At 41.1% G+C, this 61585-nt stretch overlaps 1 protein-coding gene across 2 annotated transcripts; it reads left to right on the forward strand.

Moving 5' to 3' along the window:
- The first annotated feature begins 2554 nt into the window (after positions 1 to 2554).
- Positions 2555 to 57854, forward strand: RPN2 (ribophorin II). 2 transcript variants are annotated; one of them, XM_006881507.1, is made up of 17 exons: positions 2555 to 2765; positions 4969 to 5162; positions 18330 to 18505; positions 23284 to 23359; positions 24600 to 24734; positions 27161 to 27337; positions 28954 to 29072; positions 30342 to 30447; positions 40960 to 41051; positions 43346 to 43460; positions 45484 to 45678; positions 46823 to 46909; positions 50007 to 50102; positions 51315 to 51390; positions 52929 to 53058; positions 54853 to 54900; positions 57729 to 57846. In XM_006881507.1, the coding sequence occupies exons 1-17, from the start codon at positions 2753 to 2755 to the stop codon at positions 57739 to 57741; spliced, it is 1848 nt and encodes a 615-aa protein (XP_006881569.1). In that variant the 5' UTR covers positions 2555 to 2752; the 3' UTR covers positions 57742 to 57846. The 2 variants fall into 2 exon arrangements, with proteins under 2 accessions (XP_006881569.1, XP_006881568.1); XM_006881506.1 differs by lacking the exon at positions 54853 to 54900 and adding an exon at positions 17652 to 17747 and having other exon boundaries at positions 2568 to 2765; positions 57729 to 57854.
- The last annotated feature ends 3731 nt before the right edge of the window (positions 57855 to 61585 follow it).

Below are 61585 nucleotides of genomic sequence, written 5' to 3' on the forward strand. Positions count from 1 at the left end.
ATGTCCTTACTAAGAATCAACATGGAAGAAGTCTAGAGTGCTGAACTCTAGCCACCAGAACTGTGAGAAAAGAAATCTCTGTCCTTAGGTCTTTTGTTATAGCAGCGCTGTTGTTGTTGTTGCGTATCACTGAGTTGGAAGTGATCGAGAGCTGGCCCTCTGGCAGGTTTTCAGAGTCAGTTAATCACACAGGAAGAGACTGTCCATCCGTCTCCCGTGGAGCAGCTGGTAGTTTGAACTGCCGACTTTTGGGATTGCAGCACAGCTTCTTGCCACTAGGCCAACAGAAGAGCTCCCTTAATAGCATTTCTAGGAGCAAATTATATTAAACATCTGACTTGTTAAATTGCTGAAGACTTATCAATTGTGAGACAGTGTGAGCCAGCTCCAGCACTCTGACATTTCCCCCCCTTTTCATAGAATTGGAAGTAAAAATTCCAAATCAGGACTATGTAATAGAACTTTCTATGATAATAGAAAAGTTCTATAGTTTTGTGTAGCAATATACTGTTGTTGTTGTTTGGTGCTGTCGAGTCATAGACGACTCATAGCGACCCTATGAACGAACGGCCTGAGCACTGTTTGTGCATAGAGTTTCGAGAGGCAAGCCATTTCAGAAGTGGATGCTGCTCCTGCTTCCAGGCTTGATTCAGTCGGGAAGCTCCAGCAAACACTGTCCACCATGGGTACCTATTACCACGATTGGCACATCACTGTAACAGGCTTCAGCATCACAGCAACACGAGTTACCTCTGTACAGCAACGCACAGACCAGTGCTATACCAACTAGAAGAATGCTTGACAGGAAAACAATTTGAACCTGCGACCCTCAGGCCCTTTGGGCTTAGGCTGCCTCCTGCCTGAAGCCCCAAGGCCAAAGCTGGCTTGTCTCGCTCCTGGGGACACAGCAAACCTGCACACCAAACACATGCCTGGAAAAGCACTTGACTCCAAAAGCTGTAGCAATACTAGCCACATGAAATATGGCTATTACAACCAAGCAAGTAATTTCTAAATGTACATTAAATTTTTAATATCAAAATATAGTTAATGGCTATCATATTGAATAAGGTGGTTTTTCACACAGAACTAAGCCTTCTCTTCTTGACGATAACAAGCTACTACTTTGTAATTTCATAGTAGTTAAAAGTAAATAATCAGAAATCAGACTTTCTGTGTAGATGGTGCCGAAGGTGAAGTAGGAAGACCTTGCTCCTCCTGAAACTGAAGCCAAAGCAAAGGCATTAAAGGCCAAGAAGGTAATCCTGAAGGTCATCCACACCCACACACAAAAAAGAAGATCCAGCTGCAATCCTGAAGGCGAGCAGTTTGAATCCTCCAGAGGCTCTGCTGGAGAAGGAGGGGCAATCTCCTGGAGAAGGAGATCCTACTGTGCCAGTAGGATCAAATTTGATGGTACACAATAAAAAAAAAAAAAGAAAAGAAGATCCAAATGTTACCCACCTTCCGGCAAGCTTAAGAAGATGAGACTCTAAAGGCAGCCCAAATACTCCCTGAAGAACGCCCCCAGGAGAAACAGGCTTGACCATTATGCCATCAAGTTTCCCCTGGCCACTGAGTCAGCCAAGAGGATAACAAGACACTTGTGGTTCATTGTGGATGATTTGGTGCTTGTTGGCTGTATAGGCAAACAAGCTGTAAATAAGCTCTATGACATTTGTGTGTCCAAGGCCAACACCTTGATTAGTCCTGATGGAGAGATGAGGGCCTATATTGGTCTTGCTCTTGACTATTATGCTTTGGATGCTGCCAATAACATTGGGATCATCTAAACTGAGTCCAGCCGTCTAATTCTAAACATACATTTTCCTCACCATTATAAAAAAAAAAAAAAGACTTAAGTAGAAATTAGACTGTGTGGATTTAAATTCTTTCATTTATTTTTCTTTAAAACAGGAATATAACTGCATACACCTCACATGGGGGTTGCCATGTGTGGAAAGTGCTCAATAGCAATGGATATAAATCAAAGAGAGGTTTTAAGTAGTAAAGAAAATAACTTCTAAATAGCGTATATTGTAAACGGTCAGTAATTGTAGTTATTATTACTGAGTTCTTAGATGAGTCACTTCCACTTTTCTGCTTATTATTTTTGATTGTCAATCAGGCCAATAAGACTTTGACAGTTATCGTAAGGAATCGGAGTCCACGCAAACGCTAATTCGGATAAAATGCCACTCACAGGTCTGTTATTGGCAACCGGAATTATGATCTTTGGAGTTAACTGCCATAATTTTTTAAAGGGGGGGAAGAAAAATTCCTTCAAACATAGCGCCCCTTTTCCCAATTGGACCCTTTCCACGCCTTTAAAATCGGCCGGGCTGCAGGGAGACGAATGAGTGACAGCGCTACGGGCCAACCGATGGGGTTAGCCAATCAGACGCGGACCCGTTTTGGGTCCTTCGTCCAATCGCTACGCCCCACCGCCGGGAACAAGACCGCGGCAAGGTGGTGGGTTCCATGTAGGCCCAAGCGCGGGGGGGAGGCGCATGGGCCTGAACGCGGGGAGCACAGGGCCCTGTGCGCTTGAGACCTGAAATTCGGGGCGTGGTTGCTGAAAACTGCGGACACGCGGGGACCGCGAGGACACTGACCTCTGCCTGGAGTCCATCTTGTCGCGCGAGGTCTGCCGCGAGTCCCTGGCGTCCCCTGCAGCCTGCTCGTGGAGCCACTTTTCTGAGCGGAAGTCAGCCTGCGGCTCTGGCACTGGTGGGACCTGCTGCTCGGAGGAATGGCGTCGCCGGGTGAGGCGTTGCGCATGGCTTGCCGACGGGGTCCCGCGGCCCGTACGCTTTGGGGAACGGGCCCTAGGCCGCAGAAGGCTACTGCCTGCCGTTTGGGGGGCGGTCAGGCGTGATCCCCTTCCCCTGTGGGGTGGGGGCATGAGCTCTGGCCTTGGAGGTGGCGGGTCTCGCCGAGGGCTGCTGGCCTGGGCGGGAGTGTCCGCAACCACTGGAGGGGACTTGAGGGGCTTGTAACGTGTGGCTACGGGTCCCTGCGAGGCCCAGCCCGGGAGCGGAGGGAGTCGCCGTGGGGTTAAAGGCCCAGTTAATCCCACACCTGCCTTCCCTCATTCATTTGATTCCCTGGCATCCTTACACTTCCTCTTTGGACCTCAGTTTACTTATCTGTAAAAAAGGCAAGACAAATCACTCGTCCTTCTCAATGATCTGCTTTCAAACTTGTAGTCTGTCGCGTGTTGATTCTGTTACCAGCGCAGTTTATTTAACTTCTGTAAAATGGGCTGGCTGCAGTATCTACTTTAGTTGATGTTAAATGGGACCCTTCTGTGCAGAATTTAAAACAGGTCACGGCACGAAGTAAGCCCTTTATTAAGTTCTTTTTACTTCCCTGTTAACTGAATGTCCATTGTGCCTGGTCAAAGCTCTTGGAGTCTCTGTCCAGCTTAGGGAAGTGTGTGCTATGGAATGTCATAAAAGAGACATGACTTGACCAAGTTAATGAGTTCGTGGCTTGCTCCTTCATTATTTGTGAAATCAAAAAATAGTGTAAGGGCTAAAAACAGACTTAGGTCAAATTGCCTGTAGTTTGATTCTCAGGAACGGTAGGGCAAGTAACTGCTTCAACAGTCTCAGTGTTTTGGTGTGTAAAATGCAGACAATAGCTACTTCCTTTGTGTATTGTGAGACCTTTCATGCAAGGTATTTAGCATAGTATAGACATAACTGATGTGTAATAAAGTCTGCTGTTAGAGACCTCTCTACAGTACTGAAGAGCAACAATGTCAGTCTGGAGACTAAGGTGTGACTGATACAGGCCATGGTCTTTGCAATCAATTACTATGCATCAGAGAGCTGGACAGTGACAAAGGAGGATAGAAGAAGTGATGCCTTTAAACAGTGGTGTTAGGGAAGAGTGTTGAAGATACCATAGACTGCTAAGAGAATGAACAGGTTCGCCCTGAGAGGATGAAGCCAGGCTGCTCCTTGGAGGCAAGGATTCTGAAGCTTCGTCTGACATACTTTGGACATGTTGCAAGGAAGAACCAGTCCTTGCAGAGGGACTTCATGCTTGGGAGGGTGGAGGGACAGTTTAGGAGAGGAAGATCCTCTATGAAATCAGTTGATTCAGTGTCTGGGGTAATGGGAGTAGGTGTGTTGGAGACAGTGAGGGCACAGGATAGAGCATAGTTTAGGGCGGTTGTACATAGGGTCACTATGAGTCACTGGCGACTCGACGGCACATAACAACAACATATGCTAGTCACTTTCCAGGACCTTTCAGTATTGACATAAATAATCCTTATATCAATTCGGAGGTAGGTACAGTTATATTTTTCCAGTTGAGCAAACTGAGGCACAGCCTGACTGAGAAATTTTGCAAGGAGGCATTGGTTGGTTGGTATACTTGGCAGAGCTAGGATTTATCTTTGCTTCAGAGGATGTGCTCTTTACTAACTTTGAGGAACTAATCCCAGGGAAGCCGGTTAGGGAGTGCTTCTGAAGGATGAATAGAAATAAGATGTACTTGCTTGGAAGTTTGAATCCACTCGTGTCTTAAAAGAAAGGCCTGGTGACTTTTAGAAAGTTGATTGTTGAAATCTCTCTGGAACCCAGCTGTATTCTCGTACATATGGGGTTGCCATGATTCAGTCAGAACTGACTCAACAGCAGCTGGTTTTAACGCCGGAGATAGCGTACAGTCCTGAGAAGAAAGAGCATGGCTCCTTAGAGGAAAAGAGGACGCCAAGAGGCAAGTGAAAGTATGAAGAGTGGATTAGAAGATTTGATGTGTTCTGTGATCTATGAGTCATGGACGGGTCCTGTGGCTTAGACACACATAGTCTTTCCCCAAGGTTTCCCTTCAGATTAAACCTTTGCTGTTCCCTCCCCACTTGTCATATGACCTAGTGTGCATGACCATTATAGAATATAGATAGAATTTTGGAATAGTGTGGATTGTCTTTAACGGTTATTTTCTCCAAAGGGTCAAGCACTGTCTTCCTGTTGGCCCTGACAATCATAGCAAGCACGCAGGCCTTGACGCCCACTCACTACCTCACCAAGCATGATGTGGAGAGACTGAAAGCCTCATTGGACCGCCCCTTCACAAATTTGGAATCTGCTTTCTATTCCATTGTGGGACTCAGCAGCCTTGGTGCCCAGGTACCAGATGTAAAGGTAAGAGCCCCTCTGTCTTGGTGGCCAGTGTGGTTCAGAAAGAACTTTATGCTCTCTCCATGTTCCTTTTAGGTATCTTTATCCTTATATGAGGATAGCCAAAGCTAATTCATCCAGTATAATATTTATTTGAATAAATAGAATAATTCAATATGATAGGTTCGTGAGGGGGGTACTTAGTATGTATGTGGGAGCACACTAGGTATTTCAGTGGAATATATGAAAGGTGGCAAGCACCAACTCCCCAAAGTGACACTGAAAAAAGAGCACGACTCTTTTTATACGTGGGGAATGTGGGGTTATGGAACAAGCAGAATGGATGTGGGGAGACTAAACCAATTTCCCCAAATAGACTAAAACTACCAAGTCAAATATGTTGAGGCTAGAATTGATTGAACCAAACTTCAGATCTAAGAGAATACTGTCTGTCAGATATTAAAAGATGTAAGAGTTTTGAACTAGGAGGAGATAGAGAAGGAGACTAGTGATCCAGATGTAAGCATCATCTTGTTTTATTAAGACAGTAAATCTGGAGATTAAAAATAAACCCAAAAGATGACTAGAAAGGCTTAGCAGATCTCTCTGCTTGGGATCTCACAGTGTCAAGGTGAAAGTAATAGGCCATACTGAATTCTTTTTTTTTTTCTTCTTCTTCTTCTTTCTTGTTGTGTACCATCAAATTGGACCTGACTGGCACAGGAGGTGATTGCCCCTCCTTTTCCAGGAGAGAGTATCTGGTGGATTCAAACCCCATATCTTAGGGATTGCAGTGCAGCTTCTTGCCACTAGGCCACCAGCACTCCCTCATATTGGACTCAAATGCTGTGAAGAATAATCTGCTTTGAAGCTCATTCAGGTTATTGGCAGATCCAGTTCCTTGCAGTTGTAGGGCTCAGGTCCCTGTTTCCTGGCCGACCATTAGCCAGGGCCCTTCTTTGCTCCTCAAGGCACCTACATTTCTTCCATCTTGAAACCACCAGTGTCAGATTTACAACACTGCAAATCTAACCTCCTCCTTTTCTTCTGAAGAATTTAAAGAGCTTGCCTGATTAGCTCAAATCTATCAGATAATCTCCCTATTTGGGAGCTGATTTGGAACTTAAAAAAAAAGATCTTTCAAGCAGTTCCTAGATTAATGTTTGGTTGAATAGTAAGTGGACAGAGATCTTGTTGGTACCATCTTTCTGTTTTCCTTAGTTTGCCTTTTTTTTCCACCTTGAGTTGGAATTTACTCTTCAGCTGGTTTTCAGAGACTGTAAATCGCACGTGGGGAGATTGTCATCCTTTTCCCAAGGAGCAGTTGGTGTATTTGAACTGTGTATCTTTGGGATTGCAGCACAGCTTAACACAAGGTCATCAGATCCTAGTTTGTATTAGCATATAAAAAACCTCAAATCTCAGTGACTTAAGATAAAAGCTTATTTTTATCTCTTACAACCTGGTCATACGGGTCTTTTGGGGGCTCTGTGTTAAATTTATTTTATTTCTTTTCATTTTGGAACTTTTAAAAATGCAATTTGAGTGAATGTTTGTAAAAACCAATGGTTTTTTTCATTCAACTGTTCATAGACATTTTGTTGTATAATATTAATTACAAGACTTAGTATAATCTCACTTTTCCCCCTTCCACTGAAATTCTCATTTCCATGAATCCTTCTGTTTTACCCCTTCTGCCTTCTTGGCTTTATCCTTGGGAAAATGCTGTCCTTTTGACCTTATTCGATGCATATTCTAAGGAGTAAGTGTCACTCTGGGTATGGTCACCTTATACCCCTTTCCATTGGCTAAAAGTTGAACCACAGGAATGAGTTTGTTCTGGGTTTGAAAGATAAATGAGGACCAGCCATCTTACCAGTTTATCCACTGATAAGAGTAACTTTGATTTGGGGTTTTGTTCCACATTCCTCTTACTCTATCCAGGATCTTCTATTCTTTTTAGAGTGGTCAGCATGGAGTTGGGGCACTGTGTAGTTCTTTCTTCTGATTCCTGTGTCATAGAAATTGAGCTTTTTGTTTACATTCTTTGTTCTGGACAGAGACCAACACTTTTTAAGACCTTCATTGCTACTCACCAAGGAAGGATATGGAGCACTGTGTACTAGGTTATGCGAGTTGACCCTTAGTCTCTGAAAACTATTGTCCCAAGGCCCCAGAACTAGCAGTAATTCATTTTATTGCTATATTTGGTTATGATTAGGAAGTTGACATAGCATTGGCTCCTTATTGGCTATATAATATACTTGGATATATTTACAGGATATAACAAAACCAATGTGGACATATCGTCTACACACCTGTGTGTGGTCATGGGTATAGTCCTTTTCCTCTGTCCACATCTGTTGGTTTTGCCATCTTCCTGTGTGTCTGCTTGTGGATGAGAATTTATTGCTCTTATTTTAGGATTATGCTCAGTTTAAGCAGTCCAGTCTGATGGAGTGGTCTCTGTCATGTGAAGAAGTGAATTAAGTTCCTGAAACTGCTCATAATAGGCAAAGAAGACAGGTCTGGCATGATCTGCGTCTGAAAACCCTATGGGCTAGTTGTATTCTGCACATGTGTCATCACCATGAATTGGAACCAACTTGATGGTAATCAACAATAACAGCATGCTGTTGGGGTTAAGTGTACCATTTCATTTGTTTTCTGATTGTTTTTTCCTTCCCTCCTGTCTTCTTTTGGATTAATTATTTTTAATATTCTCTCACATCTCTTCTATGGGTTTTTGGAAGTCCCTGAGTGCAAATGATTAATTCATAGGTATAATAAGGAGTGTGGAGTACTGATGCATATGTAGTATGTGGAGAGAACTATGAGTGCCCAGCAGGGGGAGCAGCTTACTCATCCTGTCTGGAGAATGCTACTACATAATCAATCAATTAGCAGCACCATGCTAGTTGGAGTGGAGATTGAGATTGTTAACAATTTCAGCTTGCCAGGCTCCATAATCAACCCTCTTGGCACCAGCAGTCAGGAAATCTAAAGATGAATTGCACTGGCAAAGTCTGCTGTAAGGGACCTCTCCAGAGTTCTAAAGAGCAACAGTGTCATCCTGGAGACCAAGGTGTGCCTGATCCAGGCCATAGTCTTTTGCTTGTTGTGCATCAGAGAACTAGACAATGACTAAGGATGATAGAAGGATTGATGTCTTTGAGTTTTTATGGTAGAGAAGAGTGTTGAACATTCCATAGACTACCAGTAGAAGAGTTTATTCTGGAGAGGGTGGAGCCAAGTTGCTCCTTAGAGGCAAGGATTTTGAAGCTCTGTCTCACATATTTTGGGCATGTTGCCAAGAGGGACCAGTCCTTAGAGAAGAACATCATGGTGGAGGGACAGCACAAGATGAGATGGATTGATATGGTAAGTGAGGTAATGGGAGTAGGTGTGTCAGAGTGAGTGAGACTGGCTCAGGATAGGGCAGGATTCAGAGCTATTATACATAAGGTTGCTGTGAGTCATAGTTGATAGCACAAAACAACAACTTGATAGAGTAGATCATGCCATCTTCTGTTGGGTATTAGGTATCATGCTTATTATTGTTGTTTAGATTTTGAACTGACCCAGCACATTTTCAGAGGCACTTAATTGCACAGGAGGAGATTGCCCATCCTTCTCCTACAGAGTAGCTAGTAAATATGAAGGCATGTACCTTTGGTGTAATGAGGTAATCTGGGTTTGTTGTGACAGTGAATCTTTTGCCATTTGGGTTTCAAATACCATAATGGAACAACTGTGCCATAGGTGTGTCAGATACCATAATGGCTACTCATTGTGGACAGTGTTTGGTGGCTCTCCCAGACTGATATAAGATTGATTCAAGTTTGGAGGCAGTAGTGGCATCCACTTCCTAAACTATGTATGGAGGACCCTTGTATTTAAAAGTTGGTTGGGCACAAGGGTCTAGTGTTATTTTATTTTGGAGGAACGACATTCTTCTAAGTTGTACAGTGCTTCTCTGTTTGCTGCACTGAGGTAATCTTGTATTGCTGTGATGATAAATCTTGTGCCATTGGGGGTCAAATGCCATAATGGCTGCTCATGATGGACAGTATTTAGTGGAGCTCCCAGTTTAAGACAGGTATGGAAGCAGGAGTGGCATCTACTTCCTAAACCACATGCCTCTGAAAACTCAATGAACTTGGAGAAGCGACGATAATTATAGAAAGACTTCAGGCCTTTTGTTCATTGGGTTGCTGTGAGTCATGCTTGACTCGACGGCAATAAACAACAAACACCAGCAACAACCTTTGGGTTGCCAGTGCAACTCTTTATCACTAGGCTGCCAGTGTTGAAGAAGGAAAGAGGACCCCTCTTTTTTTTTTTTTTTTTATTAAATTTTATTAGTTTTAAAGAACATTTACAGAGATTTGGGGTTTTCATTCATTCATTGTTGCACTGTTTTCTCCACCCTCCTCCCCAGTTCGTTCTTCTTTCCCCCCCCCCATGTCTGTTTTAATTGTCCTATTGCCACAGTGCTTGTCAAAGCTAGTTCTGATTAATCTCCTTTGTCGGTGTGTCCCTTGCCATTCCCTATCTCTCCTCCCTGAGAGAGACTTCACCCTGATTCATAAGGAAAAGGGGATGGCGCATTCTCTTAGCTACTTCCTGCTGAAAAGGGACGCTGTGGGTTTCAGGGTGAAGGTCTTCTCTCACTAATCTAAAGGGCCCCTTTGGCAGTAGGAAACACATAGACTATTATGGAGATTGATTTTGGAATTTAGATGCACTGTTATCAATTGTGCTTAGCTGTACATGCTCATATCCATGAAGATGTATCATGGAAGTGTTACAGCCTTCAAACTGCAAAGCAGCAAGATGTTCTTCCTTTATCTTGAGTTTCAGCTCATTTTTCCTTTGCATCTCAGCGATTTCCTCTGGGGTGGCTAGTACAGGTGATGATTCTGCTACAGGTGGTGATTTATCAGAATTGCTGAGTCAACCCGAGGGCAGGTCAGTAGTGATGCAGCTCCCGCCCGCCGGCTGTAGTGCATCTTTTTACCACTAAGCATAGTAGCGTTCCTCCAGCAATCGGGTGATGAGACTGTCCACGTTCAGCTCCCCGTCTGCCATCTTGTCGGCACTCGATTCGGCTTCCCGGCTCCTCCAGATGCCGCGGCGGCGGGCTGGCTCCTCCGTGCAGGAGGGGCAGGCTCCCGTGCCCAAGGACCCCTCTTATAATGTATAGTCTAATGGTGAAGGTTGACACTGGCCGTATAATGAGGTATGTACATGAATATTTGTAGAATGATAAGATGAGATATATCATGTTATGAATAGAGTGTTTTATAGGTTTAAAAAAGAATAAATCTTTGCATTTAAGTCTTAATACTGAGGCTCACTAAAATATAGCTTTATAAGGTTAGAACCTTATCTGCTTTATTTTTGGTGTATCTCCAATACCTAGAACAGTAGCTGGCATGTAATAGGTTCTCACAAACTCTCAGTAACTATTTACTGAAAGGAAGTATGATTGAGCTGAATTTTAAAGGAATTAACTGGAGGGAAGGGAGGAGGAGAGACACAGTCAAGGAAGGGATTTCAGGAAGAAGAAGAGCATGTATAAATGGCTCACGAAAGGATGGAGCAGGTTATATTTAAGAAACTTGAAGGAACTGTGTGTGTGGAACACAGCAGAGAAGTTAAGCTTAAGAGAAGACTCCAAACTGAGGCCTGTCACAACATGAAGAATTCTCTTAAAGAGCAATTGATTTTTATCACTGAATATAATGATCTGATTCCCATTTTGGAAAGATCGCTCTCTGGGCTCATGAAAAGAGACTAAAGAAATACAAGACTCCTGTGGTAATTCTTCCTCTAACGCTGATGCCACCTTCTTCTTCAGAAAGTCTAGCCTCCCAAAAAATCTGTTCAGCAAATTGATTGAAAAGGTGTGGAGAAAGGATCCATCCCAAACACACTCCTTGCTTGATTTTGAACCATTAACTCTTGATTTTCTCCCTTGCTCTGTTCTGGCAATAGCTTCCTGGTCTAGATACAGGTTTTGCATGAGCAAGTGTTCTGGGATTTCCATTCTTCTCAGTATTAGCCACAATTTGTTGTTACCCATACAGTCAACTGCCTTTGCATAGTTGATAAAACACAAGAGTCCAGAATAGGAGTTGCATAGTAAAGTGGTCAGGCAGAGGGGAGGAGCACTGTATAACAATGAAAGAACTTTTTTTTCCCCAAAGAAAAAAAGCAAATCCGGGGATGGGGGTGGGAGGGCTGGCAGGGAGGAAGATGTGCCACAATAAATGAATGGAAATCCAAGTTCTTTTTAAACTTTAAAATCTAAAAAAACAAAACCACAAATAGACATTTTTCTGGTACTTTCTGCTTCCAGCCAAGATCCATCTGACATTAGCAATGATAACCCTACTGTTATTGCATATTGAATTTAATAGTATTTCTGGCATCTGGTATCTCTGTTCTAGTTGTTTTTGGATAATCTTCAGCAAGATTTTCTTTTGCATGTGATATTAGTGATACTGTTCATTTTCACATTCTGTCGGATCACCTTTTTTTGGGAATGGGAATAAATGATCTCTTCCACTCACTTGGTCAGGTCGATCTTCCAGATTTCTTGACACACCCTAGTAAGCACATCCAGAGGTGCTTCTGTTTGTTGTAATATGTCAGCTGATATTCCATCAATTCCAGGGGCCTTTTACTTTGCCAGTTCCTTCAGAACATCTTGAACTTCCCCCTTTGTTTATTACCCTTCGTTCTTGATCACATACTACTTCCTGAAATGACTCTTTGTCAGTACTTTTTAGTACAGTGACTGTATTCCTTCCATCTTCTTTTGATGCTTCCTGGATCATTCAATATTTTGTCTGTAGCATCTTTAAGCATTGCAACTCAAGGGTTGAATTTGTTCTTTATTTCCTTCAGTTTGAGAAATGCCAGGCGAGTTATACCCTTTTGATTTTATGACTCCAGCTCTTTGCACATGGTTATACTACTTTGCTTTTGTCTTCATGAGCTGCTTTTTAAAAATCTTCTGTTCAACTCTTTAACTTCCTTATTTCATCCCTTTGTTTTGGCTTCTTGGTGTTCTAGTGCAATATTTAGCGTCTCTTCTGCCATCCATTTTGATCTTGTCTTCCTCCTATGTCTTTGTAAAGACCTTTTGTTTTCTTTGAGGATGATATCCTTGAAGTCACCCCACAGCTCATCTGGTCCTTTGTTCATTAGTGTTCAGTGCTTCGAACCTATTCTTGAGATGTTTTTAAAATTCAATGGGATAGACTCAGTCATATATTGGTTCTTGTGGATTAGTTTTAATTTTCTTTAGTTTCAACTTGAATTTGCACGTAAGTAGTTGATGATCTGCTCTACAGTCAGCTCCTGGCTTGATTTTCACAGCTGATAACTGAGCTGTCCTTGGACTAGGAGTCCGAAAATACGGACTTGGTGACAGGAACGAGGCTGGAGATAGAAATGAGTCTGTTTAATACTTTTGTCTAAATGCTATACACAAGAGATTTGATTGTTATGCAATATATGTGCTCCACTGACCATGACAGAACATTTTTAACTGTTCTGAGCCCTGATAAGGAACAACTGTCTTAGGAGGAGGGGAGATCTTGAATTTGGTCTTCAGCATGTTGACCTCAAAGTTCTTTTGAGTCATACAAGTAAGCTGTCGGAAAGGTCTAGGTTGAAGGAACAAATGTGAGAGTCTTCTGCATTGAAGTTCTGGATGAAGCCATGGCATAAGTAAGATTTCCCAGAGAAAAGAAAAGGGTGAGATAAGTGGACCTAGGCAGTTGAGGAATTTGAACATTGGCCAAGTGGAAGAGGATGAAATTGCTCAAGAGTAATAATTGGAATATTAACATGGGCACAGGAAGTTGGAGAAGAACAGACAGTGAGTGAATGTTTATCGTTGTTCGTTGCTACTGAGTTAGCCCCTAGTCATCATGATGTCCATTCAGTACATACTATGCAGTTTTCATATTTGATTGCAAATTTGACTGTTGTGTTATCTAAGGTTTTCTTTGATTGATTTTTACAGGTAGGAAGGTCACCAGGCTTTTCTTCCTACTCTTAATCTGGACACTCCATTGAAACCCGTTCAACATCACAGCAGTAGACACGCCTCCAGTGACAGATCTGGCTGTTCATGGGAATATTTAGGAGGAGCTATTCATTCAGTCCTTGTGGGTTTGGCATTGTTAGGACAGGGTTCAGATTTGCTGTGCTTAGAGTCACTGTGAGTCATACTAGATGGCACCCAACAACAGCGTTAGTTCTGAACGGTGCACATGGTTAATGTACTTGACATTTACCAAAAAAATTGAAGTTTGAGTCTACCCAGAGGCACCTCAGAAGAAAGACTTGGCAGTTTACTTACGAAAAATCAACCAATGGCAAAAACCTTGTGGAGCACATTTATACTCTGCCGGATAAGCAGTTGCCATGAATCAGAATTGATTTAATGGCAACTTGCTTTTCAAATTAGAACTTTTCAGCCTTGAGTTGGGAAGATGAGTCTGAAACATGGAGGGGGCAAGTGGAGTCTGCGCTACAAACCTGCTAACATTGGCTGACTCTACATCTACAACTCTTGAGTTCTTCCTACCACTGTGCAGCTGTTAAGACCATGCAGTTCACATGTGTGAGCTTTGAAGCCACAGAGAGCGGATCCTATTTACTTTGATTTGTATGTGCAAAGAATTAGTGTAGGCATGATAGGAGCTTTACTTCATCATTCTCTGGAGAGGTAAAAGTGTTTTACTTTGAACTCTGCAACTGGATTGTCTGGATTTGAATTCTTTCTCCCCTACTAGTTAAGAATTTGTCTAGAATTTAGTGTTCTGGCTTAAAAACTAAGGACAGTAAAAAGAACTAATGTGTAGGATTGTTTAAGGATGAAGTAACAAATATATTTAAAGTTTAAACATTTTATTAAGTAGTGTTTTATTATGTGTTTGCTGATAAGTTACACAGCAAATTAGACTCCCACTAACAATATCTATACAATTTTTATTCAATGACATTGTTATATTTTCTATAGTGGATCACCAGTCTCTTTAATTTTGTTCTGGTTGTTCCATATTCAGTAATCTGGTGCCTGGCCCCTTACCTTCTCATCTTTACTTTAAGGATGGTTGTTGAGCATTGATCTCATACAGTTTTTTAAAAGAAATACTCATGGGTTATGTTCTTTATTTTCGGAGTCACTGTTCTTTATCGAAAAGATAACCTTGGGGTAGTTTTGATTCCAGGCTTATGGGACATTTCAGGGCAGTAGTTTCGGGGAGTCCTCTAGTCCCAACCAATCCAGTAAGTATTGTTTTCAAGAATTTGAGTTCTTTCAAATCCACCAGATGCTCTGCTGGAGAAGGAGGGGGCAATCTCCTCCTGTACCAGTCAGATCTGATTTGACGGTACACTTAAAAAACAATACAATTGAAAAAAAAATTTGGAGTTCTGTTCCACGGTTTTCTCCTATAAATTAGGCTCCTTCTAGTGTGGTCTTGATAGCAGACACCATCTAGTTCTGGTTTCAGGAGATGAGGATGTGGTTCATGTAGACTCAATCCTTTAGATGAATTTTTTCTTTTAGTCTGATTTTCTTTATTCTCTTTTGTTCCTGATGATTAGAAACCAATAACATTGATAGATAGCTGTTTTCATGCTTTTAAAACCCGAGACAGTACTTACCAAAGTAGGATGTAAAACATAAACTTTTTTTTTTTAACTTCTGGCGTGATACATTCTTTATTAATCAGTTCCTGGTTTCAAGTGCCTTTTGCTTCTAGCTTAAATGAACACTGTGGAGACAGCCTCCTTGCTGTCTGTTGGAAATGGTTAAGCTGTTGCTGTCACCTAAGCTGTTAGGAGACCCCCGAACATAAACTTTTTATGAACCGTTTTAGTGGTTGTTGTTAGGTGCCATCCACTTGACTATAACTCACAGAGACCCTATGAGTTTGTAGGAATTCAACATTATGCTGGGGACTTGATTCTTGTAATTGTACTGGTAGATCAGCAGATGGCGACAAAGTCCATTTTTGGTTTTGTTTTTACGCTTACCCACGTTCTACTGAAAATCAAAAACCCAAATCCACTTCTGTGGAATAGCTTCTCATTCACAGCAACCATCCATTAGTTTCCTAGACTGTAAATCCATACCAGAGGATACTGTCCATCTTTCTTCTGTGGAGTACGTGGTGGATTTGAACTGCTGACCTCTGTCAATCCTATGTTAACACACTAAGATGCCAAACTTTAAATGGATGTATTTGTTTCTCTTTACAGATCTTTAATTTGTGCAGGGTGAAGTTTTTTCCCCCCTTATCTCCTTCTGACTTCTTTCACACTTCTTGTTAAAACTTACTTGTTTTAAGACGCATTTAAATTGTATTCATAAAATGGAAATGGTTTTTTTATTGTTGCTGAAATAACATATGTGCATATAAAACATTAGGTAAAAATGGCTATTAGAGAAAATCAGCAATTTGGGCCCACCTTGCAGCAGTGCTTGCAGCACTTTTTGCTTTATTATGGTAAAATGCCTGTAATGTAAGGCTTACCATCTTAACCATCTGAAAATGTACAATTAGTGGCATTAAATATATTCACAGTGCTTCATGACCATCACCACTATTCAATTCCAGAAGTTTTTCATTGTCTCCTATGAGAATCCCATGTCCTTTCAGAAGCACTTGCTTTTAATTGTGCGTTTTTGTTTTTTTTCATCATGTGGTTTTTAAATAGCCAGATTCTGTAACTCCTAAACCGGAATATTTAGCAATGTCAGTAAATAATGTTTCTTCAAGTTTTGTTGCAAACCTACTGAGTTCCCAAAACACAGACATTGAATGATGAGACCCTGGTGTCTCTGAGGCTGGTGAGTCTGAGGGGTTACAGGAAGGCTGGACCATAAGCCTTTGGGTAGAAGGTGAGGGGTAGTGATGAAGCTAGCACAGAGAGTGAGTCGGTTATTAGGATGTTTCATGTTGTGTCAGAAACTATGATCATACTTCATGAATATAACAAATGTTCACCAAAGGGTTATATGTGTATGTGGGAGTAAAATAACAAAACATGCCCATCTTGGCAATTTTTACAGGTTCAATTCAGTAACATTAACTGTATTAAATTGTACAATCATTCTTGCTGTCTGTACAATCATTCTTGCTGTCCTTTTCCAGATTGTTCTAACCATTAACATAAACTTAATGCCCTCTAACTTTCTTCCGTTTTTCCCTACCCTCTCACTTTTGGTATCTATGAATAAGGTTTGTTTTCTTTGTATCTGCTTATTTAATAAATGACCTAGTAGAAAAATCTATCCTTTCGTGACTAACTTACTTTGTTCAGCATATTTTCATGGCTCATCTAGACCACAGAGTGCATCAGAACTTTTTCCCCATGGCAAATACTATTCCACAGTATGTGCATACATTTTGTTTTATCCATTCACTTACCACAGAGTTTTGATAGTGAAATTGCATGGTTGCATTTGTATTTTGTGCGAGGTAAATGGGGACGATATTATCTACCACAGATCCTCATTTTCATCATAAGAACAAGCGTCGTAAACACCTATGAGACCAGATAGGAGATGGCATTAGGTTGTAACAGGTGAGGCATGACCAGGGCCTGACGGAACTAAGAGGGTGGGAATTGGATTTGAAGAATGAAAAGAAGATAGGGCTTGAAGCAGAAAGTTAAAGAGTGATTCCCAGTCTCTGGCTCAGGTGAACAGGTGTGTGGTGATGCCCCTACGTGAGCCAGAAAGTCCAGGTAAAGAAAGAGGTGTATGTTCCTGTTAGATGTGATGGGCTTCTCTTGCCTTTGCAAAACATCTAAGTGGAGACATGGTGGTATAGTCTGTAGGAGGTTGCAGCCCTCACCAAGAGACCTCACATCTCCATTCATTTGAATCCATCAGCCCACTCCATGGGAGAAAGAGGAAGTCTATTCCGATTCAGATTTACAATCTTGAATTGAGAGGAAACTCAATGGAGGGTCACTATGAGTTGGAATTGACTCATTGGCAGTGGTTTTTTGGTTGTGGTTGTTTCTTAAGTATAGACCTCCTTCCAGTTGTAATGAGACTCTCTGTTCTACTTACTGGCTTTGTTTTTGTCATCAGGTTACTTGCCAACTCCAATCATGTTTCTTTCTCAGTCAGTGGGGGTGATAATATCTACTCCAAGTCCTTAAGTTCATTTCAGGGACGAGCATTGTAAACACCCAGCACAGGCTGTACCTGTGGTAGGAGATCAGTGATTTTTCTTTCTGGAGTTCAGAAGGACTAGATTGTCTTCAGGATGCTCCTTGTGTGAAGTCAGCAGGTTTTGGTAACAGAATACTTTATGGAAAATAGGTGCTTAAAAATCTTAGCCTTGAGTAGTTCATTCTTTAAGCCATTTATGATAGCAGAAAATTGTACTTAGTGCTTTTAAAAATGACTGTGCTTTTCTTTTCCTAATCACTGCATATGTCATTACATTCGCTTTCCTTCCCATTTAGAAAGCATGCACCTTCATTAAATCCAACCTTGATCCCAGCAATGTGGATTCCCTTTTCTACGCTGCCCAGGCCAGCCAGGCCCTCTCAGGGTGTGAGGTAAGTACAGCTTCCTACATGTAAATTTACTTTAAGCTGTAAAACCATTTTTAAGTGTTGGGTCATTCATGGCATATATTTTTTTCTAAACAATGAAACCTCATTAAGAATTGTGATGTAGGTAGGAACTCTACTCTTGTAGGTTCTGTTTTTTATTTCGTTGCCTTAAGGAAGTGTAGCATGTTCCTCCCGCCACCGCCCCCCTCCCCCAGCTTTCTTCTTTTTGTGAATTTTAAGTAACTTTTCCCTGCAGTTGTTGTCTCTCTTCTGGCAATCCTTGATTTTTCTTTCCATTTCCTTTGAATATTTAAAAGTGTTCAAAGGAAAGGAAGAATATCTCACATTAGATGTCTAGAAATCTGTTTTACTGACACAGGAGAACCATATGTAAATGAACAAGTGTTCTGTCAGCATTTCTTCAGGAGTGTTGTGCTGAGGTATAGGGAGCATGGTGATGGAAACGGTAGCCATGTACTGGGCAGGTGTGACTTTGTGGCGGGTATGGCAAAAGATGGCATGTAGAGCAACTGCCCAATTACCGACGCCTAATCTAAGCCTCTCTGTCTGCTAATCTATTCTTAGATCTCTATTTCAAATGAGACCAAAGATCTTCTCTTGGGAGCTGTCAGCGAAGACTCCTCTGTTACCCAGATCTACCACGCAGTTGCAGCCCTGAGTGGCTTCGGCCTCCCCTTGGCATCCCAGGAGGCACTTGGTGCCTTGACCACTCGTCTCAGCAAGGAAGAAACTGTGCTAGCGTAAGTGACTTACTGTGAGTGCTTCTCAGACTTCTTTTGGTTTAGTCATTTGCTAAGTGTCCCTTGTATGCCATACTTAATGCTAGACACCACAAAATCAGCGTTGAGCTAAGGCAAATGAAAATTCCTGTTTTTGTGGAACTTACATATCGTCTTCTCCACCCTGTTTGGACAGAAGGCTGATAACTGAGTCCAGCATCCCCACACAGCCGCATTGTAGCACATGGCACACAGCACACCCGCCTGTGGAAGTTAGAGTTAGGCCAGTGAGCCACAATGTCATGTTGAACCTTGGTGGAGGGACAGGGTGGTGTTATCATCGGAGTATCTGCAAAGACAAGTCTTTGTCTTTGTGAGTGTCATCATCTGGTGGGAGGGCTGGGTGTTCAGAGGGGCGAGTTGTCTCAACATCAGATTCTCCTCTATAGACAGCTCACGTAAGGGAGAAATACCTTAGCGAAAAGGACTTTGAATAACTTTCCTGTTTATTACAAATTTGATTGTTGTTACCGTCTTGGGAATGTTGGCTATAAACTTCACAGTGATAGTATAGGTTTTGGGTTTTTTAACACTAAGGCTCTTCATTTAAACAATCATTTTTTTCTTGCCTGTTGTTTCCTCATTACATTGCAGCCCTTGAAGGAGAGTATAGAGTACCTTGAGTCCTCATTTGTTAGTGTACCCGTCTAGTGGACCGCTAATTGTGTAGCAAGAGATTGGTGGCATCTGTTCCCCCTTGCAGAACATTTAGGTAGTTTCTTGGGTTTTGGTTTTATTTTTACTAAGCATCAAGTCATTTCTAATCTTAACATTTTCTCAATAAGGGCAGAGTTCACAGGCATTTGATGTTTTCTCTCTGTCACTCTCACATCCACTATATATAAGCATACCTCAGCGATACCATGACTTCAGTTCCAGACTTCTCAGTAAGGCAGATATCCTCATACAACAAATCACATGACTTTTAAAATTTCTCTATGCATATAGAAGTTATGTTTACAGTATGCTGTAGTCTGTTAAATATAACACTAGGGAAAAGTTTGAAATCTTGCTAGAATTGCCAATATGTAACACTGAAACATGAGGTGAGCACGTGTTTTTGGGAAAATGGTGCTGATAGACTTGCTTAACATAGCATTGACACAAATGTTTGATTTGTAAAAAACGCAGTTTGTGTTGTAAGGCACAATAAAGTGAAGCCCAGTAAATCACGCTTGTGTTCACGTGGTCAGTAATCACGGACGTTGGTCTGATCCTTTTCTCAGGGCTGATTGTTTACACTTAGTTTTCCTGGCGGTCTTTTTTTTTTTCTTTCTTCAGTCTCACATTGTTTTGATCTCTACTCATCATCCCTGGTGCATGCCTTTCCTTGAGCACAACATCTCATGTCATAATGTCCTCTGATCACCTTACTCTGACACTATCTTCTACAGAAAAAAATTAACCATTTCTCACAATAAAGACAATCTCCTTCCTCAAAATTCCTTTTCCAGGAGGGAAAAGTACAAGGGAAGTACATCCACTCCAGAGTCAGACAGACTTGCGTTTGAATACTAGCTCTATTCTTTCCTTGTGTGATTTTGGACAAGTTATTAACCTCTTTAAGCCTCTTGTGTAAAATAGGACCAATAACCCTTATATCATAGACATAATGTGAAGATTAAATTCAATAATACATGTAAAGAGCCTAATTGTGCCTGCAACAAATGAAGTTTCTTCTCTTCTTTTTAATTTTTTTTCTTTCTACTAGTTTATTTACGAAACTCGAATACAAATTCGAACAAATAGTTTCTTCTCTCCTAAAATACTTCTTTGTTAAAGGCTTATTTACTTTGTTGGTTATGTTGTCATTATTTCTGTATTGGATTATAAACTTCTTTGTTTTTAAAACGCATTATAGAGTCTGGTACATGATTGATGTGTAATAGAATTGTTTCATAAAGGCTGAAACTGTTGTTTTTGTGTTTCTGCCACCATGTATAAAGAGTACAAGCTTTGAGTCAGACAGAATTGTGTTCAAATTAGAGTCTTCCACTAATAACCTCTGTGACCACCAGTGAGCTATTTAGCCCCTCTTAACTGCATTTTCTTCTGTAAAACAGAGAAAATGATACATGTGTTAGGGGTAATTATGAAGATTAAATCTGGTAGCATAATAATACAACTACTGTTCCCTGTTTAAGGAAATCTGGTATAAATTAGGAACTCTCAATTATTATAGAAAATTCATAGATCCATGTTCATATGTTCACATGTTCGTAAACTATCCTGAATAGAAAACAACATATTTGTGTGTTTAAATGAAACATCTGAAAAGTGTCATTGTGGTCTTTCATGAACCAGTTTCTTTGAATCATCTGCTGAGTATTAACAAGACAGGCTCTGCTTTCGGTGTTTAATGCTCCAGAGGGAAAGGGATTGCTAGCTGGGGCGTTAGTAATTAAAGCCACTGACAAAACTTTTCCTAAAGCTAAGTAGATTAATTTCATGCTAAAACTTAACAACATGATACCCATTGCAAAGGAGAAAAAAATTATTTTCTCTTCATTGAAAAGTTCTTCCTAGGTTATTTTAAATAATCTGAGCTCAGCATTTATCGTGGGCAAATGTGAGGTTTTTATCTTATCTAGAAATTCAGGTTGTGTTTTGTCAATGAGCATCTCATAGAAGTCAGTGAATCCTCTGGGGCTTCAATCTTGGTGAATTGTGACTCTTCTGTTTCCAACTTGTCATCTTAATGGAATTAGTTTTCCCTGGAGAGAATTGAAATGTTATGATTTAACCTAAGCAGACAAATTCTCGCTCTACATTCCCTGACACATTGACTTGATAAGGAGTTATTTACACAAGGGCCCAGCTGTCTTCTTGGGAATTAGAGAACTGGGAGTGTGGCATGGAAGGGGTTGAGCCACACTCTTTTTCTCCACCAGAGTGTTCCCTAATCATCCCAGATAAAAACCATGTATAATTTCCCCATTATCTACCTTTAGAGACTAATTATTGTTGTGTACTGTTGAGATGCAACCAACCCATGGCTGACCCCCTCCCCCCCAGCAGGTTTTCAGAGGCAGTTAATTTCATGGGAGGAGATTGCCCATCCTCTCGCAGAGCAGATAGTGGATTCAAACCATTCTAACTGCGTGCTTTCAGGATTGCAGCTCAGCTTCTTGCCACTAGGCCATTAGTGTTCCTTTTAATATCGAATTTAAAATTTTATATGTACATATGTATCATTCTACCTTTAAAGTTCATCTGAGGAGCTCTGGTGGCCTAGTGGAAAGAAGCTGCACTGCAATCCCAGAGGTTCATGGTTTGAATCCACCAGATTCTCTCCTGGAGAAGGAGGGACAATCTCCTCCTGTACCAGTCAGATCCAATTTGACAGTACCCCAAAAAAATTAATAAAAAAATTAAAAAAAAAAAGTTCATCTTACAGAAATATATTCATAAGTGGATAAAAATCAAGTAATGTGTCCCTTAGTGTCCACAGTGCTGTCTGTCGAATAGGATGCTCTGTAAGTTGAATTGTTGCTGAGCACCACTGCCACCCATTTCTCTGGCCTCCACCTGCACTTAGGCTCAAGGGACGAACCCAAGAGCCCACGCTAAAGCCCATGTCCCTTACCTTTCCTGCCGTTTTCCCTCCTTTAGTCCTGTACTGAAAGAGACTGAGTTTGGAGGTCTTAAACCATTAAGGAAAAGTAATAAACAAAAGGAGAATTACTTTGCCTTTTTAAAAACATAAAAATCTTCCTAGAACCTTGGACAGATACATAATCAGGTATTGCCCAAACGGTTAAGTGGTACATACTTGTACAAGAACAAGAGTTGTCAGTATTGTATGACCTAGTAGAAACAATTAGAATTGAAAATGCTTGTCATTTGGAAATTAAAAGAGTAACTTATGAAACACCCATACATTATAATACTATATTGTTGTTACTAAGAGTGAGATACATACCTATCTACAGGCCTAGAAAGATGCCCATGTTACAGTAAATAGTTGTCCTTTAGGAGATAGATCTAGGAGGAGGAACTTTAATATTCTTTTTAAATAATATATTGAATTCTTGATAAATGATGTCCTTTAAAAAAAAAAATAAGAAGAGAATTAGCCTGTAGTTTTGGAACCAAATCTAATTTTCTTTCCCTCTTATTTAATGCCAGAACACCAAGTGACTTCTGGGTCTCTCAGCAGGGTAATGACATCTGAAATGCCAGCCATTGCAGTTGCTTTCATGTTTACTGAATGCTTTCTGTTCATATTATATTTTCTGACCGGAAATTCTATCTGACAGTTCCCTGTTCCACTTGGAAATGTAGCTTCCACACTTATTGATCCAGGAGTGGGAAAGTAAAACAATTAACAGGCACAATGTCTTTTATAACTCAGAGAATAATATACCAACTTTGGTTGAATTGAATCATCTTCTCCCTCAGAGCTTTATGTCTTACAAACCTAATTAATTCTCGGTCTCTCTATTATGTATGTGATGCCTGTATGTATTCTGTATGTTCTGTATGTGTTCTTGATGAGGAATATAACACTGTTCAATGGGATGAGCCCGTTTTGTCTGTGTCCACAGTACTTATATTACCTGGATTGCCTTTGCGGACTGCCATGATCTTTTCCAAGTACGTGATAAAAAAGTTCCTTAAGGGCTGAGACTGTCTTGAACTTCCAAACAACAATACTTGGAGAGTTATCCAGCAACAGGAAGGGTCAACAGTTAAAACAATACTTGCCATTCATTGGAATTTTACCCTTTACCTTCTAGAACAATCCAGGCTCTCCAGACGGCTTCCTACCTCTCCCAGCAGGCTGATTTGAGGAGCATCGTGGAAGAGATTGAGGTGTGAATTTGTTTTGCCAAATGAATTCCCTAATTCCTCCTCAGACTGCTTAGAAGAGTCTTGTCACTTGACATGCATGATTTTTTATGTGCATTACATTTCTTCTGTCTATGGCACGCTTACACGTCAGAGGCATATGACCTAAGTAATCTTTATTAATCTAAGTTACACTGTGAGTTAGATAGCAGACTGCTTTTTAACCTTTTGTAAGTGTAGCCTAAAGTCTACAGATTTTAGAATCCCAACAAACATGATGATAATCTGATGATTAACATCTGAGATTATGAACTGAGATGATAATTCAGGCAAGTTATGTAAGTCGTCTCCGAGTCTCCCTTTCCTTATTGCTGACTGTAGGAGCAAGTGCGAGATGATGTATTTAGAGAGCCTGGTACCTGATAGTTGCTGAGTAAGTGTCATTGTGGGTTATATGTTTCCTGTACCCTCTGTCTGCCCCATATAACCTACCCCTCAGGGAACAGTCTCCTGGACTGCATAGCCAGTGATAGCAGGAATGTCATCACTCAGTGTGTCTTGGCCATAGTAGCTATGTAACTGTGTTGCCCAGGAGAGCATATGTCTCTCTTCACCTTTGGGTCTCCCATATTTTAGAGCACCAAATAAGACAGAGAAAAACTGTGCGGTGTAGTTTTATCTAAATGGATGGCCATGAAATTCATCTGTGCCATGGTGCTTCCTGGGTACACTGGGCTACTTGCCTTCCACCAGACTAACTGGTGCCTTCAAGTGCCACAGCTCTTGAATATTTGGAGCCAGGGAAGATGTACTCCCAGAGCTGGAGAAGAAACTGTGTCCTTGAAATATTTGCGAGGTTTACTTCAGTCTCTGGTGCTGATGCTAAGTAGAGAGCTGTGGTGACCTAGTGGTAAGGAATTGCACTGCCAGCACAAAACCACAAAGTTTGAATCTACCAGCTGCTCTGCAGGAGAAAGATGGGTAGTCTCCACCCAGGCGATAACTGCCTCTGAAAACCTGTTGGATCACTTGTGAGTTGGTCCCAACTTGATAGTACACAACAACAGTGTTAAGTATTCTCTGGTAAAAGTACTATATAACTGACTTCAGATTTAGAAGGAGAGATTTCTCAAAACTAACTGCCCCCCCCCCAAAAAAAAAAACACGAAACAAAACTAACTTCCTATACTAGGTTGAGAGTAGTGGGTGGATCTCATTTTTGTTATCACTGGACTTCAAACCTGCTTCCCTTTTGTTGTGACAGGATCTTGTTGCTCGCTTGGATGAACTGGGGGGCGTATATCTCCAGTTTGAAGAAGGACTGGAAACAACAGCATTATTTGTGGCTGCCACGTACAAGCTCATGGACCACGTGGGCACTGAGCCATCCATTAAGGAGGTGCCTACAAATTCTCAAGTGTGGAACCTTAAGGGTGACAATTTATTTGCTAAGAATAGCTTTTTTCAGGGAGATCTGTTCGATTCGGCTGGGGGTGTGGTCACTTAGTTCTTTTAGACATTAAGAATGAGAAGGAGAATGATATAATGCCTGTCTTCAAGAGACTGGTGAGAGTCAGTCGTGTGAATAAAATACTGCGCTTGCCATGAGGCAAGAAGGGCAAGTGCACTACTCTTGTTTCACCTCCCGTTTCTTCTCTGTCCCTACCTGCCTCGCTCATGAATGCTTCCACTTTGGTGGCCCCTGTAAATCTTCGTTCTCATGGGAAATACTCTGTACTTAATAATTGCCTGTGCCCCCTCCCTCCCTTTGTCTGCAGCAATGGCTGAATCTCAGCTAATCTTTGCTGATTGACATAGTTCACTGGGAGGCATGAGTGTCTACCAGACATCCGCCAAGAGTTAAGACTTTTTTTTAAGAGTTGCTTGTTAATTTGAAAGAACCTTTGCTTTGAATGTGTATGGGAAGCCTTTTTGGGGACCTTATTTGTACCCCTTGTCTGTAAAAAGTTTACCCACTCTTCTTTATTGCGTCCTAAATTCTTTGCAGAAGCAAACTACCAACCCTTTCTCTAACAGAATAAATATATACTCAAAAACTAAAAAAAAAAAAAAAAAAAAAAAGTTTACCCACTCTTGCTCTAAAGTACTTAACATCCACGCTATTATTTAAATTTTAGAGAGATAATAGGTTCAAAGTTAGAACATTTTCCTTTTTCTTAACATAAGTTTCTTAACATAAGCAGGAAATAGTTTTTGATAATTTGAATTTACCTTCTATTATCTCTACAGGATATGATCTAATAATTTATCCATGTATTTGCATTCTTTGTCTTTTCCTTCATCCTAAGTATCATGGGTCAAAGTGCAGGACTGTGGGGTGTTAGGGTCCAAAGCATTTAGGGATTCTATAACAGATACTAATAGAGATGAATTGCTGTATTCTCCATACAGCTTCAGCTCTTGTTTGCCTTATTTCCAAGCTTCCACTAACTAGATATTTGGCTGGAGTAATTTTGCTGTCACTGCTTTTGACAAAACAATTTTGGTGAATAGTCACCCATTTTAACACGTCAATAGCCCAGTGCTGGAAAAATGTAATTGGTACAATTAAGAAAATTATTTCTTGTCGACAGTGAATAACCCTGTCAGGAACAGGGAGCTCTTTTGTTAGATGGTACATTTTAAAAAAACCAAAACTGATTGAAGTAGAAAATGTTTCCTCTTAAGCAAACAACCTTCAGAATTTTAATGATGCCTGTTATGTTCCACTTTTTAAAATAAATTGCTTTCAATTTTCTTCTCTTAGCAGTCCATTAGTTCTTAATGGAGAGTTATTTTAGGTTTCTTTCCTAATGTAGATTTTGGGTATAAGATTTAGTCTCATAAATAAAAACTTAGCCAAAATTTCCTAGCCTGGGAAATAGTTTAAGAAGGGCCAGGAAAGGGGAATAGTTTAGCTAGGAGGGTGACTTGTACAGCAAACCAATATTTGAATTTTGGGTTTGCTATTTTATCTTTTTGTTGTTGTAACTTGGACAAGTTACTTCCTTTAGCCTTCATGTCCTCATGTTTTCAGGATTTGTGTCAACACTAGAGTTAGAGTTTGTGTATCACCTTTCATAGTGCTTGTCACATATAGGTACTTAACAAATGGTTACTATTTTATATATTTTATAATAAACTTATCGGCATACAATGATTTCCTTTCAGAGAATAAGGTTCCAGTGGTGTGCGTGCTGTCATCACACTTGATTGCAAATATTTAACGAATCCATTTCCTTTTTTATTGACAACTTTGTTGGTTTGTATACCACACACACAATTTGACTGATTACTAAACTTTGACGTTACTTTAGAATTTATATATATTATGTTCCATGCATGTACATTGTGTTTTACACTACCTTTCATTTATATTCTACTTCATTCATAAATTTTGTGGAGTTTTCTTCCCCCTTAACAATCATCTTACTGATAATAGATTTTATTTTTTATCAGTTTTTCATTGAAAATTTTGCCTTATTTTAATAGTAATTTGCAAGTACCTTGGATTCGAATAGCAAGCATTCAATAAATGGTTGACAAATAAATGAGTTATAATTATGTTGAACAAATGGACACAAACCCCAAAAACAACCATAATGAAATTCGGGGTCTTTTTTTGTTTGTTTATTTGTTTGTTTTTAAATTTGTGTTTTATGCTTAAATGCAGAATATTTGCTTTCCTCCCCTTTTCATTTTAGATTAGTGGCTCAAAAGGCCTTCATGAGATCAGATAAGGAATAACTTGAGTCAGGTGGAATAGAAAGGTGGCTGTCCAGTGTTCCTGCTGGAGAAAACTCTGAACTGACATTTTTCTTTTAGGATCAGGTCATCCAGCTGATGAATGCTATCTTCAGTAAGAAGAACTTTGACTCGCTCTCCGAAGCCTTCAGCGTGGCCTGTGCTGCCGCTGTGCTCGCCCAGAATCGCTACCATGTGCCAGTTGTGGTTGTACCTGAGGGCTCACCCTCCGACATTCCAGAACAGGCTGCCCTCCGGGTATGAGTTCCCTGCGCAAAATGTATCCTCTGATTGCCGTTTCTGGTACAAGACTTTCAGAAATTTAAAGACATTGGCAGACTGCCAGTCATTACCCCCTCGCCCCCCCATGAGGACCTTACCCATTAAATCTAGAGCAAGACTCACTTGCCTTTGCCTGGAAATGTGGACAAGACCACTTGGACCTAAATCAGTCACAAAAACCTTCAGATATTTTTTTGAGTGTGTATGTATGTACTGTCAGATCGGTTCCTACTGCCACAGGAGGAGATTACCTTTCCTTCTCCCATGGAGCATCTGGTGGATTTGAGCCTCACACCTACACCTTTGGGATTGCAGTGCAGCTGCTTGCCACTAGGCCACCAGAGCTCCCTAAGTTCAAATCTTTTATCACAGTCTCCTCTCCTCTTAGAGATGTTAAAGTAGCATGGGCTTTAAATGAATCAAGTCTAAGAAAATAGCATTTCCGGATCTGTTATTCCAGGAGTAAAGAAGAGTTGCTTTTTAAATGCATTACCCAGTATCAAGAATTCCTATATTGTCCTGAGACAGCAGTTTTAATTCTCGTGTAATTCTGATACTTATAATTGTTAAAACAAATCATGGTCTTCTCCTCCCTGGTGCTGACAGTGTGCCTTTCTGCTTCTCCCTAGGCCAGCCCTTCCTCTCAGCGCAGCTTTAAACAGACTTTTCTTTTATGTTAACTCTTTGAACAGAGTAAATCTTGAGTACCCTGTGATTTTCCATCTTGAAGAGGCATTTTACTGTTGTTTAGAAACATTGATGAGTTAAAACCTTCAGAAAAAATTAGTGTTTTATTTATGTCTAAATGTTAGAGTTCCAAATAGAGTAGTATCATCTGTCCTATAATTTCTTCTACTTTGGTGGCACTCTTGAGAAAGTGCTCCTTTAAAATTGTCTATCCTCTCCCTAATTCCTCTGATTCTGTCAACAAAGACTGGGGTGAGAAGTAACTTGATTCTCACTGTTAAAGAGGACCTCAGAGAGCAAAGTGGAGAGAACATTAGCTTTCAAGCAAGACAAGTTGGGATTTGAGTTGAAGCTTAACTACTTCTCCTGCTTCATTGCCTTTAGCAACCCTTTAACCTTGTGACTTTAGCTTTTCCATCTGTAAAACAGGTCAGCCAAATATATATGTAAAGGACAGAGCCTTGGAGTAGTAGTAGCAGTAGTAATGGTAGTAGGCTTTGAACAAATGGTAGTTATGAATGTTCCATGTTCCCCTGTTTTACATTACCTTCTTAAAATATTTTTCTTGCCAGTAATTTTTTTTTGAGATCCTATAGTGTAGTCGGTAGGACAAGGGATCAGAAAGAAGAAACACGATGGTCAGTGTGATGGGGGCCAGTAATTTTCTTTCCCTGGCCTCTAGTTTCTAGTGAAAAATGAGACAACTCTAGCTTTACAGTTCCATCCTGAGCTGTGTTTCTCATGTATTTGAACTCTGGTGAGTAACAGAGCAAGGATTAGTAACCATCTCTGAAGTGAATTATTTCCTTACTGCAAAGCCTGCTTGCTTTGGACAAAGTACCATAGGAACAAAACCCTTCAACTTTAGTTCTTAAAATTTTTTTTTCCCCTTTTTACATTCCCAGTTGCAAGTCACCAATGTTCTGTCCCAGCCTCTGACTCAAGCCACTGTTAAACTCGAACATGCTAAATCCGTTGCTTCCAGAGCCACTGTCCTTCAGAAGATGCCTTTCACCCCTGTGGGGTAAGTTCTGAACAGGTTTTTGTTTGGTTGAAAATGTTTGTTTTTTGCAGCCAATAAAACTCAGACTAATAATCAAGATCATAAAACTAAATTGAATAACATTGCTTAGGTTATCTTGACCTGTGGATACCTTTAAATATTTAAAAGTTTTACAATGAAAAACTGATTTTGCTTTGGTTTCACTGTGACCTCTCCTGTTGTATTTCTAGTTGTCTCTTTCTTGTTGAGGTCATGTAAATAGCTGTTTTTAAATGTACTGTTTTTTCTGATATAGTTTTAATATATTAAGTAAAAAATACAGAAAAGTGCCAAAAAGAAAAGCTAAATCATCCATCAGCCACCCAGAGATAACTATTGTTTTTCTGTACGTTTCAATTGTATTAGAATTATACTTTTTTGTCTCTAACATGTGCTATGAACATTTCCCCATGGAATAAAAGATTCTGTGATCTTATTTTTAATGGGTATATAGTGTATTTTTTTCAACTAGTAAAGGTCAGCTTTTGTTTGAAACTTTGGTAAGTGTAAGATTAAATTAATAAGATAGTCCCTGTCTACCAAAGGTTTTGACTTTCAGAGAGAATACTCATTTGTTAATGAGTCAAGAAGATACACAGTCTGTGCCATTTTAAAAAAGCAAAATCAATTTTTACAGATAATCAGTAGGGTAATAAAAGGCATCACTGGTTTTTTTTTTAATAGAGTAATGAACTTACTGTCCTTTTAAAGTAAAAATTTTTAATATGGTCACAAAATTCAGATAGACCCTTTTTAGGAAATTCACATAGTGCAGGTAAGTAGAAATATTACAGAAGTTTACCCACAATTTCTCTACCTTCCAGCCACCACTTTAAACATTTTATTTTTTTCCTTATGATTTTTCTGCTGGTAGGATGTGTGTATATGTGTGGTTATGTTGTTATTTTTTTCCCTCCCACATAATGGGATTATACTGTGCCCTGACTTGTTTTGCATTTAATTGTGGAGAGCTCTTAGATGGAGGTAATAGTTTAAGAGCTAAAAAGGAGAAATGAAAGATAAGACTTTGGAAACTTGTTGGGGGCTGTCATTTAAAATAGATTATGATGTGGGGAAACAGCGTGCTCTTACTGAGGAGAAACACTCCTGAAGTGATGTGGGGGAGGTCAAAGTGAAGGAGAAATGGGGTAGGTTTGGGCTGTTTTGAGGGAATATGTCACTCGGAAGCTGTTGGTGTATTCACAGTGTTCCTGTATGAACCCTTTCTGATCTCGTTGTCATTCTTAACAGGGATGGTTTTGAATTAAGCTTTATGAATGTCAAATTTTCCAGTGGTTATTATGACTTCTCTGTCAAAGTTGAAGGTGACAGCCGTTATATTGCGAATACTGTTGAGGTAGGTGCTGGTCTTGTCATCTTTTGCCATGTTAATGTATCCACAAAGAAATGACCAAAGAGTCATATAATGTTGATTATATATTTTGATAATATATATTTTAATTATAATGAGTAGACTTTGAGATTAGCCTAATGTGGATGTTAAGAGGGGGATCCATGGCGAGCTCTGATGGCTTAGTGGCAAGAAGCTGCGCTGCAATTACAGAGGTACACAGTTCAAATCCACCAGATGCTCTGCTGGAGAAGGAGGGACGATCTCCTCCTGTACCTGTCAGATCTGATTTGACGGAACACACACACACAAATAATAATAAAATTTTTTTTTAAAAAAGAGGGATCCATTGGAACCATGGTGTTTGACAGACAATCAAGAACTTAATCATAGTTTTCTTAGATTTGTAAATTACTCGTAATAATTTAGCATTACTGTTTTATATAAGATTAGGAAGTAGTAAAAATAATTCTGCCAAGGCATAAATACTTATAAAATGTTTTATATGGAGAATAGGAAAAGAGTGGATAGATAATGAACACTGCATTTGGAACAGATTAGGGGAAGAAAGGAATATATGATTAGGCCTTATATTGACAACAATCTGGAACAAGAGGTGCATTGCAGAGTGGACTAGGGGAGGGAGGAAAATGTGCAACAGTGAATACATTGTAAAAAACTGTTGTGTGTGCTTGTCCTCGGTAGGCTTAAAATGTTGCTTAATGCTGAGCAGGTGAAGCAGATGTCAGATGACAGACACGTAGCACTATGTAAAGAGGCTATCTGGGTGGAGTTCAAAAGAAAATTGGTAATTGGTAAATAAATTGGTAAAATTCATGATTGAATTGTGATTCAAGTGTTAAGCTAATTCCAGTTGAGTTGAACACCCACGTGGCTTTTAGGATGGAAAGCTATGCCTCGTTTAGCTGATCCTTTGTGGGAATGAGTTATTCATGCTAATAGTTTCCCTACTAATTGGCATTTACTTCTTTAGGCACCGTGGCTTTCATCTTAACCTTTTTGGATAGAAATTTATTTAAAATTAATAAACCTGTTTTCTTAATACAGAATGGAATATGGTGTAATCTTTTCTTACTCTGGAGTATGGTCCTCAGTATAAACCCTTTGTTGAATGGTTATTGTTTGGCAAGGCCAGTTCTAAGTGCCTTTATTTATTTCTTTTAGTCCAAGTGCTTTTGTGTACATTATTTTATTCTTAGAACAACACTGAGAGCTGAGTGAAGTTAGTCTATTTTCATAGATGCTCAAAGGAATAAAGTAATTTGTCACCCAGCCAGTGCCTGGGTGGGTCCTCAGCACATAACAGCGCAGTTAGTACGCACTGGTGAAGAGACTCCAGAACTGAGTTCTAGCTCCAGCAAATGGGCTTTTCATAATAGGGCTTTTGCCTTGCCTTTCTCTTTCATTGCCTCAGCCATTATTTCTTGGTAGTTTTGCTTTCATTTCTTTGCTAGAACTCCTTGACTGTTATTGTCATACGTATTGTTGAGGGAGGCCTTGGAGTATCCTGGAATAATAAACCATTGTGCAGGCTGAGTTTAGAAGAGGCCATGGTCCTAGGGATATTATAGCTAATGTCAGATAGATCTTGGCTGAAAGTAGAGAGTATCAGAGGAATGTCTGTGTTTCATTGACTATGCAAAGGCATTTGACTGTGTAGATCACAATAAACTGCGGCTGACTCTGAGAAGAATGGGAATCCCAGAACACTTGATTGTGCTTATGGGAAACCTATACTTGAACCAGGAGGCAGTTGTCAGAACGAGAACAAGGAGAATTGTTGCCTTTGAGCTATGGTGCTGGAGAAGAGTATTGAATATACCATGGACTGCTAGGAGAACAAGTTCGTCCTGGAGAGGGTGAAGCCAGGCTGTTCCTTGGAGGCAAGAATTCTGAAGCTTTATCTGACATGCTTTTGACATGTTGCAAGGAGGGACCAGTCCTTGGAGAAGGGACATCATGCTTGGGAGGGTGGAGGGACATCGCAGGAGAGGAAGACCCTCGATGAAGTGTATTGATTCGGTGACTGGGTTAATGGGGATAGGCACGTCGGCGACAAGAGGATTGACATGGGATAAAGCAGGGTTTAGGGCTGTTGTGCATGGCGTCGCTATGAGTCACAGGCGACTCGATGGCGCATAACGACTGTTGTGGCAGGTATTCACTGTTCATTTTACTATTGGAGCCCATTTTTTTCACATTTCTTTTCTAATTAAAAAAAAGTCTTCATTTCAAAATCCAATTTCATTCTTAATCAAAGTTGAAAAAATAGTGCAGAGATTTTCCATATACATTTCACCATGCTTATCCAAGTATTCACCATGCTTTTCCAAGTATTAACATGTTGTGTAGCTATATAATTAACAACCCCTGGAATGAACATTGATACAATGCTATTAAATTATGGGTTAACTTTTTCTTACTCTGCATTGCTTTAGTTCCAATTTTGGCCTTAGTTCTTCTAATACAGTACCTCCACTCTGGTGCAGTGTTCAATCCACGATCATGTATTTATTTGTTTATTTTATGTATTTATTTAGTTGTCATATCCCTTTAGTCTCTTCTGACTTAGGATAGTTTCCATGCTTTTCATGATTCTGACACATTTGAAAAGGCACTGGCCAGTTATTTTATGGAATGTCCCATAGGTTGAGTATGTCTAATGTTTCAGCAGAAACACTCCACAAGTGGTGTTCTTTCTTAGTGCATTGTATTAGAAAATACCACCCCATCACTGGTGGTATTAACTTTGATTACTTGGTTGAGGTTTTTATCTGCTAGATTATTCTATTAGAAAGCTCCCACTTTTTAATTTTACAAGTATCTTTTGGCAAGACACTTTGAGTCTGTGCAAATGTCATGTGGCAACAGTTCCTGTGATGTTTACCAGAAGGTAATTTTCTCTTTCCGGCCTACCTCCTTACTGGAATTCTACTCTAAGGAAAAAATAATTTCTTCTTTACCATTTGTTTGTTCAGTTCCTTCTAACATAGCCATTTATTTTGGACTATAGGTTATGATCCATTACTGTCTTCACTTATTTTGTTGGTCATATGATCTCAGATTTGGCCTTTGTGGAGCTCCTCAAGGTGGCTTCTGTGACATTCACCTTTACTTAATGAAACGAGTAGGCAACTAAAAAGCTTGACCTTTTCAAAAGTAAGACATTACTTAGCAGAGGTAGATGAAACAATTGTATTAAAAGTTTGCCCAGAAGGAGACTGTTTTCTTGCCTGTTGTCTCTCTGCATCATGTGTGACCTTTTGGTGTGTGAGACATCTGGTCTTAGTCCATTCACTAACAAAATCAGGTCAGAAACTAGTGCAGGACGTACCTTGAACTTTTAAAATTCAAATTATCTTAATGTTTCCTTCATTCTAGGACCTTACTTGCCATTTAACATATTAAAAGGCAAGCTTCCCCCACCTCAAACTTATTTTTCATACATTTTTAAATTTTTATAGCAAAGTGTATACCTGTGCCAGATTCATATAGTTCACATGATTATTGTTAACTCTTTCCTCTCTCTACCTTCTGACTTATACTCATTCACCAGGTTCTGTGACTTCCCTCCGAATGCCCTCTGTGTGCATGAGTCCTTTGTTTTTCTTCACATCCTGTGTCCCCTAGGCAGTGACGATAGTTTATAGTCAGTTGACTTTCCTTTCAACTTCTGCCCCTTCCATTACATTTTCCATACGTGCCACTAAAATGTTGATTATCTCGTTGTTCCTGTGTTAAATATTTGTTTCCCCATTGCCTTCCTTCGTGAGGGCCAGATGCCTCAGGATGGCATAGCAGGTCTTCCCAGAAGGTTCATGAACCTGCTTCAGTGTTCAGAGCTCTAAGCAACTTTGACTGCTTACTGCTCCTCAGGTCAGCTTATGCACATACAGACAACCATGCCTCTGTTCCACTCATGTTGTCTCCGTCACAGGAAATGGTCCTCTTACTCATCCCAGAAGGCCTAGTTCATGTTGCTCCTTTTTCTGCTTCAGTAGAATTTGTTTTATTTTTAAGCATGGAATATTTAAAATACACAGAAAGGAACATAATAATATAAGGAATCCTAATGTGTCTTAATTGCCCCTAATGCACCATCATTTTTTACAGTAGTGAGCTAAACAACAGGGCTATTACTCTTGGCCAAAAGGCTGCATTTCGTGGTGTTAAAATATTTTTTTTATATGTACGTGGGGTACAGCACCAGCTAAGAAAGGACCAGTGTGAGCCATTGTAAAATTAGCTTAGCTAGACCCTGGGCTTCAAACTTTGAACAACCCGCGGTTACAAACCAACCCCGTAAAGTCCATTAGGTTAAAGAGTCAAAGTGCATACAGTAGTTGCTAATAACAAATGGGCACCACTTTGTAAAAATGTCACTGCCATATTATTGTGTTAAAGATATTTTCTTGTGTCTAGAATTGCATCTTTAATGGTTTTCATGCCTAGAAAGATACATTATGCACTCTGTACTAACATTTGACAGATTAGCACTAGATACAGTGCTGACTTACAGTGTTTCCTAAAATTCAACTTAAAAAAATAGATTTAACAGTGGAACTTATCCCTAATCAGAGGATTACTGTGTCTAAAGTAGAAAAAGAAATCTCCTTTGTTATTAAGAAAAATAATCTTGCAGTGTTATTTGAAAGAAAGGAGCCACTAACCAACAGAAATGCTACACCAAACTCTTTAGAACAAGGCTTTGGAAAAAAGTATGATAGTTTTTGGTTTTTTGGTGTTTTGTTTGTTTTTTTCAGTATGATGATTTTTAGTCCTCAGTTTTCTTTAAAAAGTAGCATAAAAACACTCTTCTTTTGAATCTATTTCCAGAGACCTCTTTGTAGGAAAGTTTAGGAGTGGAATGACTTGTTTTAAATAATTTTCCATTCAAGAACAACCGTTCAGTGTTTCTGTGCAGAAAAGACGGTTGTAAATCAGGAGACCTTTTAAAACTAAGACTGAGAGCAAATGAAAAGTGACCCAAGTTCCCAGCAATTTGCCCTTTCACTCCTTGGCTTAGCTGTGTTGTCCGGGATTGCACATGATGTCTGGAGTATAAACATAAAGCAGCTGGATTTTGATTAGGAGGCCTTACTGGTCACATTACTATTAAAAGTTTAGGGTCAAGATTCCAAGGGAAAATCCTCAAGTTAGATGATTTTCATATCACTATGATTGGGATACATAGAGCCACTTAGACGAGCCTTTAAACAAACATCTATTTGTGTATATACATCTACTCAACGGGAGATTAATTACTTTAAAACTGTATTTGGGTGGCCATGTATTGGGTGATACTGTTTTAAATACAGAAAATTTCTTTTTAAATTTTTTATTTTATTTCATTATTTTTTTGTGTGTGCCGTCAAATCAGATCTGACTGGTACAGGAGGAGATTGTCCTTCTCCAGCAGAGCATCTGGTGGATTCGAACCGTGTACCTCTGAGAATGCAGTGCAGCTTCTTGCCACTAGGCCACCAGAGCTCGCCTAAATACAGAAAATTTATAAAGAAGAAAGTATGTGGCCCACAGTTTCATTACCTACATTATCCTCATTTTGTTTAGTTTTTTAAAAACATTTCTAATTTATTATTACTTTTAATGAAAATTTACAGAGATTTTGGATTTCCATTCATTTGTTGTTGCACTTTTCTCCCTCCCACGCCTCCCCTCCAGTTTGTTGTTCTCTTTGAAAAGTAAAAGAAAAATTCTTCAGTTATTAAACAATTCCTCCCCCGATGTCCACTCCACTGTACAGACTTTGTTCTGGACTCTTGTCATGATCATAATACCTAATCATATATACCTTTTAAACAGTTCTCTCTCTCATCTGTTTCAATGAAGTAGACATAATTTATTCCATCTTTCTCAGTCTACCTCCCCAACCCTTTTGTCAGTCCCATTTTACAACAGTGGAACTATTCAGTATTTGTCTTTTTGTGACTGAGATATTTCACTCAGCATAATGTCCTCCAGGGTCACCCATTTTGAATAATATTGCATGAGTTCCTTGTTTTTCAATGCAGTGTAGTATTCTGTTGTGTGAACATACTGCAGCTTCTCTAGCCATTCATTTGCTGATGGGCACTTAAGTTTGTTTCCAACTCTTTGCTATTGTGAACAAAGGTACGATAAACATGGGTGTGCATATATCTGCTTGCATGTCTGTTATGGTTTCTTTGGGGTATATTCCCAGTAGTGGAGTTGCTGTGTCAAATGATATTTCTTTTGCAGCTTTTTGAGAAAGTGCCATACTGCCTTCCATAGTGGTTGCACCATTTTACACTCCCACCAACAGTGAATAGGGTCCCAGTTTCTCCACAACCTTGCCAGCATTTGTTGTTTGCTGGTTTTGTTTTTTTTTTAAGGAGTGAAACATGGTTAAAAAAACTCAAAGCACAGGAAAGATTATGATGGAATATAAGAGCCTTCTCCCATCCTTTCAATCCATATCCTCTCTTCAGAGGAATCCATTATTAACAGTTTCTGTATGTTCTTTAAAAAAAAGGGAGTGCTTGTGTCAGTGAATATATGTATTTTTTTTTTATTTACACAAAAAAGGATCATTCTATAGATAGTTGTATTATTTGCTTTTGTTACAAAGGAGTCTTTCACATAGGGGTCTATCTGTTCAACTTGATAACAATCTCTTCCAATTTGCCTAAGATATTAATCCACCAATTTGCCTAGACACAGTGACAGACAGTATTACTAAATACAGTTTTGCCAGTAAATGGCTATTTATTCAAAAGTAGGAGGTCATATCTCTGTATCTACATAGAGACCTCTACCTTGTTCTTTTTAGTCCTAGAGAGGGTGATACCAGGCTGCTCCTTGGAGGCAAGGATTCTAAGGCTTTGTCTGATATACTTTGGGCATGGTGCAAGGAGGGACTGATCCTTGGAGAGGAACATCATGCTTGGAAGGGTGGAGGGACAGAGAAAAAGAGGAAGACTCTCGACGAGATGGAATAATTCAGTAAATGGTTAATGAGGGTAGGTGTATCAGAGACAGTAAAGTTGGCACAGGATAGAGCAGGTTTCAGGCCTGCTGTACATAGGGTCGCTATGAGTCCAAAGCAACTTGATGGCATATAACAACAACAAACAACAACCTCAATTACCAAAATGTAGCTTGTTTCCTCTTTCTACACATTTAAATGGGCTAATGACTTAAAGATCACATTTATAACGTTAGACAAAAGTGTCCTTAATTGTCATGGAAGTGATGAGGTATTTTTCTGGTTAATGTTGGTGAGGATTAAAAAGTAGTTAATTATAGGGAGCTCTAGTGGCAAGAAGCTGCCCTGTCAAATCCAATAGAGGCTCTGCTGGAGAAGGAAGAGCAATCTCCTCCTGTACCAGTCAGATCCGATTTGAAGGTACACACACACACACACACACACTAATAATAATAATAATAAGTACTTAATTGTGAAAACAGAATAGTTTTTATAATATAAGTGATTGCTAATCTCCTACATTTCCCTAAATGGAGGACTGTCTAAGATGTGTCCTCCTGCTGCACATTTTCCACTTCAGCCAGGGGACCACTGCCTGGAAGATATGAGTCATGGTTCCTTCTCCTGAGCTTCTATAGCCCTTTGTCTATCATCATCATGTGTCAATAATCAGCAGTGACCTTGTCTGTCATCACTATGGTCTGCATGTCTCTGTTTCCTTAAGGAAAGGAAGTGCCTCTTGTCATCTCTCTATAGCCTCTGCATTTGGGTGTTCCAGATGGAATAGGATATCGAGTTAAAAGGACCCTCATCAGAGCACTTCAAAAGCTGCTTTGACTGAACCTTCCCCTCCCCTTCCCCTCTTTACATGAAAGTGCTATCAGTGCCTTTTACCTTGGCCTTATGTAGCAAGGCTTGCCTTGCTCTGGTTCTGAGTCCTGTTTGAGTTGTGAAGCAAGTTGTGAAGCACAGAGAGCCCAGAGAACCAAAGTATAGGTTCCTACCTCTCACACTGGGCATCTGTTCAGCTTGGTGGCCCTCTCCCCATCTACCCACAGTTTTCTAGACTCAATGACAGTAGTAATGCTAAATATAGTTCTGCCAATTGGTGGCTGTGTTGTCAGAAGTAGGAGGTAATCTCCTTACATCTTCTGGTAATAAATCTGTTATATTCAGTTTTCCTTTTTAAGCAAAACAGAACACCCCTAGTCAACATGATAATTGAGGCTGTTGTCACAAAATAGTTATTATGGAGATAGGAGGGAAGGCTGTTAAAAGAAATTACTTGATAGCTGTCTTTATTCCTTTTAATTTTACTTCCTTGCCCTTGATTTGAGGCTGTTAAACTTTGATAATAGGACATTTTAGAAAAATGCTGAAGGTCTCCTTCTGTTATTTGCCCAGTCCTCTGTCTCTGTTCCTTCATCTAAACCTTGTTTTTAAACCAGTGGATTTGGTAAGGATTTCCTTAAGCATTACATTAAAGCCTATCCAATATTTGGACAGCTCACAGGTATGTTTGCACCTTGGATTTGCATAATTTGCACATTCATCTTGGATTTTTAACTCAGCAATTTATTAATAGATTTTAACCTGTTTTCTGCTTATGTTTGCATTTATTTCTGTCAAATGTTAAAATGTCTTGTTTACTGCTTAGTTCTTTGTAAAAGAATTCATGGGGCATGTAGAATTAAAAGTCTCTGTAAGAGTCGAGATGGATTGGATTATGCTTAGAATCAAGCCCAAATTTTGATGGCTTAAAACAATGGTTTTTTTCTACATACACTAGATGTCATTAGTGAGTCAGCCAGAGGCTCAGCTTTATGTTATCCTTATTCCAAGGCCAGGCCAAAGGAGCAAGGCCATTTGTACATTACCTGTCAGGAGCAAACAGATCTTTTAAGTTTTCTCCTGCAAATGATAAATGTACTTTCTGCTCACATTTTCTCGGCCACAGCCAGCCATGTGACCACACCTGTTTCAGAGGGACAGGGAAGTACAGTGTGCCTCAGGCTCAAAAGTAGACCCAGAGGATCTGGGCGAAGAACACATGACTTCCATAGTTTCTTGGGTCTTCACAGCAGAGTTACAGTACTCCTTGTCATTGAGTTAAGTGTTGATGGGAAGCTTTATAACGAACTAGGTACCCAAGGCAGATAGGATCAGAGTGCTTGGCTCCATCAGCTCTGTCACTTACTCGTGGCCTGATTTTGAGCAAGTGGCTTAACTAATCTTTTATTTCTTCACTGAAAAAAAAAAACACCACCTTGCAGGGTTGTTATGAGGACTAAATTAAATCACCTTTATAAAGCAGTGCCTTTCACATGGTAAGCACTCAGTAAGTCATTGTCATCACTAGAGTGGATATGCATTAATCGGACTTATTTTAAGATCCCTGCTTTAAGGATCCTTCCCTTTTACTTACTGTAAAGGGCACAAAAATAATATATTTTTTTCTTTTTAAAATTATTTCCCATCTCACCAAAGACAGAGGAGTGAAAAAGATTAAAGTCAACAAGTTACTTCTAAGTATCTTTATCTTACTGGGTCCATTTTATTATAGACATTGAAGACTCGCATCTTGGAATTTTCCGTGCTTTTACTTAACCTTTCTTTCTCAGTGCTGTCGAGTTGTCGAGGTGAAGTTGACAACTAGCTTACCCTCTGGCAGGTTTTCAGAAGATATAAATTAGACCAGAGGAGACTGACCATCTTTCTTTCATAGAGTACCCAGTGCATTTGAACAGCTTCACCTGCCCTTCGATTGCTAGAACAAGTTCTTATAAGCTACCAGAGCTCCCTACTTACTTTTTAAAAAAATTTTACTTTATTAATTTTAATGAACATTTACAGAGAGAGATCTTGGCTTTCCATTCATCCATTGTTGCACTTTTCTCCTTGCCCACTCCTTCCCCCCCCCAGTTCGCTCTTCTCTTTGAAAAGTAAAAGAAAAATTCCTTCAGTAGTATACAATCCCCCGCCACACTCACCACCTCCCACCCCAAGTACACTCCACTATGCAACGTTCATTCTGGACTCTTGTGATAACCATAGTACCCTATCATATATCGCTTGTAAACTGTTCTCTCTCTCATCTGTTTCAATGTAGTATATATAATTTATGCAGTTTTTCCTCAGTCTTATCCCCAAACCTTATTATCAGTCCCATTCTACAACTGTGGCACTATGCAGTATTTGTCTTTTTGTGACTGAGATACTTCACTCAGCATAATGTCCTCTATGGTCACCCATTTTGAATAATATTGGATGAATTCCTTGTTTTTCAATGCAGCGTAGTATTCCATTGTGTGAATATACCACAGCTTCTGTATCCATTTGTTTGTTGATGGTCACTTAGGTTGTTTCCAGTTCCTTGCTATTGTGAACAAAGCCGCGATAAACATGGGTGTGCGTATATCTGCTTGGATGGCAGCCTACTTACTTTTAAGAATAGGAGTTTTGAGATATATATATTTATTCCTGGTATATCCACCATTAGCTTAATGGGTTTTTTCCCTGTTTCATTCTAGCTAAGAGTCAAGATCTCCACTGAAGTTGGAATCACAAACGTTGATCTCTCCACTGTAGATAAGGACCAGAGCATTGCACCTAAAACTACGCGGTTGGTATCTGCCTCCTGGGCACAATCTCTTGAACTGGAGGGAGGAACATGACTCTAGGTGTTATTTCTGTGTCAGCAGTGATCCATCTTGCACCCGAAACTAAAGTGGCTATAGTTCCACTAGTACTGCACTAGGGGTTCTGCTTGGCATCTATGCCAGGTGGTGGTGGTGGTTGTGTCAGAATCTACTGATGGCTGACCCTCCAGTGCCTTTTCAGAGGCAGTACATTGTGTGGGAGGAGACTGCTGGAGTGCCTGGTGAATTTGAACTGTGTACCTTTAAGTTGACAGCACAACCCTTTACCACTAAGTCACCAGCGCTCCCTCTAAGCTTCTTAGAATTGTTTATATCTTCAGACAATCAGCACATTTTATTATGAGACTAAAACAAGTTAAGGACCTTGTTTCAGGATGTACATCAACTCTCAGTAAGCATATACTTTTTTTTTTTTTCAGTTGGCAATTTCAAAAATAAGTATCCATAATAAGACTTTCTGAATGAAGAATTTAAATGCTACTGCAGCCTTCTCTTGGCAGTCCTGGATTTGCCTCATGGAAAATTGCTCTGGGCTGTTCTGAAATCACATGTTGCAAATCTCCTGACACCTTAGAAGGAGATGGCAGACACGTGGCACTAGACCACCACACCCCTGCCAGGCCATGGGAGCCCCCACTAGGCAGTCCAGCAGTTACTCCTGCTGAACTCAGACACACCCTTGGATTTTATTTAACACAATTTTCTGGATAAAATTATCTATTGGTCAGAATTGTCCCAGAATGTTGTATGATGTCTATTTGCCAGCCCTCTCTTCAGCACAGGAGCATTCACATCTCAGACCCCAACTTTACTTAACTGGAGTCTCTACAATTGCCATTAATATCCACAAGAGGTATTAGGCAGAGCCTGAAAGCTAGTCACTCTTTCCAAGTCATGTAGCTGTGACCTTTCTGCATCCGACGTGGCCATTTGGATAGTGACATCGGAGAGGAGAGAAGCTTCATTGAAACCGTATCTGAGGGGGCCTGGAAACATTTAATACTTTTGATAAATGAAGATTGGTTTTAGCCCTCAGGAAATAGGTAGCTGACTGTGAACCCTATAAACATTTGGCCTATTTTATCTGTTGGCCACCTTAACCTAAAATCCCACTAAATAGCTGTGAAAAGAACAGTTTTCCTTGCTCAGTCTGTTTCTCCCTCGCCCGCCCAATTTCCCCAGTCCTTTTTGTATGGTTAGTGTTTGTTTAATGGTGTTTTATTGTGTTTTTTGGTCAAAGTTCACAGTTCATACAGCCATTTAGACTTCCACTCAGCAGTTTCTGCAAAAGTTGTTCCTTGGCGTCAGTCATGTTTTTCACAATATCTGACCAGTATTTTCAGACTAGTTCCATTCCATTTATTGAGTTTCCCTATTCCTTAAGTTTTCCTCTTTTTTAAAAAAAAAATTCTTGATCGTTTCGTCTCATAAAGAAAAATTTTTTTAAGAAGCACAATCCGAATTAGTGATACTCTTCATTTTGTGAGCCTGTCTGTTGTTTACTAAAACATGACCTCAGGGACTACATGCTGTTCAGGATTTAAAGGCTATTTCAGTGGAATGGTCTCTGGGTGTCTTTTAGTCTCAACTAGACTTAAAAGTCTGGGTTTTATTCTGTTTTTTTCCTTGTTTTGTTTTACAAATTTTGAGGCTCCATTCCTCATTTTCTCTCACTCTGTAAAGATCCATTTATGAATCTTCCATTTGTAAAAGAAAAAAGAAAAAGAAATGCTTTTTAAGACTTAGGAGAATATCCAGGGAAAGAGGTTTTTTTTTTTAAAAGTACAAAAAAAGAGAAAGATAAAAATGCCCTTCTTTTGTTTGTGTTCCCAGCCCTGCCGCCCCGGCCTTGCTCACATGTCTTCTGTCACTGATCTTGTGATTTGTCCATGTGGTTGTGCCAGAGCAGCTGTCGGTGCCCACGTGCCCGCACCAATACTGATGACCTCCTCTGGTGCCTACGTTGAGCTGAGATCCTGAGACCCTTGAAGTGAAAGGCTAAAGGGACAAGCATTGGTGAATAGCATGTTCCCAGACATGAACAGAAATTTGTTCTGTGCCTTTCTCAAGTTCAGCTTTGTCAGCTCAGTTTGCCTCAGACAGGCATTTCCCTCTGTCTACACAGAAAAGTGTTAAAATGTGAAAGACAGGATTAGGCAGTAAAGTGAAGGATGATCCACCCACCCCCCTCAATTGTCTGAGATGTGTTGGTCTTTTGGTCCTTTCTAATGATTTGCTGTATCAATTTCTCTTTCAGAGTGACCTACCCAGCAAAAGCCAAGGGCACTTTCATTGCTGACAGCCACCAGAACTTCGCCTTGTTCTTCCAGCTGGTCGATGTGAACACTGGTGCTGAACTCACTCCTCACCAGGTCAGGACAATGCCAGATAGATCTCTTTGCCTGAAACGTTAATGTTGATATTCTGCGTGTTAATTAATGGTGTGGTGAATGACACTGACTGGGAGAGATTCCAAGTGCTTGCTTTCAGGTCTTCACCCTAAATCTCAACAGTTCATGTGGCTCCACTGTCTTGGGCTTTTCCGCACAACACTCTTCCCTCTTTAATGCTGGTTGTAACACTGAATCTGGAATATAAAACAACAAAAAGTGTTATTTCAGAGATATTTCAAAGCATACCTATCCCTAGAGAATCTGATCTCACTCCCTCCTGCCTGCCTCTCTCATCCCCCTTGACTGAGGATCTCTATTGACCTGGACACTGTTAAGTGTTGTATAAAGGTCAGTTTGGATAATGTGCATGACAAAAGACAGAAAAGAATGCCAGACCAGAATGGTACTTTAAAAGTGATTTATAAATTAATTATTGTATGAAAACCAATTTTTAAAAAATAAGGAGGGGGGGGAAAGTGCTTTATACTTTAGCAAGAACCAGCTGACCTGTGTCCATCCCAAGAAGCCGCTTTGGAGGCCAGTGTGTTTGCCTGGAAACCTCTTTGCTTTGATTCTCTGTGTCCTGTACATCTACTGTCCAGGCCTCAAAGTTGCTGTACTAGAAACCACCCTCTCTGTACTGCTCTGCTCCATTCTCCTCTTTACCCCACAGACTCCTGAGAACTTGGTTAGGACACACAGCACTTCAGCGCCTCAGCATTTCCTAACTCCTTCCCACAAGACATGTCCCCACCAAAATAGCACAAGGGGAAAAATAGGAAGATAAAGGATTGCAAGACTATATTGGTAGGATTGAAGTTAGGCTAGGAAGACTACGAAAGGAAAGAAGCGGGGAACTATAACTGAATATTTGTCTCGTTGAAGATTTATATTTGTAAACCAACCTCTATGTCTTTAGAGACCTGCTAGGTAGAGGTGATATTTTGTGATGAACTTGGCTGCTGCCGGCACTTGATTGGGATGGGAGGAAGGCCAAGATTCTGGACGCCTAAGTCCCATTCTTGCTCTAGTCAGGAAGTTTCTTATTTTAGCCATTGTCTTGTTCTTTATTGTCCAAGTGTAGAGCAACACATCTTCACTAGCTGTGTGACCACAGCAACTCATTTAATGTTCATGCCTTATGATATGTAAAATGAACACAACCAAGGCTACCTGTTTCGCTGAAGTCTATATTTGAAACCCTTAAAAGAAAGCCTGTATGGATATTAAGTTTTGCTGCATTTCTCTTGTGTAGACATCTTGGTTTCTTGTGTCACTGGGGATGGTTAAGATGATTAGACTAATACCATCCTATTTATAATAGTATTAGCAACTGTTGACTCTAGGATGTACAAAACCCTGCACTAAATGCCTTGTGTACATTATTGTGAATCTTTATACAGTCACACTTATGGAATGTAAAACGAAAGAGAAAATTTAAGTAAACTGCTTGGTCACTAAGCCATAGAACTAGGTCTGCCTGTCTTTGGAGCACTCTCTACAGCACCAAGTGGCTGTGTTCCGTTAGAACTCCACCTTGCTGTCAAAACTCTGGCCTCTTCTACTAAATCTTTAGCTGGAAGCACCAGGAAATTGAAAATGGGCTTTGTACAGTTCCACCTCATTTCCCTTCTTCCACCCTCTGGTGAAAAGGTAATTGGGCAGCAAAGCGGCCAAAAGACTGGCAGGAAGAAGCAATTGCAGCAGTGGCAGTGGGTTTAAATCATCCACAGATTGGGCCTTGAGCCTCTTTGTAAATAATTAAGCATTGGCGGGGTCTCTAAGTTAAGTTTCTTGCCTTTTGCCATCAGAAAGTGATCTCTGAGCTGTGAGCCAGGAGCCAGATGAGGATGGCCACTCCTCCACTCGCATGGCTCTGGCAGCTCCCAGAGTCCTCACTGTGATGGGAGCACCACCAGCCTGCTGCCTCGTTGATGAGGTACTGAGCCAGCAGAGAGGTTTCAAATCATCAGTTGAAAGGTTGTTACATGGTTTCTTCTAGACTTTCGTCCGACTTCATAACCAGAAGACTGGCCAGGAAGTGGTGTTCGTTGCTGAGCCTGACAGCAAAAACGTGTACAAATTTGAACTGGATACCTCTGAGAGAAAAACGGAATTTGATTCTGCCTCTGGCACCTACACCCTCTACTTGATCATTGGCGATGCCACTTTGAAGAACCCAATCCTGTGGAATGTGGTATGTGTCATCTGACCCCATCTTGCAGACCCAGCCGAAGGTGGCTACGCCATGAGCAGACAGATCGCACCTTTTGGGGGCATGGGACTCTTTACCTTGGCCCTGCCTATGCCGTCCATATGACTTGCACACAGTAGTCGCTTCATTGAGTGAGTGAATGTGGTCCTTTACCCTCTTGTAGGTTCTAGGGATCTGTGAATTCCTCCAAAAAGTTGTACTAGAGGGCGATGTTCTCATTACCTCATGGCAGTATGAGGAGATACGCCATTGTAAAAGATAAGGCCCTGGCCTGTGAGATATGGTAAAGCCTCACAGGAGGTGTAAAATGGAATTCTGTTGGTTCAGATTGGCATAGGACAGTAAATTGTAGCATGCACAGAAAGCTGATAAACTAATAGCCAACATTTGTATCACTTGTTAACAGGACTTTTCACATAAATGTCTCACTCTTGTTTGGTGTGATGAGAGAAAACTTCTTGAAAGGCATAGCATTTCAGTTAAAGTAGAGAAATTGGTGGCATTTATTAGAGTGGTGTTATAAACGGCCTACAGAAAAGCTTAGGACTCTTGGTGAGGCTGAATGCTTCCCTGTGACTGGAGCTCAGGAGGCCTGTCGAGAGCAGTGGGCAATGCGGCTAGAAAGGTAGAGGAGGCTAAATTGCCGCCCTTGATGATGGCTGGCTCCTTTTATGAGATAAAGGGGCAGTTGCGTTTTCTTGAGTTGTAATCAAGGCTCCCTTTCTTCTTTTGGACTTGGGCTGCTTTTTTATCCGAGAGCACATTTTTATTTCTCTTTCTTATGTGACTAAATCACACTTCCCAGGAGCGCTAAGCGATTTCTGATTGCAACTGTAACGGCCTGGTTACCAGCTGGGATCTCTGTATTAAGCAGCTCTCTGGGGCTCACCATTCCAGTAGAAAATTGGAACCCTTACTCTAAAAAGCATTTTCAACAAATACTTATTTTGTTCTTGAAATTTTTACTGCCTCCATTTGACAACTAATGGATCAAGAAGTGACTGGACTGCTTGGAATTATTTTCATTTATGGTCCAACGTGCAAGTCAGGTGGAGCATTTGCTGATGAATGTCATACCTTTCTCTGCTCTGTGCCTTTAAAGACTGCTCCTCTTCTTTTTTTAAAGGCTGATGTGGTCATCAAGTTCCCTGAAGAAGATGCTCCATCAACTGTCCTGTCCAAGAACCTTTTCACTCCCAAACAGGAAATCCAGGTATCTTGTGGAGGGCTAACCCATCAAGTACCGCACAGTGGAATAGGTGCAGTGAGACAGGGCAGCAATCCCCTGCATGCTCTCTGGTTTCTTGAACTATTATGTTTATATGATGATTTATTGTTTTTTGCTCCCCACCTATGAGTTAGATACAGTATATAACATTTTCGTCCTAAAACTTAAGAGACAAGTGCAAAAACCCAGTGACCAGCTCCCAGAATGCAGGTGATTGGACACAAAATCAGAACCAGAATTTGTTTTTTTCCCCTACTATCTAATCCCCTGGGCTCTCTGTAGCCCTGGTGTCACTCTGTGACAGCTACACATATAGACACATACAGTGTCCCATCCCCTCTGCTCTGTTTAAATCAAGGCTCATGGGGTCTACAGATGGGGCTGTTAGCTGGAGAAACAGAACCTCCTTTCCCCTTGCAAAGTCTCATCCCCCCACTGGGCCTTGCCTTCTTTGTATTCCATAGTGAGCAAACTCCTGCCCAAGCCAGCCCACAGAACTGTTGTGAGGATCAAAATACTTTAGCAAATAAGAGAAGAAAGGCTTTGGAAAGTTTGTAAAGCACTTTACAAAGTGATGGCAATAATTATTTTTTTTAATTATTATGAAATTTTATTAGTTTTAATGAACATTTACAGAGATTTTGGGTTTTCATTCCTTCATTGTTGCACTGTTTTCTCTACCCTCCTCCCCAGTTTGTTCTTCTTCCCCCCCGCGAATGTCTGTTTTAATTGTCCAATTGCCACAGTGCTTGTCAAAGCCAGTTCTGATTAATCTCCTTTGTCAGTGTGTTCTTTGCCATTCCCTAGCTCTCCTCCCTGAGAGAGACTTCACCCTGATTCATAAGGAAAAGGGGATGGCATATTCTCTTAGCTACTTCCTGCTGAAAAGGGATGTTGTAGGTTTCAGGGTGAAGATCTTCTCTCACTACTCTAAAGGGCCCCTTTGGCAGTAGGAAACACATAGACTATTATGGAGATTGATTTTGGAATTTAGATTCACTGTTATCAATTGTGCTTAGCCGTACATGTTCATGTCCTTGAAGATGTATCATGGAAGTGTTGCAACCTAGAAGATATAAATTTAACTAACAAGTTAAAAGTACATGAGTCAAAAATTAAAAAGCAATAATATTCTGAGTAGAGGTTCTAATAGTGGTACAAATCAAGTTCAGAGGGAAGGTGGTTCTTAAAATAAAAGGCCTATAGACTAGCACTTTGTCTATTACAGTGTAGAGGTTAGGAACCACAAGATGTAGAGGCTCAGCTATGTCATTTATGGTTCTTAAGTCCTGGGGTAAATTCCATCTACCACTGGGTTGTTTTACAACTCGGAAGTTCGAATGCAAGGTAGAGGTAAAGTAAGGAACTGCTTATGAGGTTTTCTGTGATGGCAATAATTATTAAACCATGTAGGCACTGATTAAGAAAGCCAAAGTGGATCCACCCTGCAGTTTATTTTGTTTTGTTTTAATTTTTATTTCATATTGATTGGTTTACAGAGTTTGTATACATCGTGTTTCACAATGTCCTTCATTCACATTGTGTTTCATGCAGTCATTTCCAGTCATTATGTTTGATAAAATTAATCACCATTGAACTCTGCCCACCGTTACTCTGTCTTTCCAGATCCCCACTGGATCTTTCTTATTTCCTTTACCCTTTAGGTTATTTGTAAGGGTCAGGCTGCAACAGCCTGGACACCTTGTGGTGAGAAAAGCAGGCAGGCTGCTCTGATGGGGTAGAATCACCCAGACTATGTGGGCTCAAACATACCAGAAATGGCATGGATGGTGCAGGGTAGCACTGGGGTCAGATACCTTGTTTGTAGGATCGCTGAGTTGTAATCAACTTGAAGACATCTAACAACAACAAATTCCCTACAAAGAAGGACAAGAGCCAAAGGGTAGTGTGTGATCCTTTTAAAAATCTGTTAGTGTTGCTATACCATTGTTTAAGAATATAAAAGGCCATTAAATATTAAAAAGTTAACAGTGATGGTTGTGAGTGCCAGCTGATTGGTGAGGAAAGGGGCATCAATTATCACAGAAATCCCTTAGTGGTAATGGTGGCAAAAAAGAGTGGGAGGTGAAAATGTGGGAATAGGAGCTCTGAGTTGGACTGCCTCACTGTAGAGCCTGATTGGGCCCTGGCAAGCAGGGAAGATAGCTTCAAGTTATACATGGCAAGAAAACCTTGAAAAAAGTTTGTGTATGTGTGTTACAGCTTACAAAGCATGGTGAGATGCTCTATTCATTTGGTACTTACAATATCCTTGCAACCAAATAAGGTGGTCTTTCTCCTCCTCTCAATTTCCCAGCTAGAAACAGACAAAGTGTTGTAAAGCAACTTGCCTGTGAGTTTGGGCCTGAATAGAGTCCCATCTGCTCGATGAAACCTCACTATCTAGAAAAGCTTCCCAAAGATCTTCATGCAGAATTGCTTAGGAGGGAAAAAGGAAATACCAGAGAAATGCTTACTCCTGCTGAAATTTGCCCAACTTACTGTTTCAACTCTGAAAATCAGTTTGAACAAGTGGGGGAGAAAATTTTTTCAGACTTTCTTATCTCAGAAGAGTCCTGGGCCAGGGAAGGAGGAGCAAGTTATAGTAGGAACATCCAGAGTGTGGCTCTGTTGAATTTTTTAGAGAGAAGTTAGTGCCATACTCACTAGATTACTAACTTGCGTGGGGAAGGTCATATGCCAGTGCAGTCTAGGGATCTAGAAGTGTTCAGAAATCTTGGGGCCTGCCTGAGGCATGGCAGCCGTACGCCTGGACGCTTGGCTTTGACACTAGCCAGATGCCATCTCTTGATAGGTTCTCTGACCTCTGAATGGCCGTGAGTCTTGAGGAAAAAGAATTGGCCACCTAGTGGGCTGGGCCTGATGTTGTGTATTTGGAACCTCTGAGATCAGAAGAGGCAAAAAGCCAAGAGAGTCAGGCCACTCACTGCCAGGAGAGTTCAGCGTCTAGGAAGCACATCCTCTTCATCGCTGCCAGGGATGCTCCAGGCTCTGGTGTACGTGACCGCTCCTGCTGAGAAGGGCACGTTCTGAAGTATTCTTGCTGTGTCTTCCTGTGCAGCACCTGTTCCGCGAGCCTGAGAAGAGGCCCCCCACAGTGGTGTCCAACACCTTCACCGCCCTCATCCTCTCCCCCTTGCTCCTGCTCCTTGTTTTGGTGAGTAACTGTAATTAGCATGGGCAGCATGTGGCTGGTGCTGGCTTTGGCAGATGTAGCTGCTGCAAAGGAGGCTTTGTGCTCTGGCCCAGCACAGCTCCAGAGGGGTCCAGCAGCTGTGACCTGAACGCATGGTCAAAAAAATGTTAAAATGACCAGAATTCCCTACTGTGAAGAAGCAGTCAGATAAATCGATGCATTATCAGGGTATATGACAAAGTACGTAATAGTCCTTAAAAATGATAGCAGCAAACAAACAAATTAACATGATAGAAACTTACAAACAGTGATGTTCCATTGAAGCATTCAGATAAGATAGAATGTGAAAAACATATGACCTGGTGCACAGTAATATAAAATCATAGTTCCTTTTAGGAACCCAAAATTGAAGACAACTCAATCTTCATAAAAACATAATGTTAAATACTTGTGTGTCTGTATAGTGGGATAATATCTATTTTTTAAAAAGAATGAATAAATCTATAGGGAGATAGGTTGTCAAGATTTTTTATTGCGTGAACAAAGTAAAAGGGTCAGAATAAGGTATTTGATCTTTTTGTAAAGTCTAAGAAGGCAGTTATCTATTTATGGGAAGTATGTGGAAAACTCATTAAATCTTACTAATGTCATCTGTAATTGACTGATTATTATAAAAAGATTATCAGTCAATCTAAATCTCTACAGCATGCTGCAGTGTTTCAGAAACTAGACCAGTTGAGACTAGGAGGATTGTTCTTTTTTATTTTTGACCGGAGTTTTCAAAGGCGAGGAGCCCTTCACTGAGTACATGCTATCCTCCCCGATGTTAGTGGCTTCATCTGACCACTAGTAAGAGAGCAGTGGAAGGGGCTGTTAGTTACTTCATCATAAATGCCGTCTCTGACCTTTCACTTTCTTGGTTTCTCCAATTTTGAAATGACAGAAGATTTGCTGTCATTAGAAATGATGTTCAGGTTTGAATTACCAGGCAAATTTGAGAGCAGGTGTTGAGATGCCTTTCTAAAAAAGGACGGGGAACAAAAACAAGAGAGAAGGGTACAGTTTTTCCCAAGGACTTGTAACAGGATGGTTGTCACTTGGGAAAATTCCCTGTCCCTCCCATATGTACTAAGTTTTAAGCTCTTGCGGTTCATTGAATTAGCACTGGCATGGGTGTGCTGCCTCTCTTTCAAGTTCTAATGTCTTTTTAATTTATCTCTCCTCCTCGTTCAGTGGATCCGGATTGGTGCCAATATCTCCAACTTCACTTTTGCTCCTAGCACGATTATCTTTCACCTGGGACATGCTGGTAAGCACCCCAGGCTGCTAATTCCATTTAACCTCCTCTGACATTTAGCCTACACATGAAAAGGCCCTGTTAAGTAGACCCACAAGCTATTAACTATAATGACTTAATAGCATAACATTTCCCTTTTCCTCCTGTCCTTTTAGGACCGTTAATATGATGATAAACCTGTTTGGACCATCAGCTTACAACAGCTGTCATTATATTCGGCCTCATTGTGCTCGGCTGCTCTTGGCAGGCCATTTACCCTCATTTAATAGCTCTGTTCATTTCCAGAGATTACTCACTTATTGTATCTTTATGTTGTGCCATCTTCCTGCGTGAAAAGCATTAATGCAGTTTCCAAAGGTTATCTTTCCCTACCATATCGATCCTACGTTTCCTGGCTGCTGTGTGTGGACAGGAATAAAAAAAATAGTCCCTTTCACAGTCAGACATGCTGACCTGCATTGTTCTCTTGAGATTCTAGCACTTGAATGTAATGAGACAGTAAAGTCACAAATCAGTTAAGCATTTCAAAGGCTTTTGATACTGCTCAGTCGGTAGTGCCTTGCTATTTCCTGAGACTTCAGTAGCCTTTTAAAGTTTCTTTGCCTATTTCATGAGTAAACCATCTGTGTGTTATTAGTGTATGGATTCTGTTGGGGTCCACAGGTGAACCCCTTGAAATGGCAGACAAATATCTTTCCATTTTTTTAGAAAAGAGAGTGTCTTTACTTTAACCAGATTCTCTCAGTGTCCATGACCTCAGAGATGGTAAAGAACCCTGCTGTAGTTCATCAGTCAACCCTCTAGGCAGAATTGACGCACTGACCTTTCTCTCCAGCCCAGTTACTGGACGTGAGTGATAACCCTCCTGGGTTAGACTGAGAAACAAAGCTTGAATATAAATGTGTTTAGAGCCATGCATGTTCTTTCAAAAGTACTTTTTGTAGGCATTTTCCCATTTGAGTCTTATCACAGCCCTGGAGGGCAGAGGCAGTGATTGAGACAAGAATTACCATCCCCGTTTGACAGGTGAGAGGCTCAGAGCATATAAGTGGCTCTTAAAGGCAGAGCCTGGACTAGAACCCAGGACTCTTGCTGTCTCTTTCATTGAACCTCTGTCGTCAGTCCTTTTGCTGCCTTCTTAGTCACACTGGCAAGTTATCCTTAAATACAATTTTTTTCAAATATGGAATTTCTTTATATCTTGCCTTTTTTCATTAAGAATTTGCAAAGTGCAAAGAATCTCTAAAATAGCACAGTAAAGTTTATCTGTTTGAAATAAATGAAGCCTACATTAAGGAAGCAGGAAATAGCTATAAACAGGAATGCTGGAAGAGATAGTTAATATAATTGAGGTCCTTTTGATTGCCTGGACATAAAAGTTGAGAGGCAAATATGTCATGTTATCTGCTTCCTGGCGTCACACAAAAAGAATTCCACCAGCTGGTTTAGGAATTGGGATAGTTTCGTGATCCAGCAGTACTACCCTAACTGGTCCTGTTCTTCAAAGGATTGTTTTCTTTAACTGGTTATCGTCATACCTCTCCTCATAGCTATGCTGGGGCTGATGTATGTCTACTGGACTCAGCTCAACATGTTCCAGACACTGAAGTACTTGGCCATCTTGGGCAGCGTGACATTTCTGGCTGGCAATCGGATGCTGGCCCAGCAGGCAATCAAGAGGTAAGAGTGCAGACAGACTGAAGCCCAGGGTGGAGTTGTGTCAGTCAGCTCTACTTACCCAGCTGTTTGATGAAGGGTATGTGGCAAAATGACTCATATCCTGAGGGCAAGTCCACACCATCATCTGGCCCAATACAGAAGCCATGTACACCTTCAAGTCAGAAAGAGCCTTGGTGATCAGCTTTAGTGTCTTAAAGTCCCAGTAATTTATGTCCCTACACATTAGAGCAGGGAAGAGAATGAATTGCTCCATGAAGATTCAAGTGAATTGGAACATGTAGCAGACAGAGATTGTTGTTCACTTTCTGGCTATGTAAATGAACATTCTCTCCTTGGCTATGACAAGGGAAGCTCCTCAGAGTTCCTGCTCTCTAACGCCCAGCGGGCTGTGGGCACTTTTCCTCTTAAGCGTGCAGTCAGCACTCTTCCCTCAGAAGCTGCTGCACATTGTGCACAAAGGCCCCCAGCTGGGTGCTCTTGCTGTGTAGCCTGGACTTCTTTCCCAAGAACCAGACAGCCTCAGGTTCACACAAATGGTTAGACCTCAACGTGATGGCAGCTTGACTTTCCAAACAGAATTCAAGGCAAATTTAAATGTCACCTATGTGCTTCTCATTGATTTAACTTTATTAGAACTTGGACAGTTTCAGCCTCACAAAGGCCATTGAGAAAAGGTCGCAGTTGCTTTCACCTTTTGGAAGTAAACATTTTCAGACGGGCTTTCCTTTCCCTTCACCGGGACTTTTGTTAAAAGGGGGTAGCTCAGTGGTGTGCCATGACTGCCTGCTAAGCTGGTCAGGTCAGAGAGACTTTCTCAGAGACTGGTGAGGGTGGGGGAGTCAAAGGTTTTATGTCTGCCCAACTCCACCACGAGCTTCTGAGTGCCTCACGCTGGAGGTGGGGCACAGACGTGCTCCTGGGCTGCCCTCCCTCCCGCCAACTTCCACCAGAGCTTCCCTTAGCATCAGCAGTGGCAGCTGATTCATTTTTCTCAGGACTTCAAACCAGTTTGAAATGGTTCGATCACGGCCTGTGTAATCATGAGCAGCAGATGCATTGCACCGCAGCCAGATGTCTTGCATGTCATATTTTGACCAGAGTAGAAAACTGATGGTGACATGCACTCAAAAATGTTCAGCCAGCCGTACTACGTGGTCATCCGCCCTCTTTGAGTAGGGCACCACTGCCTTCTTCCTCCTCATAACAGATTTTAACATGCAAAAATTGCGGTTTCTGGGCAGTGCATATGCTGCCTTCATTTCTAACAGCTATGGCTAAAAAAGGTTTGAAGCCCTGGGGTTTCTGCCCCTCCTCCAGTAGCCTTTACTTGGCTGTGTGCTGCATCCGAAAAGAAGCCAGGACTCAACTGTTTTCCCAAAGAAGAGCCTTGTTTCCTTACCAAGTTTAAGAAACCATGGCGTTGATGGGCTTATTCTTTTGTTAAGAATGCCCACATGAGACAAAGTCAAGGACAGTAGGTGTCAGAGGCATTTGATTTAGGTAGGAGGTCCTAAACTGAGATCCTGCAGTTCTGTACATTTCCTGGAAGAAAGGATAAAAGAATCCACAACTGTTCCCTCTGCCCCACTGGCTGACCACACAACATACATCACACACAAAAGCTGAAACAACCTTTGTCTCTTGCTCCCATTAAAAAGCCCTTGAAGTAACTGCCACTGAGAAAATCCCTGACCCTAATGGAAGCTCTGGTTGGGTGTTTGCCATTTTCTTTCCTTGGCTTATTTCTCCTCTCACTGTCCTTTCTTGATTCTCAAACCCTCTTTCCTTTGGCAGGATCGCTGCAGAGCAGAGCAGTAGATTGGCAAAATATAGGACATTACGGTAAAGATAAAGGGTGGACTCATGTCAGAAGCAGGGCCCCTTTCCTACCTTGCCCTCCTCCTGCATGTCAGTTGCTCTCTCTAGTTCTCAACCCACTTGTTCTTGCTCAGCTCTCTCTGTGCCAAAGCTGTTTCCAGCCTGCTGGGCAAGGCAGAGCCTCTTCTGTTAGTCTAGCCAGTGGGGTGGCTTTGCAGCTGAGTAACTTTGGCCTGGCTTTGGCTATGTAAGGCTTCATCCTCCCATGGGTCTATCTCATAGGGTACTTGGAGACACAGTCCCTCTCTGTGTTTATGAAAAAGGAGAGTTGAGGATTAGACAGGGCAAACCTTAACCACGGTCCCATGACAAATCCTGGCACACCTTGTCACCGTTTGTAGGCCTTTTCATTGCACCAACCTTGAGCTGGGCCAAACAGGGTGCCTTGGTGAGACTCTTAAATTGTCTTCTCCCCCTATGACTAAAATGTCACATTAAATACCACCCATTCTCCTCTGGGATGGGGACCAAAGATGGAACAAGAAAGCGAGTGACTCTGATGCTTCATCGATCAGCTGCTCAAGACCAGGGGTTGGTAGGCTTTTTCTATAAAGAGCCAGCTAGTATTTTAGGCTTCATGGGCCAAACAATCTTTGTCATAGCTACTCAACTCTACCTCTGTAATGCAAAAACAGCCAGACAATTTGGAAGCAAATGAGCCCGGCTCTGTTCCAATAAAACTGCCTACAAAAGCAGCAGGGGGGCTGGATTTTGTGCCCAGATAATGTGCTGACCCCTGCACTAAACTAACAGAGGAGAGGGAGGTAGTGGGATTGTCAAGTCTTGTTCCCTCTTGTCCCTTAATTTAGAGGACATTATTTTCTTACCAAAGGGACAAAACCATCTAGTATTGTCCTCTGAAAATAAGACCAATCAACATGTGTGTGGAGTCCTTTATCTGATGTGTTGAGTAGGAGCTGAAACACTTGTCCCTCGAGGCAAAAAGAAACTCATTTATTTTGGTTTTGTTGGCTTCCAACAAAGGCTCTAGGTTTAGTTGAATTCTCGTAACAGTAAAATTCACTGTTTTAAATGTGTAATTCTGTGAACTTGGACCAACGGTTTTGTAGCCACCACCTCAGTCGAGATGTCGACTATTTACACTCCACAAAGTTCCCCTGTGACATTAATCACACTCCACGTGACATTCGTCCCTTCCTCCTGCTCCCATTCCTTCCTAATTCTAATTTGGTTTTGTCTTGATTTAGGGGTAATACTAATTTGGTTTTGTCTTGATTTAGGTTTGTTTTGTCCAGAGAGATGCTCTCAGAACTGGTTAGCTCTGTTGCCTCTCTGCTAAACGGTTTCTCCTCTCCTCCTTTCCCCTCCCCCCTGGATTTTTACATAGTTCACTTTTCATCCTGTCACCCCTGAATCATGTTGCTTGAAGGAGAGGAAAGCCCCTGGTGGCAAAGCACTCTTGATGTGAGGAAGGCAGAGACTAGAGCGTGACTCCTAGCCAGGATGGCGGCTGAGGGCCAGCGGCCAGTCCGTGCTGGCTGTCCTTGTGTCCTCCTGCCGCTCTTGCACACAAGCATCTCTGTGCACATCCTAGTGCACTAAGGAACCTCTGGGTGTTGCTGGGGAGCTGAGAGCAGTCACTCAGCCCTTGAGATGAGCGCCATGCCTGTGCATGCCCCTTGGAACAGTTTTACTAATTGGTTTGGCGCTTGCTGTTGTGCACAACTTGATTATCACCGTCGCACAGTTCTCCTGACGCAGGAAGCTGCCTGCTGTCGGTGGACTGGGTGTTGGCGCCCTGCCTCAGCTCGCTGGAGCCAGCCTGATGATGCGTTGCTGCTGTTGCCCTCCTGGTTGTTGGCTGTTGGTCTACATTGGCCTTTTCATTCCTGTGTCTGTATTTCACTTCTTGGAGTCTCGGGAAATGCAGCCTTGAAGAATATGGGAATGAAGTGGAGAGGTTTTTATCTCCTCTTGAAAATTTGTCTGGCAACTGAATTCCACTTTTGAACACTGTTCTGTCATAGATGTAAATACTAAGCCTGACCTTTGTTGAGAACAAGGTCTCATGACAGTTGTTATCATTCGGTGGTGTTAAGTCAACTGCAGCTCCTAGCTGTGACATGGCAGTCAGGTGTGGTGCATATTTCTGGACCGAGTGGCCATAGTGCCATTTTCTTGTATTTTCCCCCCCAGTGCCATATGTCTTTTTATTCTTTTTTTTTTTTTTTACTAGTTTACAGAATACAAATACATTGTTTTTAAAAACAAGTTCTTTTAATTTCCCTCACCCTGCCCCCATCAAATTGTACAACCCCATGATTAATTCCCCCTCCCCCTGCACATCCACATCCCTCTACTTCCAACCCCTCTCTGCCCCTTGGATCCTTATACTCATTCTGCAATAATGGTTTTATACCGTAGTGCCATTTTCCAAGTAGATAATGGCCATGTGTTGATTTGCAGATCTGGAAACTAGGGAATGGAAGGTGAACATTCTTTAACCGATTTGTTTCCTTGTTGACATTGATATTCTCCTTTTGGCCTTGCACTGTGAGAGGTGTGCCTGGAATTTGCCCGTCTCCTTACATTTTCACATTCCTCTTACTTTGCCTCATTGTTATTAGCTTTAGTTATGAACGAGCTTTCTCATCTTTTTAAGAAATGAGGTGGGGCATAAGTAACTACTAATTACTAGATAAATGGTTATGCCCTTATAAATAGGACCTCGTGGTGGGAGAGTGCCTTAGTCTCTCTTTTGTTACCAGTTAGGAACTAACATTGTGAATTGAAATCTGCAGTCATTTTATGCTTATTCATGTTTCTTTCAGAACAGCACATTAGCTCCAGATAAAAGAAAGAAACTCTGAAAATGGAAATGAACTTTAAGAAAAAGAGTCAAGAGCAATTCACAGTTTGAAAAAAAAGGCATGAAGAAAAAGCAACTTTATTTAAAAGGAAAAGTGGAAATTGTGGTTATACTTTTTCTCCGACTTCTCCAACACAGAGCAGATGCCCACGAACCCGGATGTTCCTTTCTCTCTCTCTCTCTGGCATGGCCCCAGATGGCTGTGAATATTCTTCATTTACACAGGTGTTGCATTTTGGAATGTTGAAATCTTCAGTTGTCTGTTTTTTGAATAAAGAGAATGAATATAGGAGCAAAGGCCTGCTTGAGAGATTATTCCAGTACTTTTGGGGTGGTGGGACACAAGGACCTGATTGGGAAATCCTTGGAGGTAGGTAGCAGATGCTTCCTCGGGCTTCATTACGCTGCTCTTTTTTGACTCCTCCCTAAAAGGACAGAGAGTTACTGGGACAAATCACCTTCCCACTCAGCATCATTTATCATGGCACTAGCGCTGGTCCAACAGCCAGTGTTGTTCACTGGTATCTCTCATTCTCCTGTAGGCATGATTTTTGGATGACTTCAATGATAGTGGGTTTAGTTTTTCTGTTTCTTGCTTTAAGTTGTCATTTTTTACCCCACCCTGAGTGGGACAGGTGATGCTAGTCTCCCGCTGCTCTTGAAGGATGATGCTTGTGTCCCTTCTGAGGTGTACTAGGGTCTTCACACTGGTGAGGAGTGGGGGAAAGGCAGCACCATATAGGATGAGAGCAGGGAAACCCACCCCATTGGGACTTGCTCACCTCCACCAGGACCCTTACAGGTCTGGAAGACAGGCTGGATCATTCCAACACAGCAGTACAGAGAAGAGGTGCTAACACCTGAGATTGGAAGGGAAAAGATGCTGAGTGTTCTAGTCCTAAATCAGGGCAGCCAGGTAACAGATGCAGGAGGACAGGAAATGACCTCTTGACAAGCACCAGAGCTGATGAACTAACAAATAGAGCACAGCAGCATTTGCTGTATGCTGGACTGTGCTATGTCTAGAGCTGTGTCAGTGGACAGATAATGTCCCTGGAGTTAAGCTCAGTTTACAATCTGGAGGGAAGATAGAGAGCAGTGTCTGTCTATGGAAGGCTAAGCTGAGGTCCACAAGATGAGAAGAAAGCCACTCTGCTGGGGTGGAGAAAAACACTAGGCAGAAAAGTTAGCATGTGCAAAGGCCCTGAGGCATGCCAGAAAATGGTAGAGTTGGCCTGAAAGCAAGCTGGTGTAACTAGGATGTAGTAAGAAGAGGAGAATCCTGGGATGAAGTGAAAGAACAAGGAAGAGTGTGTCAAGAAGATAGTTTTTATTTTAGGACCAACAGGAAGCCAATGGCAAAGTTTAAGAAAATTAAGTTTTACGTAGGCATGTGACACTCACCACACCTGCTGCCTGTCTGTCTTGGTGAAACATCTTGAAGGGCTTTCAGCCCCCAGCCAAGGAGCAAGCAAGGCCTTGGGGCAGAATTTGGTTGCTTATAGCCAAGGGAGTCTGGGAAGCCTGTCAACAGCAGGACTAATTTCTGTTATTTATTAAATCCGCTGGATTCGTTCTTCAAATTATTAATCCCAATATTGTCATCCTTGCCCTCCTCTAAGGAGTACAAAGTGTGGGCTTTAAAGCCAAATAGACCTGCTTTGAATTCTCTTTTTAGAGGCATGTCCTTAGGCATCTGTTCAGGTCTTAGTTTTCTATTGGTTAAAAAAATGAGGATTTTTATAAGGATTACATGATGTTGTACCCAAAATCCAGGCTACAGCCCGCACTTGGCACTTATTTCACATTTCCTCTGATTAGCATAGCTATCATCTACTAAAGTTCTTTCGGTAAGTGACCGGCTTATAACATACCTACATTCATTTGTTCAGTCCCTTGATTCCCCAGCTTGCTCTTAGAATCCAAATCCCATGCACACCCATGTTTAGTTTGGCTTTGTTCACAATAGCAAAGAGTTGGAAACAACCTAAGTGCCCATCAGCCAACGAATGGATAGAGAAGCTCTGGTATATTCACAATGGAATACTATGCTGCATTGAAAAACAAGGAACTCATTAAATACTCAAAATGGGTGATGCTGGGAGGACATTATGCTGAATGAAATAGCTAGGTCACAAAAGGACAAATAACTGCATAGTGCCAGTGTTGTAAAACAGGACTGACATCGGGGTTGCGGGGAGACAGAAAGATGAGATAAATTATGTATACTGCATTGAAACAGAAGAGGGGGAGAACTGTTTAAAAGGGATATGTGATTAGATATTATTGTCATGACAGGAGTCTGGAATCAAGGCTGCATAGTGGAGTGGACTTGGGGAGAGAGAGAGATTGTATAACAATGGAAGAATTTTACTTTTGAAAGAGAAGAGCGAACTGGGTGGGGAGGGGTGGGCAGGGAGAAAAGTGCAACAATGAATGAATGGAAATCCAAAGTCTGTAAATTTTCATTAAAATTATTAATAATAAAATATTCAAGTCCCAGTTCTGTGCCCCTCGAGCTGTATGACCTGGAATGGGTCACCTGATCTTTTTCAAACCAGCCCATCTATACTTTCTCTCAATCTTCCTCCAGAGAGTTGTGAACTTTTGAGTTAATACAAACAGAAGGAATTATTAAAAGCAACAAGGCTCCCACTGATGAAAACATTTCTTTAGGGGGAAAAAAGAAACAGCACTTGGTCTTAAGCAGGTCCCCCACAGGAGAGGGAACTTCCTAACACATCTGGGGAGGGTTGAAGTCTTTTAAGATACCCTTAGTGTCTTAGTTAATGGTGATAAAACACCAGAATTGTTACCTTGATGGTTGGGTTTTTTTTTCCTCTTTATAATTGCATTCACCTCGAAAGACACAAGGAACAGCAGGTCCCAGTGGTTACTATTTTACTTGAAAAACTAATTGGAAGTTGAACTCTCGTTTTTAATTTTTGCTTTTTGCCAGGACAGGCCAAGTAAAGAGATGAACAGGTGGGGCTGGGAGAAAGAGAAGGTCACCAGCACTGGCCCAGGCCCGGCTCCCATTCAAGCAATCTGCTTTGCTGGCAGGTTCTGAACTGGCTTTCCTCAGTGGGTTGAAGTGACCAGCCTGCCCTTAATGGCCAGTGCTGTCCTGGGGTGGGGGGGTGCTTTTATCTGCCGTTGTTGTGGTCTGCAAAGGCCCACATGGCCCCCTACAGAGCCTTTCCCACGCTTCATTTTCTTTAAGATGGGGAGTGTTCAGGGAGGCTTCTAGGCAGAGCAGGTGGCCTAACCTCTGTGTAGAAATTGGTTTTGCAGCTCTGGTGCCTGGAGGTCGGAGACTCAGGCTTCTAGACTCAGAGGACGTGAGCATTTCATTTCTTTGTCACGGCATCCTCAGCTGGAAAAACAGACGGGATGAGATTGCTCATCTGGGAGCCATCAAATCTGAAATACTGCAGTTCCTTTCTGGGTTCTCCCCCCGCTTCTCTGTTCTTTATATTTGGTTGTGGCAGTGGTAAAAAATGTACGCACTTGCACATTTGCCAGTAAGACCACCTCCATATTTCCCTCCCAATGACTACCGTGTCATGCTGTACCATTATTCTTTTACAAAATATTCGACCATTAGCACCCTCAATGCCCTCCCACTTATAAATGCTTATGCTTTTAATTAAAACAGGCATACCAACCTCTCAGTGGTGTTTAGACTTTTCAGTGCTGTTTTATCGTTTGGGGTTTTTCTTTTAATAAAATACCCAGATATGAAAGATGTCGCCATTCAGTAGATCTTTACGTATAAACTACCAGCAATGTGGCCAGTACCCAAACCAAGCTATCGAA

This window comes from Elephantulus edwardii, unplaced genomic scaffold, assembly GCF_000299155.1.
Source record: "Elephantulus edwardii isolate Elephantulus edwardi_28Jun2011 unplaced genomic scaffold, EleEdw1.0 scaffold00015, whole genome shotgun sequence".
In the NCBI taxonomy this organism is placed as follows: domain Eukaryota; kingdom Metazoa; phylum Chordata; class Mammalia; order Macroscelidea; family Macroscelididae; genus Elephantulus; species Elephantulus edwardii.

What these genes read in the sequence shown, in the direction of transcription:
- RPN2 (XM_006881506.1), top strand. An exon ending in GCATCGTGGAAGAGATTGAG is followed by an intron (nt 23,360 to 24,599) that starts GTGTGAATTTGT and finishes TTGTTGTGACAG; the next exon opens with GATCTTGTTGCTCGCTTGGA. An exon ending in ATTGCACCTAAAACTACGCG is followed by an intron (nt 41,052 to 43,345) that starts GTTGGTATCTGC and finishes TTTCTCTTTCAG; the next exon opens with AGTGACCTACCCAGCAAAAG.